Raw genomic sequence first — 72,089 nt, 5'->3', positions numbered from 1 at the left:
AATCCCGCACAGGTCCGGGAAGCAAAATTTCGCTCAATCCCGCATTCACGCGCCAGAGCTGCAGAATCTGCGCGCAATTAGCTGTACTGGCAGGAGCCCAACACTGCTTATGTCGCTCCGTGGAAGATCTTGGGGATCCCGTGAAAACTCTCATATGTTAGAGATCCCAGGAATCAACCTCAAAAGAGTTAAAACTGAAGGAGAAGGACTTTTTCACAAAAGGAACAGATACTCTTATAATTAGTTAAATTAGACTGTCTTCTTCCGCCTTGCATTCTTCTATTGATGGAATATCTAGGATGTTCTAGGTTTGGTGTTTTAAACCAAGGGGTTATGCTTTAGAAAATATTTAAATTGGACAAATAAAAGAGCACATTACAAATTTAAAATGTTCTACACTTAATTAAAACCGCCCCAAGGCTTCAAATGTTACATGAAAGAAATTCACATCTTATCTTTTTTATAATAGGAGCAGGACAATTAGAGAGAAATCACAATATTGAGCTAAGCAATTATTCATTGCAATATTTGAAAAATCACCAAAACATCGTCATTTTTACATTAGGTCTCATACGTGTACAAATGAAATTGAACAGAAAAATGTTGTTTTCTCCACTATTGCATCTGGATGCTTGGGGAAAAATTGAAGAAAAAATAACATTATGAGATTTTTCAGTGATCTTATTCTCATGCAGAATGAAACATTTTACCTTTCCTTATAAAAGTTGGGCAACCCCAGTCTCTTAATCCTCCTTTATTAGTCATATAATAATAATAATAATTAATAATAATAATTTAATAGATTTGTATGCCACCCCTCTCCGAGGACTCAGGGCGGCTCACAACATAAAGTGTACAAATCCAATTTTAAAATGCAATTTAAAACCCTTATAATAAAATAAAATAATCACACAACCAATCAAACCATACACCAGCCTTGACACAATTGGGGTGTGTGTTAATTTCCCCATGCCTGGCAACAAAGATGAGTTTTTATGAAATATTTTATAGATCCTAAAGTTCCACTTGAATTTTTATAAACCAAAGTTATAAGATTAGGAGAATAAGAACATTTTCATTGTATTTATCCCCTGTTCTTTTAATGTTCTCCCCTAAATTAAAAAAAAAATACTCCAAATATTTCCTTACATGGAAAGTGTTCAGATTTTTTTCCTTACCATTTTCCATTGTTGGTTCTTCACTTTTTCCACCATTCTTTTAAAAATGGTAATGAAAACTATATATAATATTCCAAATGTTATTAAACGAAAAGATTGGGCATCAGTATCTTGTGTGAAATCCAATTGTTTTACTACCAGTTCTGTGGCCGTGGCTTGGTGGGTATATACGGTTTGCTGGGCATGGCAGTGGAAGGATACTGCAAAATCTCCATTTCTTCCCCACTCCAGGGTAAAGATACTGCAAAATCCCCATTTCCTACTCACTCCTGGAGAAAGGATATTGCAAAATCTCCATTCCCACCCACTCTGAGGTAGTATTTGCCAGTTCTCCAAATGACTCAAAATTTCTGGTATCAGTTCTCAGAATTATTCAAAATTTCCACTACTGGTTCTCTATTCAAAATTTCCACTACCGGTTCTCCAGAACCTTTGAGAACCTTTTGGATTTCACTTGAGTCCATGCTACAAATAATACTTCTATTATGGATAACAAATCTATGCAGTTTTTCATCCCCTTGAATTAAAAGAAGGCTTGAATCACTATTAAATTTCACAAAGCGGAATTATACTTAAGAAGGAGGCCATGTGATGATATTTTTCTATGAAGCTCTATCAGCCTTTTTTTTTTTAAACCTACAACGTGAGATATGGGAAATTTTCTGTTGAATTGAGGACATTGTTGACCTTGTAATAAAAGCCAAATCACTTCATACATCTGATGATACACATCCACTGCCCTGTCAATGGGTAGCCTGAAGCTATAGGTAAACTCACAACAAGCAACAAGTTTTTGGATTTCAGTGAATGCTAAATGTTTCTGAAAACCTTTGACCTTGCACTAATGGCCAAAGTGACCACACCAAGTCTTGTTATAATCACCATCCATCCATTTGATTTTGCTGCTTGTTTTGGTGTCACAAATAGCATTGAGGCAAAACGATTCCAAGACAGATAGGTATATAATTTACAAGGTGCATGTGTGTGAGAGAGAGTGGGAGGAAGCTATTTTACTAGAGGGACAAAAAAAAATAGCATGCACACACTTCAGGAGACCAACTTGTCAGATTCATTACTGAGAATGTTTCACAAGGAAGATTAAAGAAAATCTAGCTGAAGGTATTGACAGGTGCCCAGCAGCTAAAATGAAGTGGTCAAAGATAGAACAAAATAGGGGAAGTTATTAAAAATATTTGTACAGGAATCACAAATATCAACATCTTAATTAATAAAATAATAACCTATGCATTCAGTGAAGATTTTTCACTAAACAAAATTTACAGGCTGTTCAATTTTACAGCAAAAAAGAGTAGAACTTTGAGTTAAGAGCAAAGATAACTTTTAAACATTAAAAAGAAATAGAAGCACATTGGGATGAAAGGTTCTAGATGTTTGGTTTTTATATTAATGGGTTTTTAATCATTTTTAGTATTGGATTGTTATTGTACACTGTCTTGTTGTTGCTGTTAGCTACCCCGAGTCTCCGGAGAGGGGCGGCATATAAATCCAATCAATCAATCAATCAATCAATCAATCAACCAATAAATAAATAAATAAATAAATAAATAAATCTAATGCTGCCTGGGATTATGGGTGCCAAAGTCTAACAATGTAAGGGTATCATTTGGGACTAGGCTGCCTCCAATACTGAATTAGTTCTCACTTTCTAGGATTAGGATATGCAGAGAAATCCACAGGAGAGTCAAACTCTGCAAAATAGTGGACACATTATTGTGATTGATTGCCTACCATCTTATCCTGGATATTGGCAAACCTTCTCTCTGATGTGTGCCTTTCTGATGCCTTCACATGAGGATCCTGCACCAGTTCAAAAGCAGCTGGGGGTCTTTCTGCTCCCACCTTACCAGCAATGCCGGAAAGGTGACTGATTTATTGCCAGTTCAAATAAAGTTCATCTGAAACTGCAGCAAAGCTAATTTTTCTTTTGAAATACCCAGTTGGCTGGTAGCCCAGTTTCTTTATTGATGGGGACTTTTGCATCTTCTGTCACCTGAATTCAAGGCAACGCTGCAAACAAGCTCTTGATTTCCATTCTCTCCTGGAGCTTAAATTGAGGATATATTTCATGGAAATTCAGTATCAAGATGGTGCTGAGAAGAAAGAAAAATACTAAGTAGCAGACTATTGTAGTTTTCACTATACCTAGTATCTAGGTGACGCCAGCCAAAGATAAAAGAGAAGTGGACACAGTTTTTGTCATTTTTACTCTGCACTGAGGCTACTACTGTGCACAGCAAACATCTGTAAGGACAACAGTAAAAAAACATAAGTCTCTCAACCTAGGCCCGGGGTCTCAAACTTGTGGCCCGCGGGCCAACTGCAGCCCTCGGGACAATAGTTTGCAGCCCTCACCTCAATATCAAAGTTTAATGTTAGTGTGGCCCGAGTTTAATACGAGTGGCACTTTTCAGTGTTGTGTGCAGAGCTGAATGCACCTACCAATCAGGTAGGACATCAGCCGGGCATATTGCAAACTTGAGCCATTACCCCGGGCTCAGAAGTGGAGGTGGAAATTGCTACTCAGCAGGACAGAAAAAAAGTGGAAAAGATGCATCCGCTAAAGTTTAGCGGCTAAACACTGAAACAGTGACACCAAGTGGAATTATATATTACACAGTCCCAAGCATGTCTTTTTCAAAGCCTGCAGTGAAGAGAAAGGTTGGTGATGAGCACAGACAATTTCAGGAAAAGTGGGAAGTGCAATATTTCTTTGTTGAGCACAGGGGCATCCGGCGTGTCTTATTTGCACAGAGAAAGTTGCGGTGCACAAAGAATACAATTTGAAACATCATTACAGAACTAGACATGCTGAGGAGTATGCAAAATACGAGGGAGATGAGAGAGCAAACCAGACTGCTAATCTTAAAACATATCTACTGAGGCAACAAGATTTCTTTAAGAAAGCAACCAAAGGGAATGATGCAACAGGCGAAGCTAGCTACGTGGTGTTGTGATTCAGTCTGAGGCTCCTCAGGGAACAGCTGGACCTCTGCCGGCTCCATGCTCAGAGGGGGAGGACGAGGAGGAGGAGGAGGAGGAGGAGGAGGAGGACCAGGCAGACGGGGGAAGAGGAATGTCTGGACGAGGAGGAGGGAGAACAGCCAGAGACCCCCAGGGGGGAGCTCTCCCCAGCGAATAGCCTGGAGTCATTAGATGAGAATGCACAAGCCATCATAGATATGAGGCAGAGAAGGGCAGCACAAAGAAGGGGACAATTAGCCAGGTATTTCCATCCCTAATAGGCAACAGCTGGGTTTGGGTGTGGTTCTCCTCAGAAAGGTTGAAAAGGCAGGCCCGCCCTTCCTGTATTATGGAGAGTTATCTTTTGGGAGTCCTGTGACCTTGCTTCGATCCTTGGCGTCTCTGATTCTGGCTTGTGGCCTCGAAGGCTGAAAACTTGGGGGAGGTGTGGGTTTTATTATCTACAGTGGTGTGTGTGCCAGCAAGAAGCCTGTTGTATTGTCTGGCCGTCGTGACTCTTCTGTGAAGCTTCACAGCATTCCAGTTTGTAAGAACAGTTTTTGTTATCTGTGTTTGTTTTCAAAGATATAAAATGACTTTGCTTTTTACCAGCGTGTCTGGCTACTCTTTTTAGTTGGTGTTGGCGTCTGGGGGAACCCAGACAGAACACGTGGTTAGTGAAATGATTGCTAAAGCAGGAAAGCCATTCAAAGAAGGTCAATTTGTAAAAAAGTGCATATTACAGGCTGCAAGTATTGTCTGTCCAGAAAAGAAAGGTCAGTTTAGCAACATCAGCCTTTCTGCCAACACCGTAGCAGGGTGCATTTCTGACCTGTCAAGTGACATTTATGATCAACTGTGTGAGAAAGTTGCTCTTGATGAGACCACGGACTCAATTGCTCTTGATGAGACCACGGACATCACCGACACTGCCCAGCTCGCAAACTATGTCTGTTAAATGTTGAAGAACTGTTAATACAGAATCTGAATAATAATAATTACATTTCTCTAGTCGGCAACTGTATGTGGTTTCTTCAGACTTCTACTGTATATCTGCTGTATTATTATTATTATTATTATTATTATTATTATTATTATTATCATTTTATTTATTTATTACTGATTTATTTATTTATTTCTTATGAATTTTTCTTAAGAATTATTTTTTTAACACAAAATAAGATGAAAAAATAAAGACATTTGATAACATTGGAATGTTTTTGTAAGACCTTTTCTTGTGGAAAACCTGATGCGGCCCAGCCACACCCAGCCTCTACCTCCAGCGGCTCCCAGGTAAATTGAGTTGGAGACCCCTGACCTAGGCTGTCTATATTGTTTAGAATTTATCTCTTCTATTCCAGTGCTCAGAGAGGTTCGAATTTACAATTAAAAGAAATTCAGGAAAATAGCTGATTGCCCAAATGTAGACATGTTTGGTTGATTGATTGATTGATTTCTACACCGCCCTTCTCCTGATACTCAGGATGGTTTACTTGTTCAATTCCATAGGTTGCCATTGCTTTTGTTATGAAAGCAGAAGAAATGGAATATGGAGCCCCATGGAGCCTTCGATAGTTTAACCACTCATATTTGGGAGGGAGGACTTGTTTTGTCTTGCAAAGAGCCAACAGCCGTTTACAACACGTACTGAAAATATGGAAGGAGAATATAGCTATTTTTTCCTTCCATTTTGTTGGAGTGGGAATCAAGAACACTAATAGAGGTTGCATCCTATTTACACTTTCCTGTTGATTAGCTTGAGTAAACACTTGTGTCCCCTGCTATTCCCAGTGCTTCAAATTTGAATAAAGAATAAATTATTGGCCATACGATCAAAGTTTTTTCAGGGGCTTGAAAGATAAAAATGAGAAGGGTTGCTTTACTTATTCAGAAATTCTCCACTTGCAGTTCAGTGGCTAAGTCCACAGTTCTACAACTTTAGTTTATCAATATCTTTTAAAAGTTGTATCTCCATTTTCCTTTTCATATTGTATTCAAAACTAGATATCTTTCGTTCATTCTGCTCCTACCTTAAATTCAAGACTCAACAACGGGTTGGAACTGCTTATTTTGCACTGACCCATGCAAAATATTTATTAACTGAGATTTTTCTCTTATTAGTCTAGTTTCCTTAAGTATTTATTTTACTCTTGGCAGGACTAGAAATCCTTCCACATTTCCACACTTTTATATCATATAATCAGCTTAGCTGGAATGGTATAGAGCAGACTTGGGCAAAAGGCGGTCCCAGGCTGGATGCGGCCCGCCCACTGTCTGTGACCAGCCCGCAGAGGTTGGAAGTAAGTAAGTAAGGAAGGAAGGAAGGAAGGAAGGAAGGAAGGAAGGAAGGAAGGAAGGAAGGAGAAATGGAGGGAGGGAGGAAGGAAGGAAAGAAGGAGAAATGGAGGGAGGAAGTCCAGTGAATGCTCATTTTTTAATTGTTCATTGGTTTCATTGGCCTTTCCAAGAAATTTAAATCAACCCCCCCCCCCACTCCACCTCTCAGGGTGGGAAAGGAGGAGGAGGAAGAAAAGGAATCCAAAGCTACTTTCAGGCAAAGCCTCCACTATGTTTTCTCAACTGACAATGTAGGTCAGTTGAAGAGAGGCACCTGAAAGGAATATTTTGAAAGAGAAGTAAAGAACTGCCCAAAAGCAGAAATAAAAGGCAGAGAAAATCAGAGAGACAGAAGCTTCTCTCCATCTGGAGAAGGAAGGAAGGAGAAATGGAGGGAACAAGGAAGGAAGGAAGGGGTGGGCAATTAATTTATAATTATAATATATAATATATTATATAATATAATACATAATTATATTAATATAATGTATAATTATAATTTATAATTATAATATAATTAACTCAGGTCTACCCAATTATATACAGTATCGGATAGAACTGAGTTAATTATATTAATCCAGCCCTCTAAAACTACAGTATTCCAATTTCTCATGCGGCCCCATGGCAAAATTAATTGCCCACCCCTGGTATAGAGTATGTATTGAGAGTTGAATTATATCAGCTAAGAATCGAACTACCATTTTTTTAAATATGACATATAAAATAAACTACAGTTGGTTGTTTTAAAGCCTACCAAGGTATTAAATGTTTTGCATGCTTCAGTGCAAAATAGGTAGTGTATTTATGCTGTTACTAAATTGTTCATTAATTGTAGGAAGTCTATAAATCCTTTAATTTTGGAGGGACAGTTGCTGGGTTCAGTTCTGCAACTTATTTTTTGTTCGATTACTTTCTAAAAGTTTTACATTTTTTAAACAATCATCTTATTGATAATTTTTAAATAACAGTAAACTATGAATAATCCGGACTACTTCTTCACCTATTTTTGTGCTCCTAGAATGAAAGATATGATAATAAAAATTTTGCCCAATGTTCAAAGTCCCCCCGTTGTGGGGAAAAATATCTATGTCTTATGCACTGTTTCTAAGATCTCTTGATGCTATCAATAAAATATACATTAGGCAACTATTCAGACTTTTCCTATTTATTAAGCATTTTCCCTGGGAGAATGAATAAGGGAAAGATGGGAGAAAAGATAAAAATGGTAACGTAGGGGACTTCTCTAGTTCTAAAATGAAATGGAAGCCATTTGTGGACTTTCTATGTTAAATACAATGACAGATGGTTAATGGTGGGATTTGAAGATTAGTTGTTGACTGGGTTTTTTGTTTTTTTTAAAAAAACATACATTGTGAACATATGTTGTGGCTATTTAATTATTAGAGAAATAGATTTCCACATCAGAGGTATTTGTTTATGTAATATAGCATTTTGTTAAATATAGATGGAAAAGTCTATGACTATTTATAGACTTGTTGTGTAGGAGGATGAGAACATCTTAACTTTTTGATGTGCTTTCTCACTTTCCAGCCTTGCGAGATAGGTAAAATGAGGACCTAGATTTTGGGGGGCAATATGCTGACATTTGAAAACCACTAAGAGAAGGCTGTAAAGCATTACAAAATCGTGTATAACTCTATAACCTCACCTACAAAAAGATATTGACAAAATTGAACGGGTCCAAAGACGGGCTACAAGAATGGTGGAAGGTCTTAAGCATAAAACGTATCAGGAAAGACTTAATGAACTCAATCTGTATAGTCTGGAGGACAGAAGGAAAAGGGGAGACATGATCAAAACATTTAAATATGTTAAAGGGTTAAATAAGGTTCAGGAGGGAAGTGTTTTTAATAGGAAAGTGAACACAAGAACAAGGGGACACAATCTGAAGTTAGTTGGGGGAAAGATCAAAAGCAACATGAGAAAATATTATTTTACTGAAAGAGTAGTAGATCCTTGGAACAAACTTCCAGCAGACGTGGTAGATAAATCCACAGTAACTGAATTTAAATATGCCTGGGATAAACATATATCCATCCTAAGATAAAATACAGAAAATAGTATAAGGGCAGACTAGATGGACCATGAGGTCTTTTTCTGCCGTCAGACTTCTATGTTTCTATGTTTCTAGGTGCAATTGCTATTATTTTTCAACTAGAGTGGATTTTTTAAAATGCTTAAAATAAATGTATTTGATTTTTTTCTTTTTTTTTGTATGCATGGATTTTATTTTTTGTTACTATTAGTGTTGAATATTTATCAGCCCATTTTTTATTTATTTTTGCTTTGTATTTTATCTTTGGTGAAAAAAAGAATAAATAAATATGTTTAAAAATTACAAGTAATCCACTACTGAGCCCAAAATTCCCATAGCTAAGCAAAAAAAGCAGTGAGTTCTGCCCCAATTTATGACTCTCCTTGCCACAACTGTTAAGTGAATCACAGCAATTGTTAGGTTAATAATAATATAATTGTTGAGTAAATCTAACTTCCCCATTTGTTCATCAGAAGATCACAAAAGTTGACTACATAATTCTGGGACAGTTTCCAAGCATCCAAATTTTGATTACATGATTGTGGGGATGCTGTAATGCTAGTAAGTGTGAATAATAAGTCACCTTTTTGGGTGAAGTTGTAACTTTGAATAGTCACTAAAAGAATGCATATAAATCAAAGACTACCTGCATGCATGAGACAGTTAGTGATGATTAGTGATGGGCGAACCCAACGGTGTTAACCCAAACTCGAACTCCGAACGCTGCTTGCCGTCAAAGTGATGTCTCCATGCCGTCAAAGCCCTGGCGGGGACCACCCCTTTGATGTACTGAGAAACTTGCCGCTGTCTTACTTTCCCAATGGAGAAATGCTCCCCACACATACCGCGCGCCCCCATCCTCCTTCCAATGTCAAAGGAGAGGGGTGCGGTGGCAGGCAGAGGGGAATCCCCCGCCCCCACTCCCCCAGCCTCCCCACGATGGGATTCCGGGGGTGGGGCTTTGACGTCACAGAGACGTCACTTCCTGGCCAGCCAAGGCGACTGAACGCCGAAGGCGACCCCGAACTTTGCTCAAAGTTTCAAAAAATTTCGGGTTCGTGTTCAGTATACCGAACACCACAAAATTCAGTACGGACCTGAATTGTGCGAGTTCGGTTCGCCCATCACTAGTGATGATCTATTTTCCCACCCATCTGTCAAACAAACCAGTGTTTTTTATGTAACACCTCTTGATGGGGCCTCTTGATGTTTCCATCTCAGTTTATCTTTCTGCATTCCAGGAGCTGAAAATAGTGATTCAGGTAAGCCTCCTTTTCTATATGTCTCACTGATTTCAAACATTTTCTTTACTGATGAGCAAAAAATAACACAGAAAATATGGTTTCGTGTGTGGTAGTTATGGCATTGTTGATTTCCAGTAGTCTCTGTGGTAAGTCAAAGATGTCAAGATGGCAGCCCAACAACATGATCAAAGCCTAAGGAGAGAGGGTTTCATCAGGCATTTGCAGCCAGTATCTTTTATTTATTTATTTTTTATCTTCCCTGCAGATGACCCTGGCTGATTGCGTGCTGTTGGTCCACAATCACTTGCCTTCAAAGATGACTGCGATTATGCAAACAAAGCCATCAAATATGTATTTTACAAAGCAGCACATGTTAATTCTGGCAGATAAATCAATCTGCATTTTTGTCTGCCACTTTTCTTTCATTCTGGGGAAAGAGATTTGGCTATACACATTTCTTCAGAGTGGAAAAAATTGTTTCTTTGTGGGTGGAATTTTAGATACAGGCTAGCCGAAAGGTATATGAGAAATTTATTTCATTGTGTTTATTTATTTATTTATTTATTTATTTTATTTTATTTATTTTATTTGTGCATTTGTCCAATGCACAAATACATAGGAAGAAAAATAGAGGGTGAAAGTGAATTTAGAGGAGAGGATATATGAAAGGAAGAGAATATATAAGATAGGTGAAGGAAAGGAAAGACAATTGGACAGGGGACGAAAGGCACACCAGTGCACTTATGTACGCCCCTTACTGGCCTCTTAGGAACCTGGAGAGGTCAATCGTGGAGAGTCTAAGGGAGAAGTGTTGGGGGTTAGGGGTTGACACAATTGAGTCCGGTAATGAGTTCCACGCTTCGATAACTCGATTGTTGAAATCATATATTTTACAGTCAAGTTTGGCGCGGTTCGTATTAAGTTTGAATCTGTTGCGTGCTCTTGTGTTGTTGCAGTTGAAGCTGAAGTAGTCATTGACTGGTAGGACATTGCAGCATATGATCTTGTGGGCAATACTCAAATTGTGTTTTAGGCGCCGTAGTTCTAGGCTTTCAAGGCCCAGGATTGTTAGTCTGTTTTCGTAGGATATTCTGCTTCGAGTGGAGGAGTGAAGGGCTCTTCTGGTGAAATATCTTTGGACATTTTCTAGGGTGTTGATGTCTGAGATGTGATATGGGTTCCAGACAGATGAGCAGTAGTCTAGGATGGGTCTGACAAAAGTTTTGTAGGCTCTTGTGAGTAGAGTGAGATTGCCTGAGCAGAAGCTGCGTAGGATCAGGTTAACAACTCTAGAGGCTTTTTGGGGGATATTGTTGCAGTGGGCTTTAGCACTTAGGTCATTCGATATTAGTATTCCAAGGTCTTTTACAGAATGTGGGTTAGCAGTGAGAGATTGTTTATTGTGTGTTTATCTTCACAATAGTCTGTAGTTCCATGGGATTTTCTCACTTCAATAACAAAAGAAATTATATAGAAACTTTTCCACTTATGTTTTTCAAAGAATGATGTTGCTGCTATAATAAGGCAAAAATTGCCCTTGGGAAAATTTGAAAGAATTTTGAAAGGCCATTTGTGCCCAGACTCAGTACATACAGGAGATTTTCTCATATTTTTAGCACTAAATCTTGGGAGGGCCCAGAATATATTGAGGGTGGCAAGGGTAGAAATACAATAGAATAGAATAGAGTTTTATTGGCCAGGTGTGATTGGACACACAAGGAATTTGTCTTGGTGCATATGCTCTCAGTGTACATAAAAGAAAAATATACATTTGTCAAGAATCTTGTGGTACAACGATTGTCATAGGGGTGAAATAAGCAATGAAGAAACAATCAATATTAATAAAAATCTTAGGATACAAGCAACAAGTTACAGTCATACAGTCCTAAGTGGGAGGAAAAGGATGATAGGAATGATGAGAAAAACTAGTAGAATAGAAGTGCAGATTTAGTAAAAAGTCTGACAGCATTGAGGGAATTATTTGTTTAGTAGAATGATGGTGTTCGGGAAAAAAATGTTCTTGTGTTTAGTCTTGCTGTGCAGTGCTCTGTAGCGACGTTTTGAGGGTAGGAGTTGAAACAGTTTATGTCCAGGATGCGAGGGGTCAGTAAATATTTTCCCCACCCTCTTTTTGACTCGTGCAGTATACAGGTCCTCAATGGAAGGCAGGTTGGCAGCAATTGTTTTTTCTGCAGTTCTGATTATCCTCTGAAGTCTGTGTCGGTCCTGTTGGGTTGCAACACCAAACCAGACAGTTATAGAAGTGCAGATGACAGACTCAATGGTTCCTCTGTAGAACTGTATCTGCAGCTCCTTGGGCAGTTTGAGCTTCCTGAGCTGGTGCAGAAAGAACATTCCTTGTTGTGCTTTTTTGATGATGTTTTGATGTTAGGTGATCATTTGAGGTCTTGAGATATTGTGGGAGGTGGAAGGGTGGGTGGGTTTCTCCTAAAGTCTATCACCATTTCTATGGTTTTGAGTGTGTTCAGTTCTAGATTGTTCTGGTCACACCTCAAGGATAGTTGTTCAACTTCCCGTTTGTATGCAGATTCATCATTGTCTCGAATGAGTCCGATCACTGTTGTAACATCTGCAAACTTCAGTAGTTTAACAGATGGATCATTTGAGATGCAGTCATTAGTGTATAGAGAGAAGAGAAGTAGTGAGAGTACACAGCCTTGGGGGGGGGGCTGTGCTAATTGTACATGTATCTGATGTGATTTTTCTTAGCTTCACCTGCTGCTTCCTGTCTGTTAGGAAGCTAGAAGGCCCAAAGAGGATATAAGCCTAGAGATTTCTTCTTCCCCATAAACTGACCTTACATGAAGTGTCCTTTTCCTCCCTAGTTCTTGATTGGTGGCAAGAAGTTTGTTGAGGTTAAGTACTGGAATTTTAGCTGCAGGCATCTCAGACTTGATGTGATTCAGCTCAGCAATCTACAGTGTTGATGTGGAACTACAGTGGAGACCAGCCTCTTGGTGAAGACAAAAACTGAGCCATTCTGGAATTGCTTCAGGCTTTCCTTTGAAAATCCCCTCTGTTTGGCCTTCAGTTCCTTTCTCCTAAACTCTTTTTAAACCTTTAGCATAATTCAATTGCTCCAGGCTGGACTCTACCATGTGGTTGAAGTGCCATGGAGATAGCCAGACTGACCTTCAGTGGCCTGTTATACCAGGTAATGCCACTAATGGATTGCTTATTAATTGCTTGCCATCTGTCTTAGCTATTCTTATTGTAGGTAGTTGTAGGTAGCCAGGGAAGCTTTGCTGCATAAAACACATAAAACACATCCAAACTCACAGAGCTGGGGTGGCGCAGCAGGGAGAGTGCTGTACTGCAGGCCACTGAAGCTGACTGTAGATCTGAAGGTCAGCGGTTCAAATCTCATCACCGTCTCAAGGTTGACTCAGCCTTCCATCCTTCCGAGGTGGGTAAAATGAGGACCCAGATTGTGGGGGCAATAGCTTAGCTATGTTAAAAAGTGTTATTGCTAACATGTTGTAATCCGCCCTGAGTCTAAGGAGAAGGGCAGCATAAAAATTGAATGAATGAATGAATGAATAAATAAATAAATAAATAAATAAGACTCCTGAGTTTGTCATTTTGGACTGAATATCCAATTTGTTTGTTGTTTCCAGCATGATTTCCACTGAGTTTGACCAAGAGTCCTTATGAAACACCAGACTATAATTACTGCATTTAATTCAATTTTCTTTCTAACATGCACTTTTCTATCTCCTTGCTTCATCTTAACAAAAACAGCAATTTTCTGACAATCATCGAGTAAATGATTCCTCAGTTATTCAGGAGGAACAAAAATTCATGGCGCTAGCAATTCAAAGTATCCTACAAAAACTAAGGAGTCCAAACAACTACAATAAAACAGTCTATAGGTAACAAAAAAATATTCATTATGATTGACAAGAAAGCTGACTGTCAACCACATAACATCACAACCTCATTGGATTTTCTTCTATGATTCTTGCCTCTTGCCTCAATTGTTATTCTCTTCAGCTCTTTTCAATTACTTATACTAAGAATTTAGGGACTTACAATCCCAGCATATTTAAAGAAGTTAAAAATTGTAGAACCCACTCGATATGGAAAAAGAAAAGGTGGGGGGGAGAGAGACACACAAACAAACAGAGAGAGAGAAGTGATCAGCATTTTATTTTTTGTAAAAAAAAATGTTCGATAGAGATAAATCAAGTCTAATAGCATATAAATAGTCTTGCTGCTCATTTTAGTGCAACATTTTGTTTCATACAATGGGAAATTTTCTTCAAAAACGTAGTTTATATTATTTATATTAACTCACATTTAACCAATTTGTCATTTGTGAACCATTCACCATCTTAAAGAAATATCTCTGGAGCTTTTCTAGAGTTCTTTTTAACTTAGTTTGCAATTATGCAAAACGGCCCTTTTGTTGCTTAACTCCCTAATGGGGTCAGAAAGGGATCTGAAATGCACTGAAACAAGAGCTGAATTTAATAAGCCAGGAAAGAAACCAGAATCGGGAGATCATGAACAAAACTTGGTAAGCTGTGGCCAGATCGTGATACAGAATCCACCTGAACTTTAAAGATCCCATTATTGTTTACCCTATGTGCTGCAATGTATAATGGAAATGATAATTATATTATAACCAAATTCATAAAATATTGGCCATTTCCTTCCATGGTTTGGCTTGATCCTCTTCGTTCCAAGCAAATGTGTATTGCAGTGATAGAAAACTCACTCCCATCTCCATTCTTCTTAAAATATGCCTGCCCTGATGGTCCATGAAGAATCTACAAAGAATTGCCCCAAGGAACTCCTAGCGATACATTCCTTCCCTGACAATCTCTCTCATCCAAGCAAAGCGCTCTCCCTAGGTAAGTCTTCTGACACATTATGAAACCACAAGTATTTTAAGCTGAGTAAAAGGGATGACAGTGGTCTGTAATCCAAACTGACAAGTAACCCAAAGTGCAGTGGGTGAGGGGAGGAACAGAAAGGAAAAAAGACTTTTTTGAATAACAAAAATAATTATTTGTGGCAGGTGCGGTGGGTAGAGTAAGAGGAGGTGTTGAGACTAGGAGGCGATGGGCAGAGATGAACTACTTGCCTCTGGGAACAAGATATATATGTATTTAAGGCCTACTCTGGTCAAGACTGGTCTGCACATAAGAGCTGGCATCACCACGATTCCTAGTACCAATAAAGCCAAAGCAAAATAGCAAACTAACAAAAGCATTAAAGTGTAAAACACTTGGTGCAGAAAATCTGTAGTACTGTCAATAGTGACACTGACATGCAGTTGGCAAAGATGATTCTCTTTCCAAATTAAACTGACCTTCTGGGCAGCACAGGAATAACGCACTTTCAAGAAGCTTGAGAGGGTTAAATAGTATATATAAGGTGCTTACATAAAGACATAATAATTGCTTTGGAAATTAGTTAAGGAAGATTCTCAATTATCCAGGCTATGGTTGTCCCAAGGTGCTTTTTCCAAAAGGCAGTTTTTGTTTCCTTTGAAAATGTTTCGCTTATCATCCAATAAGTTTTTTTCAATAGTTGAAGAAGAAGTTTCTTGAATGAGTAGCAAAACATTTTCAAAGAAACAAGCATGAAAGTTCAGTTGCCTTTTGGAAAAGAAACCTCTTTGTGATGTGTTTGAGAAAATGCCAGTCGGGCATCATCATCATCATCATCATAATAATAATAATAATAATAATAATAATAATAATAATAATAATTTATTAGATTTGTATGCCACCCCTCTCCGAAGACTCGGGGCAGCTCACAATAATAATAAAAACAATATTATAGTAGAACAAATCTAATATTAAAAAACATATAAAACCCTATCATATTTTTAAAAAACCAAACAACACATTCATACCAAACATAAAACAAAATATAAAAGAGCCTGGGGAAAAGGTGTCTCAACTCCCCCATGCCTGGCGGTATAAGTGAGTCTTGAGTAGTTTATGAAAGACAGGGAGGGTGGAGGCAGTTCTAATCTCCAGGGGGAGTTGATTCCAGAGGGCTGGGGCTGCCACAGAGAAGGCTCTTCCCCTGGGGCCCGCCAAATGATATTGTTTAGTCAACGGGACCCAGAGAAGGCCAACTCTGTGGGACCTTATCGGCCGCTGGGATTCGTGCGGTAGCAGGCAGTTCCGGAGGTACTCTGGTCCAATGCCATGTAGGCAGGATAGTCCTGCCTCTTCAGGCACTCCAGTCTCACCCAAGGCAAAATGGCCTCAGTAATCAACATGAAAGAGAGACTGGAGGAGAGTGGCCATGTCTATGAGGAGTATAACATGACCATAGGATTTAGGAAATACCAGCTCCAAATTATATCAGAAACCGTATTTTAGATCAAGTATGCCAGAGCACTTCCAAAAGTTATGTTGGAATAAAAGAGAAAACACCATTTAAAACTGAAACAAGTAAGTCTAAAACTGTCTCTGATATGGACTGGAAATGAGATGGAGGTAATGTGGTGGCAGAAAAAATGAGTTCCTGGGTCCTATTGTATTTTTATTATGTGAGGTTAAGCTTCAGGGCACTTTAATCAGTGCTGCCCAAATTTTATTTGGAAAATATATTTCTCTAAAAGAACAAAATTAATGAAAGAGAGTGCTTTGTAACTAAATCATTGTTTCTCAACCCCAGCCAATTTCTCCAATTAGCATGCTGGGAGTTAAAATCTATATGCATATCAAAGGGGCTGATTGAGAAATACTGGCATTAACAAAAGAAAATATACATGACAATGAATCTAAATCCAATTTTAATTGAATCTGAAGCTACAAAATCATAAAAGCATAGAAATCTGTTCAGTTATTATTGCCTTCATGCACTAATAGAGAAGATGAAGTTGTGTTTCCAATTCCAAGAAAAAGTATTCATCCTCTTGAATTTTTTGAATATTGATAACTCTGGAATCTTTGGTGCTCTTTGATCTTGGTTGCTTGCTTGCAGAAATTTTATTATCCAATTAGATAATATTATCAGCCCTGGTGAATGTAGAGTTAGCCTGTATATACAGTGGCTTGCCCTGCCAATATTGGTAGTGTATGGTTTTCCCCTTGGTAGTTCCTTTGTTTTATTTTTTGCTTTATTGTTTGTCTAGTATCAATCCCTTCTTATCTGAAAATAGGTTTCTGAAGAGGATATGTTCTGGAAGTCTTGTTGGTTGGTTGGTTTGTTCATTTTTTCTAGGTTTTTTTTTAAAATGTCTCCTTTGGATGGCATGTAAATATGATTTATTTCTATTGATGGATAATTTGTCTGACTGCCAAACTTCCAGGAATTCCCTTGCATTTAAAAAAAATTAAATTGGTATAAGATACTCAGTTTCCTGGTTAAGACTATAGTTGAATCCAGTGAAGGGCTACCAAAATTTTTACTACCACACTGTGGGCTTATGCAGGATGCCCTGCATTTTCTTTCAACATCTTTCAGTGCAAATTGGGTGCTCTGGGGTGGAGCTCCATTTTCGATACTCAACTGCATTCCCCGCACTCCCGTCCGGGCAGTAGCCCTCCCCTAGTTGAATCTGTCCATGTGTTCTGAGACTAAAGAATTTTCATCGTCTTTGGACTACTTCATAAAGGTCTTTATTTTATTCTTTAAAAATAATACATGGCACTAACAGAATACCCTACAAAAATAGACTAACAATCCTGGGTCTAGAAAGCTTAGAACTACGACGCCTAAAACACGATTTAAGTATTGCCCACAAGATCATATGCTGAAACGTCATACCTGTCAATGACTACTTCAGCTTCAACTGCAACAACACAAGAGCACACAACAGATTCAAACTTAATATTAACCGCTACAAACTTGATTGTAAAAAATATGACTTTAACCATCGAGTTGTCGAAGCGTGAAACTCATTACCAGACTCAATAGTATCAATCCCTAATCCCCAACATTTCTCCCTTAGACTATCCACAATTGACCTCTCCAGGTTCCTAAGAGGTCAGTAAGGGGCATACATAAGTGCACTAGTGTGCCTTTCATCCCCTGTCCAATTGTCTTTCCTTTATCTCATATATCATATATATTTTCTTCCTTTCATATATCTTCTCCTCTATTTTATATTTTTCTTTATATATATTACCTCATGTCTATTCTCTTCTATATGTATTGTGTATTGGACAAAATAAATAAATAAATAAAATAAATAAATGTAAGGAATTAGTATGTTCATGTTTTTTAGATATTTGGGTCTATACTCCCAGTAAGCTTTAGGAAGCAGAAATAATGATTAGCACGAGAACGTAATCCAAAACACTTGGGAAGTGCCAGATTGACTATTCTCAACCATTGTGACCCAGCAGTGGATTTATAGGACATAAAGAAGACTTTCTGGGCTCCACATACCTCCAGAGATACTCTCTAGTGCATCAGTTGATCCTCAGAAGAGAGCATACACAACATTTAAACATGACCTGCTTATCTGATTTTTGCATCTTTCTCCTATAAAAACAAGATATAATAGAGATTTGTTTATTTTTTTAAAATTTATTTTGTCCAATACACAATGAGGGTTATAGAGGATACACTCATGGTAAAATATATCAGAGAAAAAATAGAAGAGATATAGGAATAAAATATAGGAATAAAGAATAGGATATAGGAATAAGATATAGGAATAAAATATTTCAATGAAAGAATAGAGAAAGGATATAGGAATAGAAGAAAAGATATAGGAGATATAGAAGAGACAATAGGACAGGGGACAGAAGACACGCTAGTGCACTTATGTACGCCCCTTACTGACCTCTTAGGAATCTGGAGAGGTAAACCGTGGATAGTCTAAGGGTAAAATGTTGGGGGTTAGGGGATGACACTACAGAGTCCAGTAATGAGTTCCATGCTTTGACAACTCGATTACCAAAGTCGTATTTTTTACAGTCAAGTTTGGAGCAGTTAATATTAAGTTTGAATCTGTTGTGTGCTCTTGTGTAGTTGTGGTTGAAGCTGAAGTAGTCATTGACAGGCAGCACGTTGCAGCATATGATCTTGTGGGCAATACTTAGATCATGTTTAAGGCATCATAGTCCTAAGCTTTCTAGACCTAGGATTGTAAGTCTAGTTTTGTAGGGTATTCTGTTTCGAGTGGAGGAGTGAAGGGCTCTTCTGGTGAAATATCTTTGGACATTTTCGAGGGAGTTAATGTCCGAGATGCGGTATGGGTTCCAAATAGATGAGCTGTATTCGAGGATGGGTCTGGTGAAAGTTTTGTAAGCTCTGGTAAGTAGTGTGAGATTTCCAGAGCAGAAGCTATGTAGGATTAGGTTAACAACTCTTGTAGCCTTCTTGGCGATGTTGTTGCAGTGGGCTTTGACACTTAGGTCTTTTGTTATTAGTATTCTAAGGTCTCTAACTGAGTGGGGGTTATCTGTGATAATTTGTTTATTCAGTTTGTATTTGGAGTTCTGATTTATTTATTTTTTTGCCAATGTGTAGGACAGAGCATTTGTTGGTTGAGATTTGGAGTTGCCATGTGTTAGACCAATCAGATACAGAGTCTCTGATTGACTTCAGTTTTCCTTTCTTATATGAAGGAATTTGGAAATGCTAATGTGAATTTATTTTAAAATTCTCCTGTTTGTGATTAGTGACTATGCTCAATGTGGCCCAGACTTAGATTGCTCTTGCAACTGATCATGGCATGATCTGTGCCTCTAGATTGACTTTATTTTTGGACAGGCACCAAGAAGGAAGGTTATGCTTTTACACTTTACTTAATGGTAACTGTAATGAGGTCACATAAAGTAGCCTTTTTCTCCAGAGACATTTAGGTATAGGCTCCCTTGTATAATGCACGATTCTGTTATCCCATCCTTGTACATTCCTGAAGGCACACCCCTTGGTTTTAGTTACACCAAAGAGTTCAAAGTTGAGCACCACAAGCCATTATTATTTCTTGGGACAAGTTGTTGTCTGTCCTGAAAGAATTCTACCTGGTCCCCTTGGGGCTAATAGTCACAGAAGATTTCTCATGTTTAAACCTGACCCGCCATCCTCTACACTTTGAGCAGGAGGAAACATGAGAAGTAAGACTGGCAGGACTGGGGTTGCAGTGTGTGTGCATGTGCGTAAGAGAGAGAGAATGTCACTTGCATGTCTCTTTCACACATACTTTCCCCATCAGCAATTCCTTGATCCCTTCTTGGAGCAAGCCAAGCGCACACCTGTGCACCTGTGCTATTGGAGGCCTCCAGGCCTCGAAATGACATGGTACCGAAGGGGAGGAGGGCGGGGAGAAGTTAAGTTTCTTCTTGTTTAAAATCTGCAACATACTGGTTTCAGGTGACCCTCCCCTGATTCGGTTTCATTCCCTTACTCAGAATGAGGCATGTCAGGGGTTGAGGCTGAATGGAAGCCAAAAAGGACCGAAAATGGTTCACTACTCAATCGTTGGGCTAGTCTGGGCAGAAGGGCAGTAAATTGCTGGCAAATGGCATTCCCTCCTGGTGGAATTTCCTGCAAATTCCTGAGTCGCTCACATCTGTAAAAGTTTACTCTAGTGAGTCACTGCAACGGGAAAGAGCAGAAACCTCCCTGCTGATGCCATGCAGATGTGATGGCCTTTGTTCCCATTTCCAACTACTGTAGCCTCTGAACCAGGTCATTTGAAGAAGGTGGCTTCTACATAGGCAAGTGCACAACCAGGAAGGAGCAGAGAAGAAGGGAAGTGGGAAGGCGTTTTCAGTTGTTTTCTTTTCTTTTTATACCAGGGGTGTTGGGGGTGAAGGTAAGCGAAGAAGGGTAACTGCAGCTGCTCATTTGAAGTCATCTTGAATTAACAGAACAAACATAACATATAACATTTAGTGGAGCTACAGTCGCTCTGCTCAGAATAGAAGTCATCATTGTATTAAAAAAGAAAAAAGGAAAGATCTTACTGTTGTTTAACACCATATATAAAATATGTGAAGATATAGAATAGAATAGAATAGAATAGAATAGAATTTTATTGGCCAAGTGTGATTGGACACACAAGGAATTTGTCTGGGTGCATATGCTCTCAGCGTACATAAAATAAATACATTTGTCAAGAATAATGTGGTACGACACTTAATGATTGTCATAGGGGTCAATTATTATAACATAGTAAATAAAAACACATCTAAAAGTTTATAAAAATATATATAGAAATTCTTAATTTATGAATTAAATCAAACTGAGATAAAAAAGATAAGAGAGGAAAGAGCCATCTTGAATGTTCTATTTGGTCTCCATCTTACCCCAGTTTTTTATTTTATTCATTCATTCATTCATTCATTCATTCATTCATTCATTCATTATTTGTCGAACAAGTATAGAATTGTACTTTGCATTAACATAACATAAATAATGATAAAAAGGATAACAGGACAGTAGGACAGGGATGGTAGGCACAGTGGTGCGCTTATGCACGCCCCTTACAGACCTCTTAGAAAAGGGGAGAGGTCAACTGTAGATAATTTAAGGTTCAAGATTTTGGGGTTGGGGAAAAAACAACAGAGTCAGGTAGTGAATTCCAGGCGTTGATAACTCTATTGCTGAAGTCGTATTTTCGGCAGTCTAGTTTGGAGCAGTTTACATTTAGCTGTATCTATTACGTGTTCATGTATTGCTGTGGAAGATGAAGTAATCACTAGCAGGAAGGACATTATGGTATATGATTTTATGAACTACAGTTAGATCAGTTTAGAGGTGACATAGTTGTAAATTGTCTAATCATAGTATTTGAAGTCTGGAGGAGTAAGGTAATTTGTTGCGAGAGGAGGAGTGAAAGACTCTTCTTGTGAAATATTTCTGGATTCTCTCGATTGTATTAATGTCTGATATGCAATGTGGGTTCCATACAGGTGAACTGTATTCTAGAATTGGTCTGACAAACGTTTTGCATGGTCTGATTAGCAGTTCCCTGTTTCTAGAGAAGAAGCTACGTAAGATTGGATTTGCAACTCTTAATGCTTTTTTGGCAATGTTGTTACAGTGGGCTCTAGCATTTAGGTCATTGGATATGAGTCCTCCAAGGTCTTTGACAGAGTGGGGGCCATCTATGAGTTCATTTCCTCCAAGTTTGTATTTAGTATTCTGATTCTTTTTACCAATGTGTAAGACAGAGCATTTGTTGGTTGAAGTTGAAGTTGCCAGTTGTTAGACCATTCAGGTCAACGTCCTTTTGAAGAGTAGCAGCATTGTCGGTGTTATTAAATAGTTTAACATCATCAGCAAAGAGAATACAGTTGCTTGTAACATGGTCACAAAGATGGTTTATGTAGAGTATGAAGAGTGTTGGTCCTAAAACACTGCCTTGAGGGACACCACTGTTGACAGGAGCAGGATTAGATATGGCACTTCCTATTTTGATCACTTGTTGTCTGTTAGACAGGAATGCTGTTATCCAATCATGCAGTGGTCATCAACTGCAGTTATCTTTTCTTTGCTACTCAAAAATCCTGCTGGATGTAGGTCATTAAATTACTTGCTGAACAATTTAAAAACTAGTCTGGGCACATAGAATATTTATTTATTTGCTTATATATTGAGATGTTTATTCATCATACTTATGTAGCTGCCCATCTTATAACCCAGTGTCAATTGTTGCCAAGGTACAACAAAACATTGGAGCTACAGACTGCTCACCTCCTCTGCTGTAGGTCTGAACATTGGTGAGTGGAAAATATTTATCTGCACTCATCCCAAACAACATGTAACTTTCCAGATATCCTGTATCTCCTTTTGCATCTATTCCCTCTGGTGTAACTATTCCTTAACTCCAAGACTTTTCCTTATCTTTGCTCTTGACATACATAAATAATCATGCCAGTCTATCTTTGGTGAACTGCGGTAAACCGATAACCCAGGTGATATGAAAGGTTTTGAAACTTGAAATGAATGTTTTAATATTTTAAACCTCTGAAATATGAGCAGCCCTGCAGGTTCTAATCACTGCGTAGGCAAGCTCCAGGTTATATTGCCAAAGCTGAAGGTTGTTTCAGCTAGCATTATTCCAGTTCGTTAGGCTTCATGCATATTACATAGATAACATAGTTGAAATTGTCTGGTTTACAGGAGTATCCGTAGTTATGGTAAAAAGTCTTATAGTTTTTGACACCTCTGCTGGTTTGTGATCCAATACATCTGTAGAAACAATGTAGGGTAGAGTTTGAACTTTGAGAAATTTGAGATCCAAAGCCGCCTTCTATGTTTGTTGATGTATTTATATACTTGCTCTTAGAAAGAGTCATAAAATTTCTGAATTGTACTTATTGAACATTAAATTATACTAATAAATATAGCTGTTGAATAATTTGGAACTTTAAAATATTTTTTAATGGAACAAAAGCACAACAAATACACAATTACCAAACAAGAATTTGGGGCCACTAAAATTTACAGTTCAACTTATTTATTTTAATTTACACAGGATAAAGATAAATTTTTATCTCTGACATATTTTACTTCTATATATGCCAGGGCACTTTCCATTTGTGACAGACAAATACTGTAGCATGATACAATGATTTACTGTTACATTGGCACAATTGTTGGATGAATCTAATCTAAATTATAAGGGAGAATTTTGCCATAGAAATAAATACATTAATAACAGCACTTAACACTTAGACTAACATACCTCTTCACAGTGCTTTACAGCCCTCTCTAAGTGGTTTACAGCATCAATATATCGCCTGCAACAATTGGGTCCTCATTTTACAATCTCAAAAGGATGGAAGGCTGAGTCAATCTTGAGCCCCTCAGGATCGAATTCCTGGCAGTTGGCAGAATTAACCTGCAATACTGCTTCAAGCCATTGCACCACTTATCCTACAGAGAAGAATCGTTGAAAATAAACATAGCTAGATGAGCAAACTAATAAAGTGATTACTAGGTGCCTTTAAAGAGCATTGAGGAGCTTCTGGGCCAAAGACCAGGCCATAAAGTTTTACTTAAACTTTAAGTAGACAAGAGTTATCTACTTTATTAAGAGGTGAGTGTTGAGTGATGAGCGGGCAGATGTGGGTGGAGCCAATTGGGGATGGTTTTTACTGACTCTGCGAACCAATTCAAATTGTTCCTTACCGCCTCTCCTGAGCCAGATCAAGGTGCTTTAATTTTACCCCTGCATCAGACCCATGCTGAAACAAATTCCCCATCAGCTAAAATGCGATTGTTCTACGGCAGAACAATCTGCCTGTAGAACATTTATTATTATCTGATAGGGTGGTCATGTTAGAAAGGTCCTGCTCTGCTGTCTTCTCCAGTCAATCTTAGGTGCTGCTGCTGTTCCTCTCGAAGTGTCACATCAGAACAAAATCCAAAATGGTCATGAAGGCAAATCAGTGGCAACTAGAGAGAAAAGGTTGTGCAAGCAGCAGCCAAAAATTGCCAATAGTAGCTGAGCAGACGATTCAGCCACTACCAAATTGTCACAAGCCTTGCGTAAAGCAACAGATGCGCTGAAAAAAGATGAAAAAATGTTACCTCTTTGTCAGAGCAGAAAAAGTTCTGACCTTATTGTTAGGCTGAGAATGAGATGAAGGCTGCAGCCAACAGATATGCACAGGTAAGCAAGGCATCATCAAGCAATGTTAGAGAGACATGTGCTTGTGTCTTTGAAGACAAAGTAGAGGGCTCAGCAGGAACAGAAATCAAATAAGGACACAACTGTTTGTGTCCTTATTTGATAGAGCTGTGACTAGATAGATGGATGGATGGATGGATGGATGGATGGATGGATGGATGGATGGATGGATAGGTAGATATAGAGGTGGGCTACTGCCTGGATGCAGGGAAATGCAGTGGGGTAGTATTATTTTATTTATTTATTTATTTATTTATTTATTTATTTATTTATGTGTGTATGTATGTATTTATTTATTTATTTATTTTGTCCAATACATAATACACATTGTAGAGAATAGATATGTAATAATATAAATAAAGAAAAGAATAGAAGAAAAGATATAAAAGTATAGGTGAACATATTTGAAAGAAAGAAAAGATAATTGAGATAAGGAGAGACAATTGGACAGGGGACAGAAGGCACACTGGTGCACTTATGCACGCCCCTTACTGACCTCTAAGGCAGTGTTTTTCAACCAGTGTGCCGTGGCACACTAGTGTGCCGCGAGACATGGTCAGGTGTGCCGCGAAGCTCAGAGAGAAAGAAAGCAAGAGAGAGAGAAAGAAAGAAAGCAAGAGAGAGAGAGAAACCAAGAAAGAAAGAAAGCAAGAGAGAGAGAGAAAGAAAGCAAGAGAGAGAAAGAGCAAGAGAGAGAGAGAGAACAAGAGAGAGAGAAAGCAAGAGAGAGAGAAAGAGAACAAGAGAGAAAGAAAGCAAGAAAGAGAGAGAGAAAGAGAACAAGAGAGAAAGAAAGCAAGAGAGAGAGAAAGAGAACAAGAGAAAGAAAGAGAGAAAGAGAGAGAGAGCAAGAGAGAGAGAAAGCAAGAGAGAAAGAGAAAGAGAGGGAGGGAGGGAGAGAGAAAGAGAGCAAAAAAGAGAGGAAGGAAGAGAAAGAGGAATGGAGAGAGAGAGAAAGAAAGAGGAAGGGAGGGAGAGAAAGAGGGAGATAGAAAGAAATAGAGCGAAGGGGAGGAAGAGAGAGAGAGAATTTTTTTGTCCAAACTTTTTTTAGGCTCCCCCCCCCCCCCGCTCAATGTACCCCAGGGTTTTGTAAATGTAAAAAATGTGCCGCGGCTCAAAAAAGGTTGAAAATCACTGCTCTAAGGAACCTGGAGAGAGTAAAAATGGAGGTCCACCCCAGTTACCCAATTTGCACTGGAAGATGTTGAAAGAAAATGCAGGGCGTCCTGTATAAGCCACGCTCACAGTGCGGTAATAAAAATTTTGGTAGCTCTTCACTGGCATCCTGTCGCTTCCATTCTGCTGGTGGGCTTGTGGGCTTTGTTCAGAGCACTGGCTTTGATCTTTGACCCTATAAATCAGGATTCATCAGCCAAAGAAGCCATGGTCCCTTTGACAGTTCTAAAGCCTCCACTGTCATGCTGCCAAAATTGAGCAGGATTTGATTAATGTTAGAAAGGGGTGGTGTTTCTACTTGTTTGCATAAAATCTCTACTTGTAAGATTCATCCACCTCCCTTTATCTAATCAGTCCCCCTCCCTTTATTTTCCTTTCTAAAAATTCCACCATCATAAATAGAAAGAAAAAGGAAATGACAAAAGTTTTGTCCGACTTCCTTTGATTATGTCAAGTTCACCTGTCCTACAACTAGGACAGGACGAGTCTACGGAGAGGGGCGGCATAAAAATCTAATAAATAAATAAATAAACTATTAAAGGAAAATAGTTTTGGAATTTCCAGACAAGATTTTTGTTTATTTGATCTCCCTATTTTAAGGTGACTTTTTAAAAAAAATAGTTATTTTTTTCTACTTTTATTGCATCTGCTGGTTGCAGCAACCCGTCTTTATTGTTAATTAGATTTGGTCTGAATTAGATTTTCAACTGTGTTTTGTTATTAAATCACTTATAGAAGTTGCTTTGTGATTACAGGATTTCATTACAATGAATTGGAGATGATACATTTTGTTTTAGAACATCCTGGGGGAAATGCAATTTTGATTATGGCTGAGAGAGATATTAAACACACTCAGTAAAAATAAGTGTGCAGAATAAGCAAGAAAGTAAATTAAGATAATACAACATACTACAGGAAAAAAAATCCAATCTGGTGCAATGCAGAAAGATTACAGTGAGATACCTCCATGAAAAGCTAAAGAGAAACAAAAGAAGTACTTACAGAATTAAGAATAGGAATGGGAATAGGAGTAAAGCCGAGGTGGCGAAACAGGTAGAGTGCTGTACTGCAGGCCACTGAAGCTGACTATAGACCTGTAGGTCAGCGATTGAAATCTCATCACCGGCTCAAGGTTGACTCAGCCTTCCATCCTTCCGAGGTGGGTAAAATGAGGACCCGGATTGTGGGGGCAGTATGCTGGCTCTGTTAAAAAGTGCTATTGCTAAGCCGCCCTGAGTCTAAGGAGAAGAACGGCATTTTAAAAAATCAGATAGATAGATAGATAGATAGATAGATAGATAGATAGATAGATAGATAGATAGATAGATAGATAGATAGATAGATAGATAGAAGGAGAAGGAGGTTGTAGACATCCATTTATTTCCATTATCATTAGCTAAATTCACATTACTCACTATTTTTTAGTTTAGGTTCACATAGTTGCATCCTGGCCCCAATTGTTTTGTTGAAGTGCCAGTCTTGTTGTACTGTAAAAGGGCAAATGCAGCAATAATGGGTTTCACTTTTCTTTGCTAGCAATTTGGAGATGTGTGCGCGCACTGCTTTTGTGCATGTGCAGAAGCTCCATGATGATGTCTGGGTGGTCGGTGGAACCTACCACCACCATCCCTACTGATTTGCCAGAAACCAGGGTGAGACAGTAGCAACCCACCATTGAAGTACAGGTTTCAACCTGCGCAAAGTTACCCATCCTTGTAACAAGGTAATAGAATAGAATAGAATTTTATTGGCCAAGTGTGATTGGACACACAAGGAATTTGTCTTTGTGCATATGCTCTCAGTAAAATAAAAAGATACATTTGTCAAAATCATGTGGTGCAACACTTAATGATTGTCATAATAATGAAAAATGAACAACAACAACTAAAGAGCTCCTATGCAGCACAGAATCAGGGGACTGGATTTCTATTTCAGGTAACGAATTTATTCCTGTCTGAGTTAATAGGTCTTCTTGGGTGGTAGAATTTAGTAGCTAATGGGATTTTGTACCCCAGAACACATAGTAGATTGTGATGCAATATTGATTATATACAGTATGATGGTGCACCAGAAGAACCAGATGGAGTTGATCAGTGACTGAATCATTAAAAAAGCTGTTGGGTAGGTGAAGTGGGTAGGAGTACAGGCAATCTTCGACTTACAATCAATTTTAGTGACCATTTGAGGTTACAATGGATACTAAAAATGATATAAGACAGTTTCTTACACTTATGACTGTTGCAGCATCCTTATAGTCAGGTGATCAAAATTTGGAAAGTGGAAATGGATTGCAGTGTCCCAGGTCATGTGATCACCTTTTGCAACCTCTTGACAAAGCAAAATCAATGCAGCAACCAAATTCACTTAACAACCATGATGCTAATTTAACCACTGTAGTGATTCACTTAACAATGGTGGCAAGAAATGTTACAGAGTAAAACTCACATACCGCTTAGCAACATAAATGATGTGCTCTACCATGGTCATAAGTCAAGAACTATCTGTAATAGTAAAAGCCTTTCAAGCTTGTTGGGTTTTCTAGAACCTGGGATTTGGCTATTTCTCACTGTCTTCTTTCCTTTGATTGTAATTTCCCTCAATAGGAAACTGTCCTGCACAAAAGGTAGGTCAATCTTCTTCAGAGACTTCTTCCCTAGTCACCATCCCTCATATTTCAAGCCAGAGTTGATGACCTTATCTGTGTCACTACCAGCAACTTAACAGTCAAGATAGGAGGTAGGAAAAAATAACAAGGAGATCTCAAGATCCTGTGATGGTACTTTGTCCTTGTTTTATGGTATGTCCTAAAGCAGTAATTCTTTGGCAAGAAACCTAGGTGTGTTGACCCCAGGAATATTCTACCTCAAGAGGTGCAGTGGGACATTCCAGACATTTACTCATGTAGATTCAGGAGCAGCAGTACTTGCCAAGTCTTTAGCAGAGTAGTATGGAATGTGGGTGCTTTGTTAAGTAACATTTTGGAAAATAGCCTTAACACCTGCAATAGCACAGCAAAGATAGCCAGAGGTTTGCAAAATTAGGAAGTTCTTGAAATCCAAGAATCCTCCACACATGCCTTTATGAATAAGGTCACACCTGGTTCGGGGGTGGGTGGGTGGGAGAGATGGGACATGTATATATTTGCCAAATATGTATGTGATCTAATATCAGTTATTACTCCAATTGAACTAGAAGTTCTATATCTGAAATTGGTGAGTCAATTGGAGCCATGTAATGTTTCCCAATTCTTGCCAGAAAGAAAGATCATAATCTGTATTGCCCTACAGTCTTGGTTCTATCTGTACCACAGACAGAACCAAATAACTCTTAAGTGAGGCCATAATATGTATGAGCTTCTATAAAAGCAGAGCAGAGTCTCTTTTTCCTTAATCCATAGAAAGCATTCTTCTGTAATCTGATTCATTGCGATTATACTTCAGGAATGCATAACAAATCTAACAATTTGTGAAATCTGTAAGCTGAGTATGTCCATAAACTATCAAATGGGCTGAGATGTATTCATATGTAAAGCATTAATCCCTTCGAAGTGCGTGAATTTACTTGATCAACTTTGATAACTATGCCTGGATTCCTGTATCACCATCAACTAGGACATGAAGCTTTTTATTCTGAGAGTCCGATGCTCGAACACAGTCATTGTGGTTTGTAAAACATAGTTTATAGCTTAGCATATTATATAAACCTACTTAATTTGATAGTGAAGCTATTAGCAGAAGGATAAAACAGAATAATTTGGAGCAGCTCTAAATTGAAGGCTCCAGGTCCTTCCAATCAAGTTATGCTGAATGTTAACTAAATAACAGGGGAAGACTGGTAACAGCTTTCCCAATTAACAAATGTCTTTGGAAAAAATGCAGAGAAGAGCAACTAAGGCGATTAAAGGCCTGGAGACTAACAATATGAAATAATGGTTGCAGGATTTGGGTATGGTTAGTTTAGAGAAGAGAAGGAATAGAGGGGACATGATATCAGTATTCCAGTATTTGAGGGGCTGCCACAAAGAAGAGTGAGACAACTTATTTTCCAAAGCACTAGAAGGCAAGAGAAGAGACAATGGATGGAAATGAACAAGATGAGAAGCAACTTGGAATTGAGGAGAAACTTTCTAACAATGAGAACAATTAACCAGTGGAACAGCTGGCCTTCAGAAGTTGTGGTTGCTTCATCACTGGAGGTCTTTAAGAGGAGACTGGACAACCACTTGTCTAAAATAGTAAAGGGTCTCCTGCTTGAGCAGGGGGTTGGACTAGAATACTTCCAAGATCCCTTCCAATTCCATTCTGATTGATTGGTGTTATCAAAAGACAAATCCACAATTACAATTTCTAAAGTTGAGGCCTTCTAAGCTAGCCAGGAATGTTTTGATTGATATAAGTTCAGCAGTTTCTGTTGCTATAGTTTATTGTCCTATGGTAATTTTGAAATCTATCATCAAGTTGAATCCCAATAACAAACTTATGCCCATTAAATATTTAAGACAAAGCTTGATCTGTTTATGTAATATAGAATCTAGAAGGTCATTGCTGGAAAGTGATGGCATATATCACATTGTTGGAGGAAGAACATGTGAAAGTACATCTAATTTTAGTTGATGCTGTGAAGATCTGTGATAGCCCTATAGGTGTCAATGTGGATGCTTGACTTGATCATTCCCTGCATCACTGCAATGTGGTGACAATGGAAAAACTGGTGATTGAAAATTGCACAACATCCTGACTGTAATTCAAGGGAAACAATTATTCTTTAGATAACATGAAAAAAATGATGAAACGAGAAAGAATGCAGTAAGAGTGATTTACTGAGTTATTGAAGGCACAGGATTAGAATTGTGACAGTTGCATATCTGCTTGGGAGAAAGCCTGCTTGGAAGAAAAAATGAAAACAATTATGGTAAGATGCCATAAAACTCTGCAAAAAGTGAGGATAAGAGAAAAATATTTTATAGACAAAAAATTGTACCATGCATGGAGACCCATAGTATACTGCTCAAAAATAATAAGGGAACACTCAAGTAACACGTCCTAGATCTGAATGAATGAAATATTTTCATTGAATACTTTGTTCTGTACAAAGTTGAATGTGCACAACAGCAAGTGAAACTGATTGTCAATCAGTGTTGCTACCTAAGTGGACAGTTTGATCCCACAGAAGTTTGATTTACTTGGAGTCATATTGTGTTGTTTAAGTGTTCCCTTTATTTTTATTTATTTTTGAGCAGTATATATTACTAAAAAGGAGGAAATGGTTACAATTAAAAGAAGCAGAGAAAATGCAGAGCAGGTTATACAGAAAGAAGTTTTAGAACTGGATAGAAAAAGCTGAACAAGAAGACTCTAGCAGAATGAGTAGAATTAAAAACAACGAGCTTATTTGGTCAAAAGTAGAATTTGTGAATGCAAGAAAGAGAATTTTAGAAATTTGAATGAGAATGATATTTTTACATTGGAGAGTAAAAATGCTCTAAAAGTCTAAGGTAAAATATGATGGAAAAATCACATGTATTATGAGAAATAAATTATATAACTGAAGAAATGCTAAAAGTTGGATGTTGTTTGCTTAATGGAATGGTTGGGTAACTTGTTCAAGATATGTATAAAGACTGGGTCCATGCTTTATTCCTAGAGGAGTACTGTTGTTATTTCTCTATGCAATACAAAGCTATAAGGAATTAGATATGTTAAGCCCATCTAGAATTATTTTGGTAGTAGTCTTGTAAAATTACACAAGAAATAATCATGAGCAAGCATCGAAGAGTTTGTGTGCAGTGGAGTGTTTTTCAGTAAATCTTGTGACATGTGAAATATGAAAAATATCTGAAATATGAGAAACAAAGTCCTTTTCTAAGAAAGTTCCTATGATAAGTGATTGAGCTTAATATTTTGACAAGAAGAATAGTCATTGAATACAATAAGAGAAATACAGGTTGGAAATAAATCATTTATACAAATGGATCAGTGAATGAAGAGAAGCAACAAGGACTATGCAGATATGTTTGATGTTCTATCATTATATAATATATGTGGAACCCTTGGTACTCATTGAGCTTGTTTCTTTTCTTGAAAATGTTTCACTTCCCAACTAGGTGACATCACCAAAATTAATATATAAACTATATATAAACAATTGAAATTACAAGTACATCAAGATAATTGTATTTGATTGGGAAAAACTGAATGAATAATTAGGCATTATAAATAAATAGTAATTTTTTTAATGAGATGAATTTGTTTACTTGGGTAGAATTTTTACTAAAAATTGGGAAATGGATGGAGAAGTATTAAGCCATGCCAATGTTTCAGAAGGTAATGTGTAGCACACTGCTATGAATGAATGAAAGCATAAGACCTAAGTACTCTATATCAAGAAAGCCATAAAAGAGAGAATGCAACAAGAATGGGACACTTTAACAAGTATGTTAAACAAGGAAAGATAGCATCAAGAATGAATGGGGTTGTTTGACTATAACAAGAGAATGAGAAAATACATTGAGAAAGCTTGATATTGTAGAAGCAATGAATGAATGAGGATAGATTTGCAAAGTGTATGAATGAAAAGTAAATGGACTGAGAAGGATAAAATCTAGGAAGTTGTGATAGGATAAAATTGATGAAATGAACTGTATCTATATGGAGGAAAGTATGCAGTGGAGTACCCAAGATTCTATTTCGCGCCCAGTTTTTTTAATAGATCCTGAGAAACATATTGTCTGAAAAATCTATTTCCTATAAGGTTCATCAGGGCATTTTTCATCAAGCATCTTTTTTTAACAGAGAGCAAAGAACAGAAGTAGAATAGTAGTTAGCTCTCTAGATCTTTAAACTGGATTGCCACAGATGTTGCAATATAAAATTATTTGCCAGATTTCAAAAAAGGCAATATCTCTCATGGAATTAAATTTGGACACAGAACCATCAGTAGCTGGCTTTATATCAGCATTTCCATGAAACTTTGGGGAGATTTTCTCTCTCTCTCTCTCTCTCTCTCTCTCTCTCTCTCTCTCTCTCTCCTCCCTCCCTCCCCTCTCTCTTTATTTATTTAGAGTTGAAAGGGACCCTGCAGGTCATCAAGTCCAAACCCCTACTCAAGCAGGAAATCCTACACCTCCCCAAACAGATGGCAGTCCAAACTCCTCTTGAAAATGTCCAGAGTTGGGGTGTTCACAACTTCCGCTGGCAGGCCGTTCCACTGGTTGATCGCTCTGACTGTCAGGAGGTTCTTCCTTATTTCCCTGTTGAATCTCTCCTTGGTCAGCTTCTATCCGTTGTCCCTCATCTGGCCATGGGGTGCCCTGGAAAATAATGTGACCCCCTCCTCTCTGTGGCAACCTCTCAAGTACCTGCATACTGCTATCATGTCCCCCCTGGCCCGTCTTTTCAATAGACTATCCATGGCTAATTCCAGCAACTTGAAAGATATGATATTCCTTCATGCATACAGTTGATTCTTGACTTAACAATAAAAACTCGGACCAAATTTTTTGTTGGTAAGCAAGACAATTGTTAAATCATGCCTCGGTTATTCTCATTTATGAGGAATGGATTAGGCAGGGAACAGATTGGACTAGGTTAAATGGGAAACAATGGAGCTGGTTTGTCATCATGTAACTAAATAACACATGACTATATGAACACACTTCACAGGAAAAACACTGTGTTTCAGGGAAGTGATACATTTTTAATGAAATTATTTTAACCACTGCTACCTTCCCTTTAAAAAAATATTTATTAATAAATGTATACAGCTGCTTATCTCACTGAAAATGAGATAATATTATTGATTAAGTATCAAGATTTAGAGACTTAAACATACACAGATATATTGACATCACATCATATACAACATTAAGAACATAATTCACTAAACATTCTTGCAAAATACAAAACACCCCTCCAATTTCCCCAGCATACATAAAAGCAGGGAAAAGGGGAGGGGATTCAAAAGAGCTACCTAGAAATGGAATTCAGTGACTGCAGAAGAAGCACTAAAAAGTTAATTTTGGTAGCCACTTCCTAGTCATTAAGGTGTTGTCAGTCCATTTACTGAAAAATTCAAATCGGCTTTATATGGCTTGATTAGAGTTTCATGGTGCTCATACTTTGCAATATCCAGCCTAAAATAATCCACTGCCCATCACTAACCATAGAGTTATATCTCTGAATTCTGCTGTGACAAAAGGGATGAAGGTTTCTCATATTCCCTGCTGGGATTAAAATGTCATGGGAAATGGCACCTTGGCAAAGAGCAAGAGCAAAATTTTGTTCAGCCATGCTGAAAATCTTCTCACTGCATGTTTCATTCCTGCCACAAACCTTCAGAAAGCTTGAAGCAATGGTTTGCTGTGGCGGTGGGAGTTGGCTTTAGGCCCAACTTTAAAAGCTCACAGAAGAAAAAGCTAATTGAGCTGAAACCAATTCAAACTGTCCTTATTCTTTAGATTCAATAACGTAGCAGTCGGAGATAAGAGCATGAGGACATTTTCATTCATCTGGTAATCCCAGTGGCAGCTTTTCCAATATGTAAATAGACTCATGAGACTGGATCAATGTATCAGTCAGCAGATTCAAGCTTCAGCCTATTAATTGGTAAGACCATTTTGGATCTGCAGATCAAATGCATGCTTGTTTCAGTTTTAACAGCTCTTGGAACCTCCACAAATGGAGCTAAGGTATTTAAGACAGCCTTACCATAGTGAGTGACATTGTCGTTTATTAATTAAATTACAAATTGAACAACTCCATAGTATGTCGTTACTAAGGCTTCAGTGATATTTTTTATCCCACTCTTCTTCCAAGGAACATAATGCAGCTAACAATGGGTTCTTTCCCCTTTCTTAAACCTCACTAGGCTGGGGTATGTTCGGCTGAAAGTAAGACAAATTCAAGATTCTCATGAATTTCACATTGCAGAATATGGAACTGAAATCTTGGATCCACACTCTTGGCCTACAATCCTAACAGCTACTCCATATTTTTCCAACAGTAGTATGTTATTAAGTCAAAGCTATTTAAATAGACTTAATTCTGATAAAAACAAATTTCTTTTCCAGTCAAAATAAATGATTTTTCAAGGGATCAGAAAATTGAACATCGACATTTCCTTTCTAGTGAAAGTAGCTGTAATGATGATTTAAACTCACATTTTCATCCTTATATTACTGATCATAGTCCTTGTGCAAATTTCTACTTTTTAAAAAAGGAAACTCAAGATTAAAAAGCAGAATTCTTTAAAATACAATGTAAAAGTTATTAATGGGATACTAGTAGCATTTAAGCATTACAATATCTGAACATCAGGACAAATGATCATAGCAATATATTCCCATTAAGAATGAAAGGCTGTAGTTATATGTTATTTAAAAGTCATATATGATAACATTACATTTCAACAACCCAATACACAAATGTTATGAAAAATGTACAAGACCCATAAATAATATAAATATGCTCAAACGTTATATATGTTGAGGTAGGAAATAAAACTCCTTCTCCTAAAAGCACTGAATCTCTTTTGCAGTCATAATATTTCGTTAATGTAACAAAGGTATACCAAGATTTCCCTGTTGGTGTAGCCAAAATACCATGGAGTAGCTACCATGTGATGCTCTGAAATTATTTACTCCTTTTCAATTATTGTGACTACCTTGCTGTGCAGTCATCCAAATTTTAAAATATCTTTCTAGTGTTGATAAAAAGGTTCATTTCTACCCCATCCCACCCTATAAGGCAATTAATTTTGCCATGGGGCCGCATGAGAAATTGGGATGGTTTTAGAGGGCCGGGCTAATATAAATAACTCAGTTCTACCCAATACTGTATATACGTTATACCAAGGATAAGCAAAGTTGACTCTTCTATGACATAGGGACTTCAATTCCCAGAATTCCTGAGCTAGCATGATTGGCTCAGGAATTCTGGGAGTTGAAGTCCACAAGTCACAGAAGAGCGAACTTTGCCTACCCCTGGGTTAGACCACAAATTCTCGTGTGGAGACGACCTCTTTCGTGTTCAAAGACAGGCCCAAATTCTTTATGTTTTTCAGCACCCTCAGTCCCAAGAGTCATGACCCCCAAAGTCCCGAAACGCCCAGGAAGGTGACCGTGAGGGGAGAGAGGAAGAGAGAGAAAGCTGTAGCTTGGCATAAAAATGAAGACACTGCACCCGACATCATTGCCAGGTCACGAGCGCCAGGCCTCGGCTCAGCCTGTGCGCAGGGAAGGACGGCGCAGAATCCTGACTCTCTCGTTTCTACATGAGGCGAAGCACCCAGTCCCCTCCCCCACCACACACACACATATATGCCCAGGCTAGGCCCAACAGCTCACCTTCTGGAAGGCAGCTGGCATTATCTCGCCTTTGTCCCACTGCTAGGGGGTCACAAACACCACCGACATCTTTGAATCCCCCCCTCCACCTGAAGACACCTCAGTGCAGCACAGTGGCTCCCTTCTCGACACCTCTCAGTGGCCAAAAATAAAATAAAAATTAAAAGAATCCCCAGAAAAAATGGGCTACTTGAAGGGAGGAAGCAGTTACATGTTGGGCCGAGCCATTTCCTGCCTCAAAAAGCGGAGGGTGTGGTGTGAGGTGAAGGCGGGAGGGCCTGCTATGGGATGCCGGTCACAGACAGCAGGCAGGCCGAATGCGGCCCGCGGGCTGCCCCTTACCCAAGCCTGCTATAAGTTAATAAAATAAAAGGATGAGAAATTATTGGAGAGTAAGGCCAGCTTTACATTGTACTGTTTGAAGCAATGAATTAGATTGTTCTCTTTCTGTACCCAAAATTTACATTTTGGAATTGAAGTTTAAACTTTAGCTCTAGAATAAGATATCCTCACTGGTCTATAAAATTTGTTTGTAGACCAGTGCAGGAAAGGTCAACTCTGTACTTCAATACCTCTCAACGCCTTCTACCGCCACTAAAGTCTTTACCACAGAATCCTGAAGAGCTGTAATGAAACTTTAATGAACATTGGGAGGAGTTCTAACCTAGTCCAGTTCAAATTACTTATCTGGTGATCCAGTCCAAACAGAATACTGTATTTCTTGGATTATTCTGGTAGCAATCATCTGGGCTGATGCCTCAAACAACTTTGTAATAATTATTTTTTTAAAAAAAATATCTCCGGTGGCCTGTTTAGGGTCAGAACGGCTGTGGATGAGATTAGGGAAGATTCAACTTGCCTTTCCCATTCCTCATCTTGATTCTGTGGTGGAAAATGGAAAAAAGAGAGACAAAGCAACTGGAGGACACCTATTTTTGTGGATATCACAGCTTCCTGTTTCTGTGGCAGAAGCTGGAAGGGAAAATTAAAACCTATATGACTGTGCCACCTGGGTCTGTTCATGAGGAAACATAGATATTAGTTTCAGCCAATAAAAGCTAGGCATTGAACAGGTAAATGACCTTTAACCCAGACAAGCCTGGGTTTTCAGGTTCAGATATATGCTTGTACCTGACTTAGCTTAAAATGTTGTATGAATGCTGCTTCTATATATTTTACAAGATTACCAGTTGTCAGCTATTTAACCTGCTGCTTCAGTATAGTAATTTTGGACATTTCAAGGTTGTATCATAGAAGGTCAGTTGTCTTATTGATTCTACTTTATGGAAGAATCTACTCAGCATTTATGAAGCCATGGATTAATGATCTAAATATGATGTGAAAAATGGTTAATATTTTCCTTGGACATTTGAATGATCCTTAGAGAATTAATTTGTTATTAATTTGTTATATGGTATTGTAGTAATAGTGTCTTGAAAAAATAGATTTGTTCCCATTCAAGGATGCATCTCATGCCATGATTTGGGTGAGAAGTGAATATGCTCCTTTTCAAGTCACAGACACTGGAACTGATTGAAATCCACATCAAACTTTTTGCTGCTGGGTGAAATCCAAAATCCATTTTCAATCAGAGAAAATAAAATATCTTCATTGCTAAACAACTGCTGCCTTTACATTCAGGAAATGTAATAACAGCTTAAAAGGGAAAGACTAAGAAGAACCTTGGCAAAAACAACTGCTTCATTCAACAGATTCATATTTGCATTCAAATGTTGTAAGGTGTAACTATTTAACTAATATTTTTAAAGTGTTTACTAAAATACAGGAGTGGATGCTATTTGTACTAAGTATCCCTTTCCCTGCTAGGATAATATGTATAGGAACCAGTTTGGGGATAAACGGTTCAAAGTATCTAATGTGGGGAGAGAATAGGGATGTAGTTTGGATGGGTTGGAGAAATCTTTCTATCCTTAGCAACTTTAAGATGTATAAACTTCAACTACCCAGAATTCCCCAGCCAGCAGAATTCTGGGAAGGGAAGTCCATACATCTTGAGGTTGCTGAGGTTGAGAAACATTGGGATTTTGTTCTTCCCCTCTATTTGATAGTCAAAAGCAGTGTGGGTTTAAACAAAAATTGAATATAAGAATGCCAAAGAATCTCTATGTGTCTTAGGAGTTCTATTAAATAGTATTTGTCCTTATCCCCAATGCCCACATGTAGCAGCAAAGTACAATCAATAAACTCCAACCTGGTTGGAAACCAAAAATACTACTGTGAAATACTACTGTATGGATTGTTTTCCTCATCTCTGATTCTTTTCTGCCATTAGTTTCTGCTAATGATTGTGGATTCCATCCCTCTTTTTTTTTTCACTGCCAACAACTATCAAGTATTGGTAGAGCTGTCAACTTGCTATTTTGACACCTACATAGATGACCCTTGTCACATATACAAATTTCTCATTTTTGCTATCATGTCCAAAAGGCAAAATCATTGCATGAAAACTTGATAAAGCAGGCCACGCTAACATTATTTGCATGTTTTTAAGTCCCAAACTTGTGCAGACCTGCTTAAGGATTTAGTGTAACTAACGTGCAGAGTCATAATATTCGGAACTGAAAGCCTCACATTGTGATAAATCCATTTTATTGCATCTCCTACGTAAACCTGCTGTTTGTGAAGCTAGTGAGGAGGGGAACAAATAGATGCTATTCTCTCCCAGTTTTGCTTTGATAAACCAGCTAAATTTCACCAAATCCCACGGGAATCACCCAAGAAATGTTCTCCTTACAGATTAATAAGGTTAGTACATAAATCTTGGGTCAACTAATGCTTAATAAGCATGAAGATTGTTTGGGAATCAAAATCAATTAGAATCCAACTGGTAATCCTGTGCAGATTAAAACTACATCAATGAAAATTAAGCTGCAATATTTATTTACAAGTTCAAGATTGAATAAAAGATTTAAGGAATTGCCAAGCACATGTGGTCAGAAGAAAAGGAGTAGCAAAAATAGAACAGACTCAAGTGCTTATATGCACAATACCACACCGCTTTCCACCAACACAGTGCCCTCCAGTTTTGTTTTGTTTTTTTAAACTACAGTTCTGGTAGCATTTAGCAAGCTATGGTTTGAAGACATGTAGGGGATGGCAGGTTTCAATTTGGCATATTCAAATATTCTAAAATTCAGAGTGGTCACCACGTCTATACTTCAAAGAAGTCTGGCCCTTTCCTTTCCAATATCTCTTGTGGGACATCAATCTCTTGGAAATATTTGCACATTCAATAGGACTGTCTGCAGAAGGAACAGCTTGCCCATGAACTAGGACTCTGATAAGGAAAAGTCATATTGCGTTTGCAAGAGAAGTATTCAAGATATGCTTGCTGTGAACACGGTGGACATTTGAATAATAGCCCAAATATGTAATGTAGCATGAAAACTTGGAATTCTTTTACACTAAGTATTATAGTGCCAATAACAGCCTCCTAGTACTAGAAGAAGGAGTAAATTATCTAGCTCTGTTGTATCATTAACTTTGTATGTGGTTAATACAATGTTAATCAGATGAATATTCTTGTGTTCTCAGTGCCAAATTCCATTTAGCGTTGCATGCATCAAAAGTACAGATCAGATGTGTCCAATCCACAGCTCCACAAGATCATACATTTTTAACATTATTATGTGAATTTTACATTATACAACTATATTAGATATGTTATATAGAGCCCAAGATAATTCCTCATCAAACAGGCCAAAAGGTTGGACATCCATAGTTTAGATGAAAACCTGCTTCAGAAATAGGTACAGGACTGGTGCAAGATATTGTACCACCTGCAACAAGAATGATTTCCCCCCCGTTTTGTTGCACCAGGATAGATTATCTTGCCAATTAACCCCTTGCTTCAGAGCAAGATATTCTATAGTAAACAATCAGGATGCAACACTGTTGTAAAGCATAGGGCTTATTGTATGTATGGGATCTCTGAAGCAAACAGAAAGAGACACACACAAACTTCTCCACTGGAGAAGGGCAGCCTAGAAATCCAAATAAATAAACCTCAATTGAAGCCAATCTACTTTCCCATTATATTTGCAGCACCACAGAACAAACTGAAATGTCTTCCAATGTTTTTAGGCTTAGGGCATCTTATGTGACTGAAGGTGGTATTTGTACCATTCTAAAGCTGGTAGCCATCGCAAGGGCATGTGATGTGTCTCCTTTGAGATGGAGATCTAATCCTGCATTAAATCTATCTATTTTAAACTTGTGCAGAAGATCAGATATTTTCTTTCTTTTTTATTCCTCAAAGGGATCTTTTTATTTTTGTACATATAGAAAACTTGGGGTGTAAACCGAACTGAAAAATAATGACCTGCAGTATTCTACTCAATCTTTCTCTTTACCCATTTCTTTCACTGCAACACAGTAAACTTTATTAGTATTCTCTTGGTCTACTAGTTTGTCAACTTGTATTACTACAACTTTCTATGTATCCCAATAGCTTTCACACATTATCATTAAAAGGACAACAATATCACATCATTTTTGTATTTCTTTAGGTTGAACAATGATTAGTTCAGGCTCACCCAAGTTGTGATCTACCAAAGTCACAGTCTACCAAAGCCATTTTTAATGGCTTAAAAAGGCTTAAATAAATAAGTTTAGCCATCTTTTGTTCTCAGGTGTCCAACCAAAGTAGGTATTTAATGTGTTGTCAAAAAGGAAATTCAATTTATTTTCTTTCTAGTTCTATATGTATAAACGTGTATCTAGTTCTGTTTGTATTAACTTCTAGTCCTATTTGTGCTAATTTAAACTCAAAAATAGTTAAGTTGTGGATCTGCTCAGGCAGTTGCTAATTGTGGGTGGCAACTCTAGATATTTCCATTATTATCTTATTTTTAAGACATACTTAAACTGGGAGATTGAAATAGAGAAATATCCTCTGAAAAATAAATTCTCATAGATTATGAAATATATGCTTTCAGTTACTATTCCTTCAATTCTAAGCCTTAATATTTTATATTCTATTTTAGCTCTCTTTATCTATATCAAGGTCATATACTCATATTAACAATAATATTAATGATTTCCGCAAAAGAACCAACCCTATATTCTGCAAAGAAAACTATCCCTAAGAATGCCATAAATGGAAAGAACTCTAGTAATTCCTACAATTCAGAATAGTAGACTAGAGCTATGCTATCATCTAATTTCAGTGCTTGCTAAAATAATAAGACTTAATGAAATAAGGCAAAGAAATACCTAAACCACTGTGCAATATGTCAAACATTAATTTCATGCTGAAGCTGCCTCTAAACTAGAGAAATGGACCTGTTAAGGGCCTTAATCTAGTCCTAATCTAGTCCTTGTCTAATAGTTCAGGTGATGTTACAGATAGAACAGGATATTGACAAAAGCCATTTCTCTTAATAAGGATAAACAGGGACCCTCTTGGCAGAAGGACTAGTAAAATCTGTATCCGCCAGCTTTATTTGCATCGTTCATCTTTTAATGTGGAAAAAAAGACAGACTCGGGTGAAACAGAAATACATTAACAAAGGAAGGAATAAAATTTTGGAGAAGCTTCGCTATTTGAGGTACTGAAGAGCAGATAAATGTGCAAGTAGAGTTAGGTTCATTGATTGGCATTCCCCATTTTAGTCCTAGATGTTTGTTTGGCTTTTACAAATTTGGTGCTCCAGGACATCAAAACCAGGAATTTTAGTTCATATTTTATTCATTGAAAATTAGCTATCTTCTCTCACCCTCTCAACTATAAAATTACTATACTGAGTATGTTTATGCTCCCAGACTTGCCTCTTTAAATCTTCCATGACTGCTGTCAATAACTATTAACTAGGATATTTCACTGTGAACTAAAATTATACATCCCCCCCCCGCCCCCAACTCTCATTTCCCCAAAGGCTTAACAAATATTGGTGATCTTTCTCAAGTTTACCATATTGCTCACACTTTATTCTGTCCCAGCCTTGAAGAATGTAGCCTACCACTAAGCACATGAGGGGATAAATAATACTCCCCTGGAGCTCTCTAATCAAGGACAGACGTGATTGGCATGCAAGTTTTGGTTGATCAGTTTTGGGAGAACTTTCACCCAAATTTCCCCAGTAGCATTATTTTCTGTCTCAGTAAAAATGACAGCAGTGGTTATACAATAAGGTAGTCCTTGACACACAACTTTTCATTTGGTGATTGTTTGAAGTTACAATGGCATTGAAAAATGTGACTTATGACCGTTTTTCATACTTAAGACCATTGCAGCATCCTCATGGTCACAAGATCAAAGTTTGGATGCTTGGCAACTGGTTTATATTTATAACAGTTGCAATGTCCCAAATGTCACCTTTTGTGACCTTATGACAAGCAAAGTCAATGGGGAAGCGAGATTCACAACTGTGTTATTACTTAATGACTGCAGTGAGTGACTTAACAAGTGTGCCAAGAAAGGTCATAAAAGGGGGCAAAACTCACTTAATAAATGTTTCACTTAGTAATGAAAATAATGGGCTCAATTATGATCATAATTCGAAAACTACCTGTAGATAGATATCAGCTACCCAGAGTCACCCAAGCTACTTCTTTTCAGAAGGCCTTTTCATTCATTAAGTTTGGCCTTTTTAGAACAATAGGATTGCTACCAACTAAAAATGCCTTAGAATGATGTTGGACAGCAGAACAATTGGTAATTTTTATTTGTTCGCCTTCTATTCAGAACTGTTCTTAACATTTTGTTATTTATTATTAATTGCTGTCAGATCTTTGATTGAAACAAGATGTTTTCCTTAGTCTGACATAGCATGTTTGTAGGGGATGACCCGATGACCCTGTCTGAGGGAGGGATCAAATACATCATCCCCTAGAAGGGATCTAAATCCAGCCCACCTTAAATTCCATTGGCCTTTATCTATAGCCAATTTGCTTTGATGGTTAGAAGTCCAGATTATTTTAGAGAGCCTTGGATACAAATATTCATTTGAACTGCCTAGACCCCTGATTTCCTGAGCTTCACAATACCCTAACTTGGAGTTTTCGGGATTATTGTGTCTCAAGACTTATAATTCCCAAATAGAATAACCTACAGTATGTCCATTGGGAATGAAGTTATTATCTGCAGCAGAGATTCAAGTTATGGAATGCTACTTACAAAATTAGGGAATGGAGGGTAAAAATTATTCATACTTATCGCAGTTAAGTTTTCAATTTTCAGTTCCGGACTTCTTCACTTGGAAGGGGTCTTAGATTAAGAAAGACATCTTACTTTGGTCAGAATAAACAGCCCTAAGACAAATGAACCAAGGTCCTGGCAGTATAAGAAAGGGTAACCATCTTCTAACCATCATCTAGGCAGAGTTCTCCAACTCTGTCCAGACAATCCTGGCGGTCAGTTCACCCTTATTTTATCTTTTCTCCTTGCCTACTGGACCCCAAATCAGTAATTTCAATGCTTAGACCTGGCACAAATTGTTCCTATTTTAGGTTTTCGATCCAATATCGAGGTGGGAATTACTATATCAAAGAAGTTCAAGTCATCGTGATATTTAGACCTAGATGCAATCTTAAAGGAAACTAGCCATTGTTCTCCAACTCCCTGGTTCAATGTCTTACTGCTTGCAGCTGTAAACCACTTCTTCCTGCATGCACTGTTGACATTCCACATAGCAGCACCATTGCACCTGGCAATGGCAAGAGAAGGTAACAATGTGGGTCTGGATATTGTAACCCCGGCCACAGCACATACTGTCACAGTTGGCCTCACGGGAACACGTCCTTCCAGCTGTGCCCACTGAATACCTGCTAGATCGGCAGAAGCTAGGAGAATCTTCCATATAAACCAGGTCAGTGGGGCGTGGAGCAGCAGGACCTTTAGCTAAGCGGCCATGATGCTGGGGGCTCACGAGCTCTGATTGTCCCATAGCATCATTGGTGGCACTGAAGACTTTGACAGCACTGTCATAACGTAGCTTCAGGAGTTTTCCTGTCTCGTGGAAAGGAGACAACTGTTTCCAGCAAGTTCTCACAGCACATGAGCCAGACACACCGTGGCACTTGCAAGTGGTCTTCAAGCCATTTTTCACAGCCTGTGGAAGAGAAAGCAAAATATTATTAGCCATGTTGCAGAGTAATCAGTGAGTAGCTAGAAGAAGCAAGCAAGGAAGGAAGGAAGGAGGGAGGGAGGAAAGGAAGGAAGGAAGGAGGGGAGGGAAGAAAGGAAAGAAGGAGGGAGGGAAGGAAGGAAGGAAGGAGGGAAGGAAGGAGGGAGGGAGGAAAGGAAGGAAGGTGGGAGGGAGGGGAGGGAAGAAAGGAAGGAGGGAGGGAGAGAGGGAGGAAAGGAAGGAAGGAAGAAGAGGGGAGGGAAGAAAGGAAGGAGGGGTGGAAGGAGGGAGGGAAGGAAGGAGGGAGGGAGGAGGGAGAGAGGAAAGGAATGAAGGAAGTAAGAAGAGAGGGGAGGGAAGAAAGGAAGGAAGGGTGGAGGGAGGGAGGGAGGAAAGGAAGGAAGGAAGGAGGGAGGGAGGGGAGGGAAGAAAGGAAAGAAGGAGGGAGGGGAGGGAAGAAAGGAAAGAAGGAGGGAGGGGAGGGAGGGAAGAAAGGAAGGAGGGAGAGAGAGAGGGAGGAAAGGAAGGAAGAAGAATCCAAAGAATGTACTATTTATTTAAGTCCACTTCAGCCAAAGTTACTTCGGCTCAATCATGCTTTCTCAGTCCTACTTGCTTCACGGAACTGTTACTATGTGTATAAACTGAAGAGAGGCCCCCTGCCCAATAAGATATCTTGAGCTCTAGAGGAAAAACAATTGAATTCTAATACTTTAATAAGCAAACCTATATTCATAAAGGCAAAGCAGTTATTACAACCTAAGCTTTTGTAAACTAAAGCACACTGTCCATGTCATCCAATTGCATAATGCTGATTAACCCCAAAACAGTTTAGCAATTTCATGTTGGAATCTTCTTTTGGACATTATCAAAATCTAGAATATCAAACATAAACCCAGACTATGACTAAAACTATTTGTATGGGTCTCAACACAAGAAGCATTTTGGGGAAAGAAGGGGCAGGTAAATTGAAATGATTAAACTTATCAATAATTGTTAGAAACCATAAGATGAAATCAGACAACTGGCTGCTGAAGGATTTAGTTTTCAATAGTTTTTTGTATGTACCATTGAGAGAAACAGATTAAGGTACGTACATTACAGGACATTTAGAATTGAGCAACAGAAGACACTATTTGAAATTGAATTATGTACGAAGGATAAATAGGTAATTGCCAAAATATATACTCTTGCTGAAATTCATAGAAATGAACAAATTAAAGAAAGTATTATAAAAAGGAACTAAGAATTTTAGACATAATATATTGTTGGATCAGTGAGCAAGCATGTGATTGAAAGGAGTGAAATTCAAATTTTGTAATTTAAAATAATTTTTCTACAAATAGAATATTAATAATTATATTTCTTATATTTTAATAAACTATATATAGAATTTGATTGGCATGAAAATAACATTGAATTATTGAACAAAATAAAATATTATAATTTAACAAAATGTGTTTCATTACTATTAAAATTATATAACTTCTTAAACCTAACTAAGATGAATACTGTTTTATTTATTTTAAAACATGATTAGAAAAGGGATATATTTTAAATATAAGTAGCATAACTAAAAATTAGAAAGGGGAGCAATGGAAGATTAAAACTCAATAAAAATTGCATTGGTATTAGAATTATATAGATTTGTTAAACACGACAAATATTATTATTGGTATTCCATTTGTAGTGAAAGGACTGATATCAAGAATATGGAGATTGGCATAAAAATAATATATTGAAATATTGAATAATTAAGGAAATATAATTTAATATTATAATAATTATAGTATACTATAATTATAATACTATCTCATAATACTATAAGATTGTTAATTGTATTAAATACGAAGAATGTTGTTTTATTTGTACTAAAATGTAACTGGTTCTACATTGTTCACTCAATGATAGGTTTGTAGAAAAATTAAAAAATTAAAAACTTACTTCAAAATAATAATAATCTAAAAGATAATTTTAATAAAATGATGTACATTTGGTGTATGACTCCAGAAAGATTATCTAGAATGCATAAAGCTATTTCAAATTTATGTTTCAAATGTGGGCAACATGAAGGGTCATTTTACCGTGCTTGGTAGTTTTGTAAGAAAGAAAGAAAATTCTCTTAACAACCAAAATTTGGGGCTCAGTTGTGGTCTTAGGTCAAGGACTACTTGTATCCACATCATTAGGACTAATTACTTCCTCATTATTTTAGGTTGCAATACCACACAGAGATGATACGAAAGCTCACGGAATCAGTGCCTCGATTTCTAAGTTGACACACAGTGCAGACATTCTGTAATGACTACGGCATTTAAGCAAGTAATTTATGAGAGAATCAACTTTGCAACTGAATACAATATTTCTGAACAAAATAGTGTGTTTCCTGCTTTTAGGTGGCTTGCATATGTGTAGGAAACACCATCGCTTGGGAGAGAAAACAAGGGAAATCTTTTTAAATGTTTACTGCAGAGCTACAGCTTTTTAAAAATGTTTTACATTTTCTCTGAATGTCCATCCTATTCAAATCAAATTTAAACATCAAGATACAGTGAGGTGGTCCATGTAGAAACATAGAAACATAGAAGACTGACGGCAGAAAAAGACCTCATGGTCCATCTAGTCTGCCCTTATACTATTTCCTGTATTTTATCTTAGGATGGATATACAGTAATACCTCATGATACGAACTGAATTGGTGCAAGGAGGAGGTTCGTAAGACAAAAGGTTCGTAAGACAAAACATTGTTTCCCATAGGCAACAATGTAAAGTCAATTAATCCGTGCAACCAAAAAAACCCCCGCAAAAAAACAGCTTTCGGCGACTGCCGGGAAGCCGCGCGGCTGTTTTAAAAGGTGACAGCCGGCCTGGGGGGCTTCCCAGCACCCCCCTGAACCCGGGTTCGGGGTTCGGGGGGGTGCTGGCAAGCCCCCCAGGCAGGCTGCGACCTTTTAAAACAGCCGCGCAGCTTCGCAGCTGTCTCCCGAAGCCGAACGCGGAAGTTCGGCTTTAGCGTTCGGCTTCAGGAGACAGCTGCAAAGCGGCGCGGGTGTTTTAAAAGGTCGCAGCCGGCCTGGGGGGCTTGCCAGCAACCTCCCGAACCGAACCTGGGGTTCAGCAAAATTTTGCCTCTTCTTACGAACTTTGTTCGAGTTACGAACCGGCGTTCGGGAGGCTTGTGGGAAGCCCCGCCGCCCGGCTGTCACCTTTTAAAACAGCCGCGCGGCTTCCCAGCAGTCTCCGAACGCCGGTTCATAACTCAAAAAAAGTTCGTAAGAAGAGGCAAAATTTTTCTGAACCCCGGGTTCGTATCACGAGTTGTTCGTAAGACGAGGGGTTCGTATCTTGAGGTACCACTGTATATTTATCCCAGGCATGTTTAAATTCAGTTACTGTGGATTTACCAACCATGTCTGCTGGAAGTTTGTTCCAAGGATCTACTACTCTTTCAGTAAAATAATATTTTCTCATGTTGCCTTTGATCTTTCCCCCAACTAACTTCAGATTTAAATGTTTCGATCATGTCCCCCCTTTTCCTTCTGTCCTCCAGACTATACAGATTGAGTTCATGAAGTCTTTCCTGATACGTTTTATGCTTAACACCTCCCACCATTCTTGTAGCCTGTCTTTGGACTCGTTCAATTTTGTCAATATCTTTTTGTAGGTGAGGTCTCCAGAACTGAACACAGTACTCCAAATGTGGTCTCACCAGCGCTCTATATAAGGGGATCACAATCTCCCTCTTCCTGCTTGTTATACCTCTAGCTATGCAGCCAAGCATCCTACTTGCTTTTCCTACCGCCCAACCACACTGCTCACCCATTTTGAGACTGTCAGAAATCACTACCTAATTTATCTGGTGGTTGCCAGCTGACAAAAATTTGCTGCAACTTGTACACAAGAACATTTAACCTCTCACTTTTTAAACCCAATCCATGTAAGCTTTTAAGGATTTCCAAATATTGTTTATCCATTTCTGACTCAACCTTTTTATCGGGGTTGTCAGTTTAGGATTTTGTAAAGATGTGGTCAGAAGGTAGCCTCAGAATCAACAGGGAGAAAGAAATTACTCATCTCATTAAAAACCCTTGCTTTATTCTACCCTGTTGCGTAATCACTCTTATAATGTCACTGTGGAAACCACTGTTTTGACCATATGCTGCCAAAAAAGATACAGATCTAGTATTTCAGAGCTCAGTTAATCCCCCAGTGGGAGTGGAATGGTGATAAAGATCACATTAAAAAAAAGTTTCCATCTCTTTCTCGCTGTCTCCTGAATTGATCCTGCAGCAAATCCACCCTTACCTTGATGCCCACATTTGTATTATGGATGTCCACCTTGGCCCTCAGATCTTTCCCAACCTTCTTCTGGCCCAAGAAATTCTTCAGGAACCTGATGCTATACTTGAGGTTGTCGCCACACACGCCCCACTGCCAGGCTTTGCGGTTCTCCAAGTCAGGTGAATCATCACAGGTACAGCGCTCCATTCGCCCAGCACTGCATGCTCGAGCAAGGGAATGCGTTAATGCTGCTGAAGATACTGCATAGAGAAATGCTGTTTCCTTGAAACCTAGGAAAACAAAGCCAAGCAGGAATGAGGAGAGCACATCGTAAGAACCAAATAAACCAAAGCTGGAAGTGGGGATGTAGACAATAAGTCCTTGTTCTATTTGCATGTCTCAACAGGCATCTTGTAGACGTACCGAAGTTTTGCTTCTGTATAGGTTTAACCTTTCCCTATAAGAAAGATAAATTTTTAGCTCTTGAAACTAAGTTGTTGCTTTCTCTGCTAGAAAGTTGCTTAATTAAATGCCTGGCAACAAGAGAAGCTGGAAACTTTCTTCATGCCTTTGAGTTAATCTTGATTTCTGACACTACATACTAAGTCCCTACAATTTTCTTGGCAACGTTTTTAAGAAGTGCTTCTCATTCCTTCCTCCTAAGGATAAACCAGAGTGCGTGGCCTAAAGTCATAGTGTTTGTATCTAAGGCTTGGCAACATTAACACTTATGAGAGTAGAAGTCCACAACTCTTAAAGTTGCCAGAGTTGGACACCTGTGATCTATGGAGATGGGAGAATTTAGAGAAATAAAAGAAGCAGTGATAGAAAGTGCTCAGGTGGTAATAGTCCTAGGCTGGAAGGATGCGACAAAAGGACAATACAAAATTGGTATCAGTACATGGTGGATCATATTCAGTTTGAGATTATGGATAAGAGGATGGATTCGGCCAATGAAACTGAGTTGTGGGAACTGATGGGACGATGGGACAAGATGAGAAGACATGTGGTCAGTAGAATTTGAAACCAAGCTATAAAGAATAAATTAAAATTACTCTATGATATGTAAAAAGATATATTGCTCTTGAGTTAAAGTGGTATATAGAAAATACGCCCCCATTTGGTGGAGGAGGGGTATGAATGCTGTCTGGGGGTGTGCACATTGATCACTGAGCACATTGTTTTACATTGTGTGAATGTTTTCTTGTAATAAAAATCAATAAAAATATTTTTTTTAAACAGACACCTGTGGTCTACTATTCTGATTTCCCCACTTCTAGTTTAATACGTTAATCGGTACAACAGACTGACATTTAAGTAGAATCTTGCTATTGATCAATATCTTAAATGAAAGTGAATATTGGAAATGTTTTTCCTTGATTTTTTTGACAAGGCATATTATTTTTATTAGTAGTTTGAATTATTGCTTTGCTGACCTCTTTTTTTAAAAACCATGCCACGTAATCCTATATGCATGTATTCTCAGAAGTATCTCCAATTCCACACAGCTAGATTTATTGCAAAGCAAAGGTATATAGGATTGGAGTCTTGAACTAGTAGCTATTGTGAAAGAGTTTTTAAAAATCACATCCTACTGCTTTGCAAACAACTTTGAACAATGGAAAGTGCTATAAAAGTTTCAATACAAATAAAATGAGCTTGCGTTCCAGCATACTTTTAGGATCAAAGCATACCTGAGTGCAAACATTGGAATATCACATCCTCATATTTAACAACTGACATGAAAAAGAAGTGAGAGGGAATTCCAGGCAGACAACCCCACAGGCTAGTTCCTATAATAATTGCATACAGGAATAAAGAATGCTTTCCTAAAAACATAGAGAATATCATAAGCTAGAGGCAGATAAAAGCCACTGCTGTCCAGCCTACTAAAACTCTAAAAGCCTAGTGCTTATATTTTGAGCCTAGAGAAGAAGTCTTCTTCTTATCTGGATACAACATTGAAAAGGGGGTATCCAAGTTACCGGTAATTAAAAATGGCAACCTGTCAAATTTGTGATTTGTTGACAAGATTAAATTATCTCTCCGGTGAAGCCTTTTTTCCTAGCTACTAATTATGACTAAAGGAATTGGACAGCCAAAAGAGAAAGAAGCAAGGAAGGAGAAACTTTTGGGTTTTGGGGAGGGCTTATAAACCTATTTATTCATTCATTCATTCATTCATTCATTCATTCATTCATTCATTCATTCATTCATTGGATTTGTATGCTGCCCTTCTCAGAGGACTCAGGGCAGCTCACAACATGTCAAAAACAATATACCATATACTTATGTAAAAATCCAATTAATATACTAAAAAACTTTTTAAAACTCTAATAAGATTTAAAATCATTCATTACCATTCACAGAGCAAAACATACTACACTCGTCGGCCAGGAGGCTAGGGTCTAGTGGCCCCAAGCCTGGCAGCATAAATAGATCTTTAAGTTTTACGGAAGGCAAGGAGGGTGCTGGCAGTGTAAATCTCCTGGGAGAGCTGATTCCAGAGGGCTGGGCCCCCCACAGATAAGGCTCTTCCCCTAGGTCCTGCCAAACAACAGGTTCCTATTTACCTCTCTTCAACAGGTTCGTCCTCCCATCAAGGCTGCAGTTCCAACGCTCATTGCGAAACTGGTACTGGCACTCAAGGACTCCGAGCCGGATGGCATCTCGTAAAGTCTCGGCCAGCCCCGGCTCCCGACGACAAAGTCTCTTTTGTTTCTGGGAAAGCCTCAGCAGGTCACATTGCTTCAAATGAGCCTTCCAATGGGCAGGATTTGTTGAAGATCCCAGCAGTGGAAACTGAATCAAGGTTTCTTTTCCAGTCAGGCTAAGAGAAAGAGAAGTAAGATTGGCTTGGGTTGATAAATCAGAGAATGCATTATTGCCACTAACAGATAATCGGTATGATTACTGATTACCAGTATCAGTTACCCATCCCATGTAAACTTAGGACTGAGTTACATGTAGAGAAATGAAGTGGTTGCAGGATTGAGGAGGAGTGGGAGAAGCTGTGGAGCACTTCTACTGAAAACCCCACATCTGAGATAAAGCAAAAGAAACAGAAAAGATCTATGGATTGATAGTGATGCACCTTGGGGGATTCACCTGTAGGAAAGAAAAACAGCTTGGCAAGATTTCAAGTGAGATGAACAGACACATTTAGAGTTTGAACGTATGACTCAATCTATTTTTCCATTAAAACAATTTGTTGCAATATAAGGAATATGAAAAGAACCAAGTGGCTACATCCTAATGGAGATTCTAAACTCTTTAAAAAAACTTCTGAGGCCCAATCTGCAGTTTTGTGGTCAAAATTCAAATATTTTAAAGGAAGATTTGCCTTTGGATCAGGTTTCAGTAAAAGAAAACATGGACAAATGTTGGGATGGACTTTAGAACATTTTTCAGTTATCTAGTGCTTTCTATTAGACAAAGTCTCCAATTATTCCCCATTAGAATGACTGTGGAAGGTGATAGTATTGGCACTACTACTTGTAGAAAAGGGGAAAAAAAGGAAAACTAAAACTAAAGTATATACTGTAGAGGTCTCTCTTTCACAGAGGCATAATTCTGGGAGTTGAAGTTCAGATAATTTAAATCTGCTAAGATTGAGAAACATTGATTTAGATGAATTATCAAAGCTACACTTTGATTTACTTCCACTAAACTAGGTTTAGTCAGAAGAGACCACATTCTTTTACAGGATTTCGGGGTGAGGGGGAAGCTTACACTGGAAGATTTCATATGATTCAAAAAATTCTAAAATTCACACATTTAGCCTAAACTAGAATTAAGTTAATCATTTCAAAGGCTGCCCCTTTGCTATTCTATAACCAGATGTTTAAAATTCTATCTGTAGGTATGTACGCAAACACTTTATATGATATTAGTATTTTCAGAATTTGTCTTCAGAATTTAGATATCACTAGCAAGAACCAATAAAGATAGTTTACTATTGTTTGTTTGTTTGATGAAGGGTTTTGTTTTTGGTTTTTTTTATGTGGCATTTTAATCTATCCTACTAGCCGGGGGTTAACCCTCAATTTAGTTTCCAAATCAACCAAGAGTGACCAGTTGCTGTCACATTAGCTAAATCATATGCATACTACATAAGAACAATAATATAAAATTAGTATAAGAAATATTTGGATGATATCTTTACAAAGTGGAATGGTATTGAAATTATATCATAGTTTCTTTTTATCAGACAGATTTTAAAGTTGAAAGCAAATTATGAATTAAATCTTAAACTGACTTGGATTTTGTAGTCTTACTAAGTTTGGGAAGATAGATCTTTGAATACCAAGGTTCGTTTCTTCACAATACATTTTTCTAACATTCTTTTTTAAATTTTATATAAATGTTTATTGATTAAAATCAAACATAAACATTGTATTTACAAATGTGAGTATAAATTCAAAATGAACAGCATAACAAAAAAAACAAAACAAACAAAATGATAAATACAAAAAATAATATGATTAAAAACAAGAGAGAAATACCCATTCTCTCTTAACTATGTTGTCCTTACTTATATCTTTCTCTATTTTGTGCAGTTTTTCATATCGTTTAGCATAGTTACATTCTTATTTTTGGTGTCTATCTCCTTAATAATGTTATTGCTATTAAATAATATACACTATAATTAATACATCAATACCTTCCACCTTTATATACTAATTATATACTAATATATAATACTAATACGTGTTTATTCACATAACAGCAGCAGCAAGAATCTGCTATGCCCAATTTTGGAAGAAAGAAACCCACCCACCCCATATACAGATCATAAATAAAATATTGGAAATGGCTGAAATGAATAGATTAACAATGAGAATAAAAGAGAAAGAAGATACAGATTCCTACAAAATATGGGACAAATGGTATAACTACTTAGACAAAAAGAAGAAAAATGAATCAACTATATTGCAAAGAGGTGACTTTAAGGAAAATATATAGACATAGAGAAAATTTCTAGCGTTCTTGATACCGTATTTCGTTATGATTCTATCATCGTTCCTCTGTTACCATATATAAATTAATATATTGCAGAAGAAAAGATTATCAAGTCATGGGAATCATTCATATAGGGCCAAGTGCTCATAGCTTAAGTTTAGAAGGAGAGTTATTGCAACAAACTGTCCAATAAAAGACAATGCCCAATAAAATAAATGTGACCATTTTGTTCTTAGAAACAACAAACCTGGATAGTTTTAAAATGTCTTTAGAGCTAGCTACTCTTTCTATATCTCAAACACTTATATCAGAGTTTAGTTGAAAAATCACAGCCAAGAGAACACCATTGAGAATACAACTTATGAGTTGGAGTCATGCTCTAAATCGTGTTACATACTTCTGAGACATTTCCTCCCCATACCCTCTGCCCTTCAATTGCCCCCTTCCCCCCCAAAAAAACTGAAATGCATCCTTAGATTTAATGATTTTGTTGTTATACATGTTTCTTCAACAGTTTTGTTTTAATGGGTAAAACACTTTAGGAGCAGGTGGGTTGATTCTGACTTTTAAAAAGTGAGGAAAGTGTCAAGCATCTTCTCACTCAACCCCATCCTCCAAGGTGGTCTATTAGTAGAAGAAAAAAAGTGACAAAACCTGCCAGGAGGTTCAACATAAGTCCCTTGGGGTTTTTATTTCTTAATTAATCTGCCATCCTGGCCATCATCATCCCAAACTAATCTCTTCCAATACTACTCATGCCCCTGTTGACTATTGCTCTCCGGATTTTGCCTCTGCTGCTTGTATATCCCAGTCCTGGGATTGGGCATTTCCTGGACCTGACCCGAGTTCATTTACAGGACAGGTTGTACATCAGAACCTGTGATCTATCAAGCATGCATACGCCTAGCGCCAGGCAGCCAAAGGGCCTCCAGTCTTGAGAGAGCACGTAAAGGAAGAGATGCTTATCACTTATCAAGGGTGGAATGCTCAAACCCTCTCACCCACTCAGAGGTCTTCTTCCAGCCAATGCACGATGCCAGTTAATGATTAAGGAAGTAAATTTCCAAATAATCAACAGAGAACAAAATGGCCGCAGTTTCATCAAGATACAAGCTGAGTCAATGCAGCACCCACATACCAGCTGAACACTTAGCCTGTTCTAATTTCCTCTGGGTACTTAGAGCTCCAATCAGTTTGGAAGTGAAGTGGAAGGACCCCACATTTCCAAATAATTTGAGGATTAATAATACTACTATACAATATACAGGTTATCTAACTATCAGTTTATAGAATTATTTGGATAATAGTACTTCTCGGATTAGACAAAAACAGCCCCAAATCCCAAGCTATTTGCATTAGCCGAATTTCCAAGAGGTTATGTTCCTAAAGCTTGTTGTAAGTTATGAGAAATATAATTCAAAGTAATTATAGGGAATAGGGACAATTGATTTAGACGTCAATTACTGGTTGCTACATTAAATATTTGTACAACTTTGTGTTGTGCATGAGTTGCACCCATTGGTGAAATCTACTTACCTTCCCTACTGGTTCGGAAGTGCACATTTTGCGCATGCATGCAAAGTTTGCTCATACATGCACCACCATTGCATGTGCTTTTTCACCTTCTTCACATGTGCAGAAGGCTTTGCGCATGCACAGAGGGTTTTAAAAAAGAAAACGGCAAAATCCAGGCAGATGGCCCGAGCCTCGCACTGCTGCCATTACTTGTTCTCTGAACCACTGGCAGCCCCTGCTACCAGTATGCCCAAACTGGGCTGAACTGGTAGCATTTCATGCCTGGTTGCACCCTTTCCTGCACCATGAGTTTCTATTCATTTTCACTCATGCCCTGGTTACTTCCAGAATGGATTACTATTATGCACTCTACCTGGAGCTGCCCTTGAAGAACAACTGGAAGATATAGCTTCTGAATGTAATTGCATGGGCAGTTATATGAGACTCTTGAATGGCACATCTTTTATCTGTGCTCCACAAACTACATTGGTTGCTTGTTTTCTTCCAAGTAGAATTCAAGCTGCTGTGGTCCATCTGTCCTATAAGGTCCTGCCCCAGATCCAGACTGTCAAAAAGATCTTCCTGGTGGGTCCCAAGAGGTAACTTTATTTTCTACAGTAGCTTCCACCCTCAGTGATGGTGAACCCTTTTTCCCTCAAGTGCCAAAAGAGCATGCATGCGCATTATCGCACATGTGCGAGTACCCACACCCGTAATTCAATGCCTGGGGAGGGTGAAAACAGCTTCTTCCACCCACGGAGGCCCTCTGGAGGCTGGAAACTGCCTGTTTCCCAACTTCTGGTGTGCCCAGTAGGCTCGTGTTTTGCCCTTCCAGGCTCGAAAGACTTCCTTAGTCTTTGGAGCCTGGGAAAAAAATGCCCTCTCCCACCCCACACCGAGTCTCTTTGGAAGCCAGAAATGCTTTCCCAGAGCCTCTGTGTGAGCCAAAAATCAACTGGGCAGCACACACACACACGTTGGAACTGAGCTATGGCAACGGCTCGCATACCAGCAGATATGGCTCTGTGTTTCACCTGTGGCACCCTTGCCATAGGTTCACCATCATTGCCCTAGAATAACCTTGTTCCCTCTGAACTAAGGTTAGCCTTATCTAGGTTAGCCTGTGGAAAGATTTGGAATTGTGGTTCTTCCATTACCTTGGGATTATATAGTGAGCATTCAAAGCAGGGGTGACATCCAGCAGGTTCTGACAGGTTCTGGAGAACTGGTAGCAGAAATTTTAAATAGTTCAGAGAATTGGTAGTGGAAATTTTGAGTAACTTGGAGAACCAGCAAATAGCAGCTCTGGCTGGCCCTAGAGTGGGATCAGAATGGGACGTTTGCAGAATCCTCCTAGGAATGCAGGGTGGGGGTGGGAATTGAGATTTTGTAGTATCCTTCCCCTACCATGCCCACTGAGCCACACCCACAGAACCGGTAGTAAAAAAAAATGGATTTCACCACCGCTGCAAAATGACTTAATGGGGCTAAATGATGGTTTTCCTTCTGTTCTCCTTAGGTCCTTTGATGTTTTATTTTTGGTTATTTTCGTCTGATCCTGTTTATATTCTGATACGGTTTAATTGTTATTTCTTCCTGTAATCTGGGAAGAGTCACTTTTTGACATGGGCAGCTATGTAGATTTGCCACACAAACAAAATATGGATCCCTTAAACAGCAATGTCACTCTACAGTGACAGCATGGCAAAGATTGGGACCAAAAGAGGACAAAGATTGAAATATAATTGTAGAGACATAATTAAACAAATTTGGATAATATTAAAATGAATGTTTTCAGCGCAAAACACTAAAAATAGTTGCCATGGCACTACTTTTTGAAAATATTAGAAATCACTGTTTAATAGAACATTGGTTCTAGTTGGCCTATCTCAGTTGCATTTCATGAAAAAGGACATACATATACATTTACGGGGCCCTCAAATACATAAATTCTGTCCATCGGGTCCTGTATTTTAAGTCTAGATTCCAATGCCATGTCCCAAATTTCTTACTCTAAAAATGCTCTCTAGCTATCTGCAGAATCTTTTCATCAATAGCTATCTGCAGTATTTGCTATGTATCTTCCTCTGTTGGGTGACCTGTTCGTATATGGCTCAGAGGCTTTAGCTGCTGTTTCTGGGACCAATTCTTACAGTTCCAGATATATTGAACCACTACAGTGATCCCTCGATTTGCGCGTTCTCGATTAGCGCGAAACGCTGCAACGCGGTTTTTCAAAAAATATTAATTAAAAAAATAAAATATTAAAAAATAAAAAATAAGTCCACGCTAGTTCTCTCTCTCTTTCTCTCCCTGTTGCCGGCGTGGTATATGAGAGAGAAAGAGAGAGGCAGAGGTCGGGCGCATTACCGGGAGGTGGAGGCGGCGTGGGGACGCTGGGTGCCGGGGACTCCGAGGAGGGGGTGGACGTCTGTTCCCTGAATGGAGACCGCCGGCCGCTCAATCGGGCCGGCAGGGAACAGAATGGAGCCTTCCGCGGCGGGGCTGGTAAGGGGGGGAGCCGAGGGGGGAGCCGAGCCCAGCCCCGTGGCATTCGCTTTCCTCCCGCCGGCAGCCGACTGATCGTGGGCTCCTTCGCAACCTCGGAGAGCTTCCTGGTTTTCGTGAGCTTTCATGCCCAGGAAGCTCTCCGAGGTTGCGAAGGAGCCCAGGATCACTCGGCTGCGGGTGGCAGGAAAGCGAATGTCACGGGGCTGGGCTCGGCTCCCCCAGCCCCGCCGCGGAACGCTCCATTCTGTTCCCTGCCGGCCCGATTGAGCGGCCGGCGGTCTCCATTCAGGGAACAGAATGGAGCCTTCCGCGGCGGGGCTGGGGGAGCCGAGCCCAGCCCCGTGACATTCGCTTTCCTGCCACCCGCAGCCGAGTGATCCTGGGCTCCTTCGCAACCTCGGAGAGCTTCCTGGGCATGAAAGCTCACGAAAACCAGGAAGCTCTCTGAGGTTGCGAAGGAGCCCAGGATCACTCGGCTGCGGGTGGCAGGAAAGCGAATGTCACGGGGCTGGGCTCGGCTCCCCCAGCCCCGCCGCGGAAGGCTCCATTCTGTTCCCTGAATGGAGACCGCCGGCCGCTCAATCGGGCCGGCAGGGAACAGAATGGAGCGTTCCGCGGCGGGGCTGGGGGAGCCGAGCCCAGCCCCGTGACATTCGCTTTCCTGCCACCCGCAGCCGAGTGATCCTGGGCTCCTTCGCAACCTCGGAGAGCTTCCTGGGCATGAAAGCTCACGAAAACCAGGAAGCTCTCTGAGGTTGCGAAGGAGCCCAGGATCACTCGGCTGCGGGTGGCAGGAAAGCGAATGTCACGGGGCTGGGCTCGGCTCCCCCAGCCCCGCCGCGGAAGGCTCCATTCTGTTCCCTGAATGGAGACCGCCGGCCGCTCAATCGGGCCGGCAGGGAACAGAATGGAGCGTTCCGCGGCGGGGCTGGGGGAGCCGAGCCCAGCCCCGTGGCATTCGCTTTCCTCCCGCCGGCAGCCGACTGATCGTGGGCTCCTTCGCAACCTCGGAGAGCTTCCTGGTTTTCGTGAGCTTTCATGCCCTGGAAGCTCTCCGAGATTGCGAAGGAGCCCACGATCAGTCTCGGCTGCGGGTGGGAGGAAGGCGAATCCCCCGTGGGCTCCGTTACATCTTCCGCTGCCAGCCAGGCCATGCTGGCGGCAGCGGAACAATCGCTGGCTGTCAACTTTTCTTTTTAAAACTGGGTAGGAGCTGACTTGCCTCCCCAGTGCTAAAAAGAAAAGTTGACAGCCAGCGCTGCGAAACCGCCGAAACCGGAAGGGGCGAGGTGGGGGAGAACGGGAGGCTCAGCATTCCGTCAGCCGCAGCGCTGGCTGTCAACTTTTCTTTTTAAAACTGGGCAGGAGCTGACTTGCCTCCCCAGTGCTAAAAAGAAAAGTTGACAGCCAGCGCTGCGACTGACGGAATGCTGAGCCTCCCGTTCTCCCCCACCTCGCCCCTTCCGGTTTCGGCGTTCGGCAACGGAGTCCGGCGCTGGGGCCATGCGGGGCCGCTCATCCAGGGGGGCGTGGACTGGCAAGCGGCAAGCGGCAAGTGATCTGGCGGGAAGACCAAGGGAAGGTTCCTTCAGCCGCCCAACACCTGATCCGCTCCGCAGCGCGGCAGCAGCGAGGAGCCGAAGATGGGGTTTCCCCTTTGCCTTTACCCCATCTTCGGCTCCTCGCTGCTTCCGCGCTGCGGAGCAGATCAGCTGTTGGGCGGCTGAAGGAATCTTCCCTTGGTCTTCCCCGCCGCCCACACGCAAACTCCACCATCTGCGCATGTGCGGCCATGAAAAAAATGGCGCACATGCGCAGATGGTGGTTTTACTTCCGCATCCAGTATAACGCGGAAATCGGTTAGCGCGGGAGGTCTTGGAACGTAACCCCCGCGCTAACCGAGAGATCACTGTACTCCCTTCATCCTCAAGCAGCACTATTCCACAGAACACATCAGGTTCATTCTGGTTTAGCATCTTATGGGAAACTGCTGCCTAAAGATGAAAGGAATTGTAGTTCAACATAGGTAGGCTGGACCAAGAATCAACTTCTCGTGATAACTAACATATTTATTGAGATTGGTTATAATAATAGAATCTTGCAAATATGCTTATCCTCTTCCTATAACAATTAAAGTGAATAAGGGAGCACTCCCCAGTTCACTGAGATATTTATGTAGGCTGTTTCTTGTATATTTAAAATAATTTTCATTTATCCTCACTCTAGTGACAGATCTTGCATATCTGTCAAGGTAATCTTCTTTACCCTCTAAATCATCACCCATGTCAGCCTTGATTCCTGCCCACTATATGTCCAGAAAACTCAGAGTGAAGATTATAGAACAAAGCGCTTCTCTGCGGTCAACTCCTCCAGATCATCTAACAAGTCCTATAACACAACCATGCACTGAGATCAGAACATCTGGGCTGAAAGCAAGCCCTCTCCCAATTGCAGCCTCCACCCAGCAATGTTTACAGGGCTAAAGAGAAGTTGTCCACCAGAGGATGAGGAGTGTGATAAAGTTACATCCTCCCCCAAAGAAGACCTGAGGAGCAAAACAGCAATCAATGGTTGTTGGGGAAGTTGGCAGAGGCCCTGAGGGCTTCAATTCCATTGTGTGGTCAATCCCCTTGCCCTTTCAGACAATCCAATTGGATAGAGAAGAAAGGGGAAACTGAAAATGGCACTGATGCTAATGACCAAGCAATGGACAGTTTCTGGAACACCAGGAGGAGAGAATGACTCCTTTCTCCATTGATTCTGCTTGTCCACAGCAGTTCCTATTGGAGCTCAGCACAACCAGACAACAACTTTTTAAGGCAAAGTGATTTTTACAGGTAATATTATTACTCACAAAGAGCCTAACCCTCCTTGAATCTACAGGTTTTCTCCTAAAACTATCAATATGGCTAATGTTGACAAAGAGCATCAACAGGTCAGTTCATTAGCTTTCAGGAACAGAAAGTAATATCTAGAAATTCCAGCATTTATATGTGGCTGGTCCCTTCATTGGAACAAATAAACAAACAGGAAACTCGCTCAAAATATGCAACAGTTCCCAAGAACTGTAGTAAAATGTTTTATCAACTAAAGGAACACAGCTGTTGCAAGATTGTGGTTCCCTTAAGTTGCTTAAGCAACCAAATCCACCTAAAGCAATCATCAATATTTGCTTTGCATTAAGGAAGTGATAGCTTCAAGAAAAAGAATATTACCTCTTGCTTGGGTATGAGCATGCATTTTCTGAAGGGAGAAAAAGCTGACTAAGATCTCATTCTGAAATGCAGGCAGAGAGAGAGAGAGAGATAGCATACCCAAGGTGAGAGATGCTATGACAGGGGTCTTCTAAATCAAGACACTTCAGTATGTTATAATTCTTGGAATTCCCAACCAATATTTCAAAGTGTGAAGTCCCAACACATTTGGAAAATACTAAAAGAATAACTGGCTGCTGGCTGGGGAATTCTCAGAATTGAAATCCACAGATCTTTAAACTGCCAAGATTTGAAACCACTAATGCAGAGAGTACGTATGGTAAACTGCTATAAGTTTTAACTAGGATTACAATGATAATCTCTTGGGAGAAGAGTAGTTACCTCTATAAAACTTTGCATGATAATGCTTGTATCCTTCACTCAGATCCAGAGTTAATCTTAAATCACTCATCAATATCCATAGAATGTATATAAATTGCTAGTGATTTCAAATAGTGTACATTGAAATACTGCTTCCTGGTCTTGGATTCCAACAGTATGATTTGTATACTCTTGGGCGCAGAATACAAAATTGAACACAGCATCTCAAGCCTGCCACAAAATCACTTAAGGAGTCTTAGTAGATCTTTGCTGTAAGGAAAAATATATACACAAGTTCAAAAACATGTTATTATTCCCATCTTTCTCCAGAACAACAACTCAAATTTCAAAATCCCCATTCTGAACTTTTAGAATTAAAGACTCTATTTTTTAAAAAATCATCAAAATGTTAAAGAGTATATGTATTGGTTTCTGGAATCTAAATAATGAAGAGGAGGAATAACTATTAAGAAAGATTCCTGGAGTGCTTTAGTCTAGAAATAGGGATTGACATAGACATAGAGATTGCCAAAATGGAGAAGGATAAAATTAAATTAGATTAAATTAAATTAAAATTAAGAATTTAAATGAACAAAAACATGGGTTATATCATGAGCTGCTCTCAAATTTATGATTTGCAAACTGAACTCTGCTTCCTGGTTTACTAATATATATATATTTTAAAAAATCACTTGCATTGTTGTAACTAAGTAGTGAAGCACAGTTAGACAATGAAAAAAAATGCCTATGTTTTGGAAAATGAAGGGTTGAGGTTTGAAAAATAAAACTGTACATGGATACGTAATGTCAGGTATTATACAAGAATCTTACAGATTAATATATTTCCCTTGCTCATCAAAAGAAATTTGATGTATACAATATTTTACTGATGTATCTTCTGAGAACTTTTGAAATAATATAATACAATTTTAATCCTTCATAAATTGTTCTCAATAATTAAAAGAGTGTTTATCTTTAGGTAAGCATTTGTATGACTGCAGTCTTCAGCCAGAATGCAAGTTTTTATGCAAATACAATCTCTTGAAATTCAAATCTTAAGAGAATTTCAAATACCTGCATCATAAGGCACAAACATCTGCATCCTCACACTCCTTACAATAAGGTGCAATTTATGTGTAATCCCAAACTCTTGAGATTGTATTATGTCATGGGCTGTATTTTTAATGGAGAATAAAAAGTGTCCAGAATGTACCCATAGATGCCGATTTAAACATGTTTAGGGATCCTCTGAAATTATAAGGAGTTCTAACTAGTCAGGAGCTGCCTCGATCATTTCAATGGAACTGAGCATGGCTGAGATATGCCACCTTGTAAAAGACACCAATCGCAAGACTTCTGGTCCTCCCTTCCTGTGCTGGAATTCCTAGCAAATACACATGTAGGTCAACCCAAATGATCAACTTCACGAGGGACCAAATTGGCCCTTATTTCAGTCAGCCCCCTACAGCAAAACTTCCAAAGCCCGGAGGGCATGGGAAGAGTTTTCTGCACAACTTGGGTGGGGTGGGGTGGGCAATTAAAAGCTGCCTCCCCGACGTAGAATGAAATGCAGAACCTATCAGAATCTTTAAAGGTTAAGAATAAGATCCATGGGTAAGCATAACTATATTGCGAAATTAATATGAAATACACTACTCTTTACTTATCCCACCCCCACCCCATAAGCTTGCAATGTTTACGTGGTTCGATCTGGCCCCGTGTCTTTTATAAAGCCTGGTCCGTTTTCGATCGGCTACGCTCTTCAGTCTACCCAATGCAATCTGCTCGAGCTTTGAGCTTGGCGATGGATCTGTTGCAAAAAGAACATTTAAAGTCAGAAGGGTAAGGGGAGGAGAAGGCGAGAAGGATCACCTCCAGCAAGTCTATCTGATGCCATCTCCTGTCAGGTTGCCCCGTCAGCTGAGCTGAGTTCGTCATGTATTCGCAGAATAGCTATAAAACCGGCATTGCGCCTGGCTAGCAAATAAGATACGGCAACTTTCTTCAAAGCGTAAATCGCTGAAGAGACAGAACGGTATAATCACAGACAGATTATAGAATTGCAGCTATGTATCCAACCATTCGTACTGAATTGTTTGACGGAAGAAAACGAAAGGGAAAGAGATAAGGAGAGAGGGATATGTACCATTTAAAATCAACAGGACATAAGGGGACAGGACAACTTTAGGTGTGTCCAGGGTCGGGTCGGAAGTCAGTTGAACAACTATTAAGGCGGCTTAGCTTCGCCATCTGAAAGCAAAGGGTTAGGCTTAGAGAGCAAAAAAGAAAGGAAGGAAAGAAGGAAGGAAGGATGGATGGAGAGAGAGAGAGAGATTATTTTGGGGAAAACGAGGAAAGATTGTGGAAGAAAAGCAGGAGGGGAGGAGATCCAATCAAAGGCAAAGAAAGAAACGGGAATTGCTCAGAATAAGAAGAGAGACGGGGTGGGTGGGAGGAAGACCAAGAAAGAAAATAGAAAAGCAATACAAAACCAAATTCGTATAAAACGGAAATTAAAAGAAAGGAGGGGGAACACCTATACAGAAAAGGTGTAATCTAAACTTAAGGGAAGAGACTCCCACGTCCGAGGCCGTGCCAAAAGGAGAAAACGCCGCTGACCCGAAATAGGCGTCCACTTGCAGGAGCAGCAGGCAGTAAGTGGCGGCTGTGGCGACTAAAGAAGCGCGCAGAGGCAACAGCGCGATCTCCCCCGGCGGTAGGCGCATGGTGCCAGCTTCTGCTGCTGCGTCGCGATTCGCCGCTTCCCTGGCTCGGCATGGCGCTGCGCTCTTAGCGCCCGGCGCTCCCGCATCACTTTAAAAAGGCACCTGGGCGGGCGAGGGACGCCCTCTCTCGGTCCCGCCTCCGAGCTGGAGGGCGAGGGCAAAGGGCCGCTGGAGGTGCGGCTCGCCTCAGGGGATGAGAGGTGCGCGGATCCCTCGTGGAACCTCGGGCCGGTTCCAACAATCGTCCTGGCCCTTGACCGCAGTTGGGCTCAGAGGATGACTGTCAAACTGCACTCCAGGAGCAGACAAGAAATGGGATGCACCCTCGGGAGTATTTCCGCCACCAGGCTACCTACCGCCTTATAAGGAATAGCAGGCTGGTTGTGTTGTTTTTAGTTTGTAAAACGGTCTTGTCGCTCCTCGCGTGGGAAACAGAAACGGTCGTCGCCCCGCAGCACAGAGAGCATTTGAGTTTGCACCATTTACCAACTACAGACTAGCCAGCCTCGTTTTACCTTGTTGTTCAAACCGAATCAGGAAAGGCAAACTGAATAATCAAATTATCACAGATACCCCCCATTCAGTTAAGGACCTCGGAGTACCAATTACAAAAGACCTAAGTGACAAGGCCACTGAAACAACATCACCAAGAAGGCTTCAAGAGTAGTTAATCTAATTCTACCTAGCTTCTGCTCTGGAAATCTCACACTACTTACCAGAGCATACAAAACTTTTGCCAGACCCATCCTAGAATACAGCTCATTTGTTTGGAACCCATACCGCATCTCAGACATTAACACCCTCAAAAATGTCCAGAGATACTTCACCAGAAGAGCCCTGCATTCCTCCTCCCGTAACAGAATACCGTATCAAACTAGACTTACAATCCTAGGCCTAGAAAGCTTAGAACTAAGATGCCTTAAACATGATCTAAGTATTGCCCACAAGATTATATGCTGCAATGTCCTGCCTGTCAATGACTACTTCAGCTTCAACCACAACAACACAAGAGCACATAACAGATTCAAGCTCAATATTAACCGCTCCAAACTTGACTGTAAAAAATACAACTTTATTAATAGAGTTGTTGAAGCATGGAACTCATTACTGGACTCCTTAGTATCATTCCCTAACCCCCAACATTTTACCCTTAAACTGTCCACAGTTGACCTCTTCAGATTCCTAAGAGGTCAGTAAGGGGCGTGCAGAAGTGCACTAGAGTGCCTCTCCTATATCCCGTATATCTTCTCTTCTATCCCTATATCTTTCTTCTATTATCTCATTGATTATTTTATCCTATACTCTCTCTTCTATTCTTTCCCTAATTCTATTTCCTTGGAGGTGTCCTCTATTACCTTCATTGTGTATTATTGTGTATTGGAACAAATAAACAAATAAACAAATAAACAAATAAACAAATAAACAAATAAACAAATAAACAAATAAACAAATAAACAAATAAACAAATAAACAAATAAACAAATAAACAAATAAACAAATAAACAAATAAACAAATAAACAAATAAACAAATAAACAAATAAACAAACAAACAAACAAACAAACAAAAAGGCAGTGTCTGTTTCAGCTTGTCGTGAGGATCCAAAACATTAGGGCAACTGGGTCACCCAGGATCCTAGCTTATTAGGATAGCCCTGGATTAGCCCCTATTTGCTCACTTGAAGTATTGACTGAACAAGATGTATCAGACAGGACTTTACATTATGTCTTCCTCCTACTTTTCCATTTTAATCTTCCATATTTTCCCATCTCATGGAGAAGACAAAAGTAGACTTTCCCACTAACTGGTGGAGCTGAGAACTGTCCCTCCAAAGGTGCTCTATAAAGAAACTTTTATTGGCGCAGAAGTTGGTGTTCTGAATTCAGGGTTCCTTAATGGAATTAGATGCAGAGGTCTTCAAACAGACTTGTGGATTTCAACTCTCAGAATTCTCCATCCAGCTATGCTGTCATATATATGCTGTCATATATATAATTCTTTTTATATATGACACTTTATCCCAGGTATATTTTACTGAAATTGTATTGTTTCTAAAAGAAAAAAATATAAATCTAATTTTGTCATCTGGAATTTTTATCAATTAATTTCAAAAAAAAAATTCTCCCAAATTGACCACTATTAGCTTAATTTACCAAGATTCTTTCTCTTGCCTTTTAATTTTATGCCATATTGCTTCTTCACCTTTCTTGATCTTCTTATTTGTCATTAGGGGTGTTTTCCTGTTTTCATATTTTTTTAATTTGATCTATTTCCCCTCTCTAATTTTTAGTTGTCCATCTTTAAAACTGGTGATTAATTGTATTAAATCAAAAAATTAGCCTATCACCATTATCAATTCATCCATCTAATGTGTAATATCAACCTGTATAAACAGAACAGTAAACTCTTCACTTAAATTAATTATATATATCAAATTCTAAACAGTTAACATTCATATCACAATGAACTCTAGGATAGTAATTATAATAAAGGGAAGAACAAAAAGAAGAAAAAAGCCTTACTTATAACATTCCAACACCCCTCATTCATTTCCTTTTAATTTCTCAACAACTTCAAATAACACATCCTAGATCTGAATGAATGAAATATTCTCATTGAATACTTTGTTCTGTACAAAGTTGAATGTGCACAACAGCATGTGAAATTGATTGTTAGTGTTGCTTCCTAAGTGGACAGTTTGATTTCACAGAAGTTTGATTTACTTGGAGTTATATTGTGTTGTTTAAGTGTTCCCTTTATTTTTTTGAGCAGTGTATGTGTATATTTCCTTCATGACTTTAATATCACAGTTCTCGGATCCCAAAAAATAAAAAGGTTTTTAATTTTGGCAGAATCAGTCAAATTTAAAATTTCATTCACATGTGTCACCAGCCCTTAATAGCTGCTTGTCTAAGTCTAAATCTCTAAATTTTCACAATCTGTCCAGCTGCTAACAAAAATGTTTTTCACTGCCTTTTATAATTTTCTTTTTAATAGTTAAAAATCCAAGTCCTTCTGTTCCTTTTGTTGTTGATATCTATTCAAGTTCATTCTTAACCAAAACAGTCCAAACATTTTCTTTCAAACAATAACAAATTTAAATTTGTTTTTAAATTTTCCCCATTTTCAGGCTTTCAAATCTTTTAAGGCCAGCATCTGGGCAAATGTCCATTAAAATATTCAATCATTGCAGTAATTCCTGCAACCACTAGGTGGTATCTTCTGTTCAGGCCTCCCGGTTCTGCCTTTCCTGTTTTAATTTTAAATTAAAGTTGAGTCCGATTTTCAAGTTATTTTCTCCAAATATTATCATCTAAATTTCTTATGCCTCCTCCAAATTTTTAAAAACACAGTTCCAAATTGTTGGTAATTGTGCTTTAGTTGTAGATCCCTTTAATCTTGTTACTCTCTTGTATCCACATACTAGGTAGACTCTCCTTAATTTCTGGTGCTTTTGTTCCCCTTAAAATATTAAAATACTTCTTTTAACTTTTCTTTTGGCAGTGTCACTCACCCACCTCAGTTTCTTCACCTCTCCAGCACCTGACTTTAGTTTTTCCTTCCCAGATGACTCCAATCAAGCAATTCAATCCTTTCGAAGTGACCCCCGCAGCTAGGATGACATTCAAAAGTCATCTTCTGTCACCTCCGGCCGTCCAAATGTAACTTTCTCTTCTTAAGAGCTGTCCCAATATCAAACCCCCAAAGTAAACAGGCAATTAAATCAGCAGTTATCAGAACTCACAGAAGTTGGTCAACAGCCTGGTACTGATTATTTTCAGAGTGATAATCCAGAGTTCAGAAAGTAGGAAAGTCAAAACACAGCAAAGCTAACTAAGTGAATCAACTATGTTGTCTCCAGCAAGTGACTTGCTTATGCTTTAAATAGCCCCAGTGCATGACCAATTAGCCTGAAGCTCTACTCAGGAGGAGACCTCCTCCTACAGAGCCAGTCATGCCTGCTAACTGTCCTGCTTGCTCTAGCATCAAGCAGATGCCCCTCCTCTTCTCCTGAGTCACTCAGCTCAAACTGAGGAGGTGCAGAAGGCCCTAGTTGGCTTTCAACCTCTGGCATTGAGCCTTCCTCAATATCGGGCTGGCCTTGTCCAAATCATCTCCTGGTCCTCTGGATCTGTGACCAGCTATATGGGATGCAGGCAGGCCACAGCAGATATGAAGGGAATGAAAAGTGAAAACAAAAAGATGCCAAAGATCAGCTGGGGTGGCAGGGGGCAGGGTGACAGGAGGGTATAGATGGGTGGGAGGTGGTCAGCTAATGGCAGTTGAAGTGGCTCCATGATCATAAAGGTAAAGGTTCTCCTTGTACATATGTACTAATTGTTACCAACTCTAGGTGGCAGTGCTCATTTCCTTTTCAAAACTGAAGAGCCAGTGCTGTCTGAAGAGGTCTCTATGGTCATGTAGCCAGCATGACTAAAGGCGGAAAGCGTATGGAATGTTATTACCTTCCCACGAAAAGTGGTCCCTATTTTTCTACTTGCATTTTTACACCATTCAAGCCCCAGGGAAGCTGTTTGCAACCATGGTTTGCCAGATGTCCTCATATCTGACAACAGGCCACAACTGAACATAAGAACATAAGAAGAGCCATGCTGAATCAGGCCAAAGCCCATCGAGTCCAGCATTCTGTGTCACACAGTGGCCCACCAATTCTCCTTGGGGATCTTGAGCAGAAAGAGAAGGCAAAACCCTCCCTTTCCCTTGACCCCCAACAAATGGTACTCAAGGGAATCCTGCCTGTCTCAATCAACATAGAGGCAGCACATGGACATCCATTTTAATAACTACTGATACACTTAGCATCCATAAATCTGTCTAATCCTGCCTTGAAGCTATCAAGACTGATAGCTGTCATGACCTCTCCTGGAAGTGAATTCCATAAACCAATGGGTGAAGAAATATTTCCCCTGATTTGTCCTCACTTTCCTTCCTATGAGCTTTAGGGAGTGCCCCCTTGTCCTAGTATTGTGTGATAGAGAAAAGAATTTTTCTCTATCCACCTTTTCTGACAGCCAGGTACATGGAAACCTTCCTAGCTAGCTTAGGCATAAGACATGCATTCATCTCGCCATTCAGTCCCGCTAGCAATGGCCAAGTAGAAATAACGGTATGGCTAAGCAAGGAAACCTTAAGCAAAATCGGTCCAGGAGACTGGCAAGAACGAATTGATCAGTTCTTGTTAATCCAGCATATAACTCCATGAACAGCTACTCACTGGAGCCCAGTGGAACTGTTTGCCATCTCCAGGCTCCAGGGAAGTCTACTGGGCCCACCAGAAGTCGGGAAATGAGCCATTTCTGACCTCCAGAGGGCCTCAGAAGGCCTGGAGAAGCTGCTTTTGCCCTCCACGGGCATTGAATTATGGGTGTGGGCACTTGTGTGTGTGTCATACTGTGTGCACATATGCTTTCGGTACCTGATGGAAAAAAGGTTCGGCATCACTGCTGTAGAAACTAAGAGGGGAAGGGTGTCACGTACAAATGGAGCAAGTATTTGCATAGCTGTTTCTGATTGGCTAATCTAGCAGCAGCAGATTTAAAACCCTGTCAGTGGCTAGCAGGCTGCAGGGAAGCTCTTAAAAGCAGGCTGTTGTCGGCAGTCTATATTAGCTACAACCTAAGCTTAATAAAAGTGCTGAACTGTTCCTGTGTCTCACCTCTTCCTTCACGCTCAAATATAACAATAAGAGTAACCAAATTTTGATCTCATAATTGTAGATGAACTACAACAACCATAAGATGAAGCACAGTCATATATATCCCTTCATTCAGCACTGTCATAACTTTGAATAATGGCTGTATGAGTGGTCATAAAGCAAGAATTAGCTGTGTATTCATTCTCTCATAGGGACTTGTGAAACAATTGATCACAAGCAACCAATTTCCATCAGTAAGCATTTTTAGATATTAGTGAGCTAATTAGACGCCTTGACAAAGATTGATGAATTTGACAACTACAGTGATACCTTGTCTTACAAACACCTCGTCATACAAACTTTTCGAGATACAAACCCGGGGTTTAAGATTTTTTTGCCTCTTCTTACAAACTATTTTCACCTTACAAACCCATCGCTGCCGCTGGGATGCCCCGCCTCCGGACTTCTATTGCCAGTGAAGCACCCATTTTTGCGCTGCTGGGATTCCCCTAAGGCTCCCCTCCATAGGAAACCCCACGTCTGGACATTTGTGATGTTTTTTTGATGCTGCAGGGAAATCCCAGCAGCGCAAAAACGGGTGCTTCGCTGGCAATGGAAGTCTGGAGGTGGGTTTCCCAGTGAGGGGAGCCTCAGTGAAATCGCAGCATCGCAAAAACACAGTGGTCTGGAGGTGGGGTTTCGAGGACTTTGGTGTTTTTGCGATGCTGCGATTACACTGATGCTCCCTTCGCTGGGAATCCCACCTCCGGACTTCCGTTGCCAGTGAAGCGCTTGTTTTTGCGATGCTGGGATTCCCCCGCAGCATCGCAAAAACACAGAAGTCCGGAGGTGGGGTTTCCTATGGAGGGGAACCTCAGGGGAATCCCAGCAGTGCAAAAATAGGTGCTTCGGCTGGCAAAAGGGGTGAATTTTGGGCTTGCATGCATTAATCGCTTTTCCATTTATTCCTATGGGAAACATTATTTCGTCTTACAAACTTTTCACCTTAAGAACCTTGTCACGGAACCAATTAAGTTTGTAAGACAAGGTATCACTGTATATGACTGTAACTGCAAACTTCACTGAAAATTTTAAGATGTTTGATTTATAATCTTGCTCCTATCCATTTGGAAAAAAAAATCAATTTTCAATATAGCTTATGACCTAATAAGGGAGTACACCAGCATAATTATGCTGTTGGGAATTCTGGATCTTGTAGACAAAATCTGCTTGAAAGGTAACCAATGTTTACAGATTATGAGTTGGAAGGGACCTTGCAGGACATCTAGTCCAATCCCCAGTTAAGCAGGAGACCCTACACCAAATGGAAATCCAATCCCCTCTTGAAAGTCTCAAATGATGAAGCTCCCAAAACTTCCAAAGACAACTTCTGTTCCATTGATGGATTGTTCTCACTGTCAGGAAGTTCCTCCTTATTTCCAGGTTAAATTTCTCATTGTTTAGTTTTCATCCATTATTCCTTGTCTGGCCTACAGGTGGCTTTAGAAAATAGCTTGAATAGAAAATAGCTTTAGAAAATGTAGGAGAGCTGTGATTACAGTTTAACCAGGTATCATAATCTAGCTATGTTCACACAAGCACTATTGGAAAATATTTAAAAATATATAGTATGTGGGACAGAATAAGAGCACTATCCAAGGCATCATTGAGCATGGAAATGCAGAGTTTATGTTGGTGGGGTGCAGAAAGTTCAGTGTAGGTAACCCATATTAGGGTAATCTGTCTGACATTCTTTGAATTTAAGGCATACATTTCTTAGAAAAATAACAAATTGTACAATAACAATATATGGTTTGAATTATTTCTAAGCCACTTGACAATAACACTTTTCTAAACCATTGTTTCCCAACCTTGGCAACTTGAAGATATCTGGACTTCAACTCCCAGAATTCCCCAGTCCAAATATCTTCAAGTTGCCAAGGTTGGGAAACACTGTTCTAAACAGATAACAAAGTTATTAAGATATCAGGTTTTGGGAGATTTCAGGATTAGGAAAACAATTGTGTCCCTTTCCCATAAATATGAACATCTGAAACCATCTGATGATAGATAATATACGGACAACAACAAAGAAGTAAACAAGATGCATAAATTCCATACATATGGAATTGGTCGACTTGGGGGGCAAATTATAAATTGATTAGACAGGGGAAGCTAATTATAAAAGTGCTACTATTCTTTATTTAAGGATTTCCTGCATTTATTTCTTTTTTCTTTTTTGAAGCCCAAGCAATTATAACAAGGCTTTCAAGTTCTCCCGGAGATGTGCCTAATTAACCTAGAGTACTAGGAAATATTTAAATAATATTATTTCATGCCAGAAGTTTACAGTATTTATTTGCATGACAGTATTTATTTGCATGATCATTTGCATCTCTAATTAAAATCTAAAAGCTATGATTTAGTTGGGCGAGTGTCATTAATTAATGTTTGGTGTGCAAGATGAGTCCATTCAAAAGCAAATTCTTTTAAAGTATTCAAAACTGATGCACAACTATTCAAAACTGATGCACATTCAAGAAAAAAGGGGTGGGGAAAAAACACTAAATAACAAATTATAATGTAATATATTTTATGTTTTTATTTTAATATGTTTATCTTCATTATTGCCGTTACATTTGCAAATGTATAAGATATGTGGATTCAGTTATATTTTCAGGATTTTATTGAATGTCAAAACTGGCTAACATTACATGTTGCAGCATAAAGCATGGTTTTCACACCACATCACCTGAGTTCCCAGAATAGAATAGAATAGAATAGAATAGAATTTTATTGGACAAGTGTGATTGGACACACAAGGAGTTTGTCTTGGTGCATATGCTCTCAGCGTACATAAAAGAAAAAGATA

At 39.2% G+C, this 72,089-nt stretch overlaps 1 protein-coding gene across 1 annotated transcript; it reads right to left on the bottom strand.

The window, feature by feature from the left end:
• Positions 1 to 33,012: 33,012 nt before the first annotated feature.
• WNT9B (Wnt family member 9B) lies at positions 33,013 to 63,643 on the bottom strand. The gene is made up of 4 exons (XM_070766820.1): positions 63,456 to 63,643; positions 50,847 to 51,103; positions 48,298 to 48,563; positions 33,013 to 43,977 (listed from the first exon to the last, which is right to left on the bottom strand). The coding sequence occupies exons 1-4, from the start codon at positions 63,560 to 63,562 to the stop codon at positions 43,501 to 43,503; spliced, it is 1,107 nt and encodes a 368-aa protein (XP_070622921.1). The 5' UTR covers positions 63,563 to 63,643; the 3' UTR covers positions 33,013 to 43,500.
• Between the last annotated feature and the right edge of the window lie 8,446 nt (positions 63,644 to 72,089).

The sequence above is a fragment of the Erythrolamprus reginae genome, chromosome Z, assembly GCF_031021105.1.
Source record: "Erythrolamprus reginae isolate rEryReg1 chromosome Z, rEryReg1.hap1, whole genome shotgun sequence".
Taxonomy (NCBI): Eukaryota; Metazoa; Chordata; class Lepidosauria; order Squamata; family Dipsadidae; genus Erythrolamprus; species Erythrolamprus reginae.
Note: the sequence above shows the minus strand (reverse complement) of the source record. Positions and strands in the feature narration are given on the sequence as shown.

Excerpts from the sequence above, each read along its gene's own strand:
- WNT9B (XM_070766820.1), bottom strand. The coding sequence starts at position 63,562 with ATGCGCCTACCGCCGGGGGAGATCGCGCTGTTGCCTCTGCGCGCTTCT. Across the intron at positions 51,104-63,455 it reads CAAGTGGACGCCTATTTCGG|CCTGACTGGAAAAGAAACCT; the intron begins GTCAGCGGCGTT and ends TCTTTCTCTTAG. Across the intron at positions 48,564-50,846 it reads GACGAACCTGTTGAAGAGAG|GTTTCAAGGAAACAGCATTT; the intron begins GTAAATAGGAAC and ends TTGTTTTCCTAG.